At 39.1% G+C, this 72,089-nt stretch overlaps 2 protein-coding genes across 2 annotated transcripts; one reads left to right on the top strand and one right to left on the bottom strand.

Annotated features, from left to right (window-relative positions):
• Positions 1 to 44,141: 44,141 nt before the first annotated feature.
• PFDN4 (prefoldin subunit 4) lies at positions 44,142 to 46,801 on the bottom strand. The gene is made up of 4 exons (XM_054392009.1): positions 46,778 to 46,801; positions 45,771 to 45,878; positions 44,644 to 44,787; positions 44,142 to 44,352 (listed from the first exon to the last, which is right to left on the bottom strand). Exons 1-4 carry the CDS (start codon positions 46,799 to 46,801, stop codon positions 44,221 to 44,223), a joined length of 408 nt encoding a protein of 135 aa, XP_054247984.1. The 3' UTR covers positions 44,142 to 44,220.
• An 11,253-nt stretch (positions 46,802 to 58,054) lies between these two features.
• LOC128975237 (1,25-dihydroxyvitamin D(3) 24-hydroxylase, mitochondrial) lies at positions 58,055 to 65,174 on the top strand. The gene is made up of 11 exons (XM_054392047.1): positions 58,055 to 58,288; positions 58,386 to 58,576; positions 58,950 to 59,043; positions 59,754 to 59,850; positions 60,990 to 61,081; positions 61,849 to 61,960; positions 63,405 to 63,550; positions 63,879 to 64,045; positions 64,220 to 64,298; positions 64,758 to 64,952; positions 65,064 to 65,174. The coding sequence occupies exons 1-11, from the start codon at positions 58,055 to 58,057 to the stop codon at positions 65,172 to 65,174; spliced, it is 1,518 nt and encodes a 505-aa protein (XP_054248022.1).
• The last annotated feature ends 6,915 nt before the right edge of the window (positions 65,175 to 72,089 follow it).

Here is a 72,089-nt window from a genome sequence, read left to right as displayed (position 1 = left end):
CAAAGAAGGAGAATTTGTTACTCCTGTCATTATGTAGCCAGGTATAATTTTTCTCCTGAACTTGCATACTTGTTCTGTAGCAAGACAGAGGGCTGGAGCATGTCTCCTATGAAGACAGCTCAAGGAATTTTGACTGTTCAGCCTGGAGAGAAGAACAGTTTGGGGAGACCTTATAGCTACATTTCAATATCTAAAGGGAAGCTACAGGGAGGGCTGGGGAGAGGCTTTAGAAGGACTTGTTGCTAAAGAACTAGAGGCAATGGTTTGAAATAAAGCAGAGTAGATTTAGGTTAGACATAAGGAAGAAGCTCTTTACAATGGGAGTGGTAAAATATTGGATCATGTTGCCCAGCAATGTGATTGAGACCCTGTCTCTGGAGACATTCAAGATGAGACTCAATGTGGTCCTGGGCAGCCTGATCTAGTTGAAGGGGTCCCTGATCACTGCAGGGGGTTTGGGCACAATGATCTTTGAGGATCTTTTTCAGACCAATGCAATCCGTGAGTCTGTGAAATTTGGATTTACTTAAGAGCATTTAAACAGGGCTGCAGCACCAAATACAAATAAAAAGGCAAGAAACAGTACATCCAGAGATTAATCATCATAAAAATCCACAGAGCAAGAGGTTTTTTCATGGTATGTCTGCAGCAGAAAGGACACATGCCTGGGCTGATGGTGCATTAAGATAAAAAGCCCTAGGGAGGAAGAACTGCATTTCTCTTGTCAGAGTGACACATACTAAAAAATGCCAGGCTGAGCTGCCTGGTACCTGACCCAAAAACATTAACAGGTTATGTGAGCAAAATTTATCACAAGTAAATGGCAATATATTGCTCATTAAGGTGTATGAGATCTACAGCCTGGAAAACCTGCCCAGAAAAATACAATGCGAAACAAGAGCCAGGCAATTTAACTAGATCCCTGACCAACAGCAAAACTAGAACATCATACTCAAAGGTGAATGGCAGGATACTAGAACACAGAAAGTGTTTGGGACAGTAGGTCTATGGTTAGAAATGCTAGCATCTGTTAGTAGCAGATGGAATACTTGCAGATGTGATACAGAATCTGACCTGGGTTTAACAGGTTGCAGAGATTTGGTGACCACCAAAATCAAAAGAATAAGAAAAAAGACAGCAGCAGCAAAGCTAAGCTTCTGACATTCTTACCTATAAATTTTTGCTAGAAATATTTTAAACCTTGCACAAGGACTAGGTTTGGTTTTAAACACTTAGCCTTGCCTGAAGTCACACAGAAGTCTTCCCTTTATCTCACTGACCTTTGAAGTAGGTCAAGTAAAGGTGCTATGCATAATGTCCTCCTCCATTACACTATATTCATATGAAATGGTTATACTTCATAGAAACTGGAATTAAGAAAAAAAAATACATAAGCCTAACACATCCACCTCTCAAGCAAAAAGTTTTAATACTATTTCCTACACTATGTTCCAGCAGCTTCCCTATAGCAAGAAAATCCACTTAAGAGGAAACAGTTCATTTCGTTTTCTTTCATTACAGGGATTTCATTCAAGCAAACCCCATTTGTTCAGATAGCAGACATCCAAACTTAAGGGCATCCATTTGTCATCTCTTACTCAATGCCACATGGCTCGTATCATTAGCTGGGTAACGCTGGCTTTTTGTAACAGCCTTTCACTTTTGACACTGCTATAGATATATTTGAGTCATGATGCACTATTGCAAAGCAACCACTTATCAGAAAATTTGAATTAGGGCTGAGGAAAACCATGGACAGCTGTGCTATGCTTCTCCAAGTGCACTTAGAAGGACTTTCCTTAGAAGGAAAGAGAAGGCGTTTTCTGTATTTCTAGCCTAGCTGCTTTCACCTACAAATGTACCAGCTCAGACTCATATGATCATCAAAACTCCTCAGTAGGATCTCCTACATAAATGTGAGCAACACCTGACTCAAAAGGAAAGTAAACCAAAGGCAAAGAGGTTTGCCTAGATTTCTAAAACTATCAGATTATTGAATATTGGTATCCAAAACTTCCAAGTGAAGACATGAATACAAATGACAACTGAAACATTAATACAAATGTTTAATACATCTGTATAGACAAAACATGTTGGGTTTGTTGTGCATGTCATTATTGCATGTTGAAATGGTATTGCAATGTGTTTATTCAGACATGCCTTTGGGAGGACTGCACAGATTCATTGGTGAAGGCCAGCTGGCATATGAAGACTAAAAACACCCTTCAGAGTGTGAAGACTGCTTGCTGCCCTGCTGTATATTTGACTTCACATCTTTTAAAATGTAAATAAGAAACTTTCAAATATCTATAGCTAATGGAGTGTGTGGAAAAAAATATTTATTTTCACTGAGGGAAATGCACAAATGAGGAATACAGCAGCGAATGACATACACCAAGAAACAAGTAGCTTCATAGCCTAAGGCAGAGCTGTGGACTTCCAAGGCAGGAGCATGGAAAAGCCTGACCTGGCCATTTTTTTTCTAGAGGCACAAAGGCAGTGATCAAACAGCCAGTTTCACTGCAGTTGGACATCATACCTGCAGAATAATGCCTTAAAGAAACATCTAAGATATTCAAAGGGAGAACTTCCAAATCCTAATTCAAGTGATCTAATCTAATTTGAATTGCATTACTTTTCTGCCCTCACTGAATATTAATTGAGATTTTTGACAGATAGGTTTACTGTCAGTGAGATGAAAGATATGCCTGTCAGCTAATGTTTACAAGTCAGTCTTCAAGATGAAAGATAAAATTAAAACCATTACCATACCACCAGTTTCAAGACAAACTTAATATCATACCCGATACTTTGCAATTAAACTAAGTTAGAAGAAATTAAGCAAAGAATCCTTCAGCTTGGCTAGAGGAGTTTTTAAGCCTCAGCAATCACAGTTGCAATTGTCCAATCACAGTTACACCACAGATTTCAGGGGCATGGAGAGGGAAAGTGAGTTCACCAAAACATTTACATGTTGTAAGTTCACATGTTAAGAGCCAGTTTCTTACTCCAAATCTATTGGAATGTTCTGCTCAAATCAGTTAGAGATACAGCACAGTGTGACTTCATCTTCTGGATGTTATGGCTTGCTCTGTGTATGTGCTGCATTATGAATTGTCCTCTCTGCTCCTGTTGCCAAATTTTCACTCAGATGTATTTTGACAGAAATAGCCAATTTGATTGTCTCTTCTTAAAACGAGCCTCTGTTTCCCAGTGAAAGATGACAGCAATAGCAATCATAAGCAACCATGACATCCTTCAGCATCCTTACCCATTGCCACTTGGACATCCAGAGAAGTTTGAGAGGGAGCTACAGGGACAAACACAGATGGAGCCTGCACCCACTCCACCACTGAACAAGGAGGTTTCTCCTGATGTCTCTCACCAGATATCCCCCAGTGTCCAGCTAGCACCTTCTGCCCTCGTACTTGCGAGAGGACCTGGGTCATGGCCGTGGGATCTCAGCTCGTCTCAAGAGCAAGAAATGGTCTTGTAAGTTATTTTGAGAGGATGTGCCTGGGCCTAGTGACTAATTGAATGAGACAGGAGAAGCCTGAGGCACATTTCTGGGCCAATCTGAATTACTAAGACAAAAATAAAACAGGGTGATTTGCAATACTGATTTATCTTGCAAATAGTGCACATCAGTTTCAAACATTTCTCAGCCATGACTCACTTCATGGTGACAGGTAGAAAGGTCAATGTTTTCTTCTTCTTGAACAGAGTAATCTGGGGCTGCTAACAGAAAATCAGTTTTCCAGTTACTGACTTAGAAAATAATCAGTTTTATCCCATCTTTAGCTTGAAAAACCTGAGACTGTTGGGAATAACGAATTCAGTTTTCAAATGCTCTAGAGAAAATAACTATTTTATATCTATTTCAAAGCATCCAGAATTAAATGGAAAAGGCAGGCAGGTGGGGGGCATTGGGGACTAGCATCTGAGGCAAGTGAGAGTAGGAAAAGATATCTGGTGTAGAGTTTTAGCTTAGAAAAAGTATTTCCTATTTCATTATTGCTTGTAATTACAATCCAGTTCAACAAGCTCCAGTGACTTTTTCTCCCATCCAGTACAACCTTACTAATATTTTAATAGACTATGCTGCTGTATGTGTAAGTATATTCATGTTTTAATTGCTACAAGGCTTTTAAAACTAAAAGTAAGATAAAAATCCACCCTATAAGAATCAAGGTATTTAAAGTAAATGTTGCAGCACTGAATATTGATGGAAGAGAAACCCTTAAAAATTGTTTGGCTATAGGGGAGCAGAGAAGGAATAGTGACATCTGAGTTTCTTACACCATTCTTGTCAATTCTATGACAAAGCAAGGCAGGTATTCTGTAGTTTTCATGTAAAAAATCAATTTTATTTATAAGGGAAGGCAAATATTTAGCAAAGCTGCTTAGTACTGTCATTCAGATGTACTGGGTTTTATAGGATAGCAGGTTTAGCAGTGAATTTCAACTGGACTATTTTGTCACACCATGGTGACAGCAGTGGTGTGAATTGTGAAAGATAATCACAGATATATTGCACTAGGAAACCATTTCCCTTGAGAAAAGGTTGGGGACAGGGTTGGGGAAGAATATCACAAACACTTCTACTGCAATCTAAGGACATGTCAAGCACCTTGAAGTAGGAAACTTGAAAGTGAGTTAGCAAATGATCTTTTGGGGGATGTCCAGGCAGCTCTTGTCCTTTGGGAAAAAGGACCCACTTTGTTGGGTTCACAGTATAAGAGCTTATTCAGAGACAGATTGCAGTTTAAAAAGGATTAACTACCAGTACCCAAAATTATATTTCAGAGGAAAGAATTCAACGCAGAGATTTTTATGTATGTTTATGCCCGTTTTCCTGCCTGTTTCAGATATGAATCAAATACACACAGTAGCTAAATCCACACCTGTTCAAAATAATTATTTCACTTGTACCTTCTGTAGCATCTTGATTTATTCCACCAGAAAGTGTGAACTTCCCTCCCACTATCTGGTATGGAATATTATTTTCCTAGCATCTTACAGCCCGTTTGTATTTTATATGCAGTATTATAATCATACTCATGCTTTTTTCCTTCAACCTTTTTGAAAGCACTCTGAGTGGATTAGAATTCAGGAAACAGGACAGAGAATGTTGTGGGAATGTCATTAACTCCTGTTAATTTTGTTCTAAACTCATTGTTTAGAAATATTTCAGTTTAGAATTTTTTTAGGGGCAGAAAGGCAGAGGAAGGTAGAATCCAAGTTTCTTCTGCCTGCCAGTGCAAAGCCTGTCTCATGCATTTTCAGCAGCCAGCATAGGAATGAGTTCATTTTGAATTGAAATTAGCTTATTACAATTTATTTTATTACTGGCTTCTGACCAAGTGAGGAAATGCTTTCTAATATTCAGAACATGATGTACAATTTATTTCTTTACAAACAGTTCTAGAAAGATACTACAATCAGAGAATTATACTTTGGACTAGTAACAGACTTTTGCAAAAATACAGAATTAAACTCATGAATTGTGCCATCAGATTCATGTTCACCATGCTACCTATAAAATTTAGTAGTAATTAATACAGTAGTACTTTATAAACCTGTTTGTTCTCCTTTAGTTAAGCTGTGCTAGCCCTGTCATTAAAACAAAACAAAAACCAAAACAAAACATTTCAGAGCATTTAAAAGAACCCCAGCATAAAATTTTGCAATATCATCTAAATGAGCTTCTGACTAAAGAAATCAAAATCTGGGGGGGAAATCTCAATGATGGAATGGCAAGACCAACAATAAAACTGCTGGCCACAGGAGATTGCAAAGCCTCCCAGGAGATCACTAGTTTACCTTTTAATGATTTATGAGCTTTTCTCCACAGCCTTCATTGAATTCTGCTTTTCAAAAACATGCCAGAACAGCTGTTTGTGGATGTAACCAGGCTTTGCATGTGATAAATAATGAAAGAGTTGTTTAGATAGTACCGCACCCAAGTGGTTTCTTTGAACTAAAGCCGTTGCACAAAGGACAGAAGTTTTAACAGCTGTGGTTCACCTCTGGCTGGAGAGGACTGATGTAACAGTGAGCAGAAATGCAGTTTTCCCAAGTCTCAGTCTAACAGTCTTCAGAAGCCTGGCTTCCTTTGAACTATCACAAAAGCAGATGAAGAAACATACAACATGTGAATGCATAGTTTTGAGGAGGCTGAGCTGGCTTAGCTTCATATGAGTTTGTTATACCAAAGGACAACCATTTAACTGCATCACTTTTCCACAGAGTCCATAAGGTGACTGATATCCAGAGAATTTAACCCAAGGAAATTGGCTGAAGGTTTGGGGCACTGAGAAGCATCAGGATACGTTCTTCATGGCATCACTTCAACAAAACTAGTTCAGTGTGGCTTGGGATAGCACAAAAAATTGAACAGGAACAGGAGAGGTCCTTCAGTTGCTTGCACCAAGAAAAGGGAATGTGATCCAAGCAGATTTCCCCCAAACCTGACAAAATTAGGGATTAAATGCAACTGTGCAGCAGCCAACTGCCAAAGAAGGTGAAAGTTGCTGCTGTTCCCAGACTGAACATAGTGTGAAGAGTAGGAAGCCTGCTCAAGTCTAATTTATACTCTGCTGCTCAGTCTGAAAAAAAGCCTAATTTTTAAAAGAGATGGGGTTCACTTGATGCAAGGTCCTTCAGATGCAACTCTTGTCAATTCATGCTGTGACAGCTTTAGAACAACTAAGACTGTACATAATGTGGTGTTTTGTTCATTTTGGATAAGCTTACAAAAGGGAACTGTCTCATTGCTTAGGTTATTGGCAGCCCATAGGATGAAATGAACCTTCATTTTTTAATGAAGGAGCAATCCTGCCAAAAAAAGTAAACAGAGCACTGTAGAAATGGTTATTTCACAGGCTAGCTCTTCACTGATGTGAGAGTCAAATTTCTAAGAAACTTCACCATTTTCTTAAAACTGGAGAGGCAAATCTCATCATTAGCTAGGTGGCAAAAATTTAACAAGACTGTTTATTTCACACCTTCTGGCACTGCCTTTTCATTTCTTACTATTTTGTATTCAAATATATTACTTCTCTAGCTTTCTGCTCCAAAATAGAAAAAGGCTAAGAAATGTCCTACATTTCCCACGTGCATACCCCATCTCCCAAGAAGCCAAGACCTTAACTGGAGTTCTAGATGTGCTCAAACTGAAAATATCTTTCCATTTCTTCTACAGGTCCAGAAGTTCCCTGATGTTTTATAAACCCCAACAGGACTTATGCCAAAGATGGGACCCTCCAGAACCATTTTGTTGAATCCAAGTCAAAGTTAAAATAAATGCAAGAACTACTTATGGCTGGGTCATCATAGTGCTGAGGTAATGAGCTAACTTTTTTCAAGGGAAAACTAAAGAATATGTAATTAGCTAAAAACCAAATGATCATTGTATGGAATTATTTTAATGAAAGTCATCTGAAACATTCATTTCAGAAGCAAATAATCTACATTAAGCCATTAGCAAATGGCTAGAAGCACAATGGGACCTTGGGGGAAAAGCATATTATCTCAGTATCACATATCTTCATGCGAAAGATTCTTTGAAATCGTCAGAATTAAGGAAAATCTGTGAAAGACACAGCACTGTATACCTCCATTTTCCTAGTCAATCTTTGACAGAAAGGTCTTTTCTTTTTATATTTATTTCATAAGTATGGAACAGCAAATAGGAAAGCTCACATGCACGACGCACTTGAAAAGTGCACAAATTCTCCACTGCCCAAAGCAAAGGCAGACAAATTTTTGCCTTAATCTTCTGCAATGTAGCATTGCCTCATTTCCTTCCAACTCTAAATTATTAATTATATTCCTCATTGACATTCAAGGTTTCTAAAAAAGAAGGTCAGTATGTAGCCTATATCATGATACAGATGTGATTCAAGTGCCTTATCACATTCAATGCAGAAAAATGGTATGAGTCTCTCCCCTGATATCGAGAATTTTAAAACCAATCCAAACACATTTTCTCACTGAAATGAGGCACCATCTTTTTCCCTGGTCTGCTGTTTTCCAGTCCAAATGAGGGCTGTGTACATCAGGAGTGAGGAGAAGAATTTGATAAGCTGATGATGAATGACCAAGCTTCTACCGACTTTATAAGGGATATTACCTTGTGCTATATTGCAGACAGGTTTGATTATTGTCAGAAACTGGACCATGGCAAAATTCACAACACTTGACAAAATAATTCTGTTTCTTCTGTATCTTTGATTCATATCTTCCAGCTTCTCTGAAGAAATACACTTTTCCCCTTAGCCTTTGCAGAGCTGTGATTTCTTAAGACTGATCAATGTATGACAGGATCCACATACTATTTCTGGGGCTCAGACAGCATGGCCTTCTAAAATTAAAAACTTACTTCTTTCATCCAAATATCCCAAACAGCTATAGAGAGCCTGAAAGCAGAATTTAGCTGACAATGTACCTGCATGAAGCAAAGATGTGGAGACTAGGGCATTTTTTTACCAGTAACAGCTTGACTTTCAATCTCAGCTGTGTTTACCACTATGGCAGAAAATATTCTTTGACTTGTAAGCTGATCAAATTTGACCTAGAAGTTACAGAGAAATTAATGTAGCATTCTGTTAATCCAATCCTTTTTTTCCTAACCATACAGCATTTTATAAACAGCCTAACACACATAGCAATTTGATGAAGTAGGAACGGATTAATAAAATATTACAGCTTTCATTTACTCCATGCTAAATCTAGATAAATGCTGTTCACTAGGATATATTAACCCTTAAGTTAGCTGTGACTGACTGGCAGATGATGCCCTTTGCATCCCCTTTGATGATAGGGTCAATGTATTTCACTCTGCCTTTTCAAGTACTGGTATTAAAGGCCATACTGAATTCCAGTGACAAAAATCAATAGGATTTCTGGGATGGCAAATTATTGTTTTAGACTAACAGTCCAACTTAGGCTAGATATTGCATCTTTTCACAGCAATTCCATGGGCCACCTTTAGATGATCGCTCTGGATAATTCTCATACATCGTTCTAGGACTTTGCCCAAGCCACTGCTGAAGCACCACAAAGTAATGAATTCTCTAAAAGAATTCACAACTGTTATATTTAGGCTGAGATAAGCCTGAATCTGTCCAATTAGGCACTGAGAAACCTCCTTTACCCATCAGGGTTTTCCAGCAGTGGTCATATGCAGCAACAGGCAAGCATGTCTCCTGCACTGTACGCTCCTGTAACGTATCTGGGTGAAAAATGATCTCAGGAAGCTGGAGTGCACCAGCCATTATTTACTGGCATCCTAGTCATTATTTACCATGAGCATCACTACCTGCTCCTTGGAAACATATTTATAATTCTGCTCACTTTCACACTGTGACACCAAATGATGTATATTCAAACTGATACCATTAATATGCAGAGATATGGAAAAGAATTTGCAAAACAAATACCAAAGAGAAGAGCTTCTAAAATAGGCCAAGACATTCTGCAGTGACATTCAAGAGGAAAAAAACCTGTGCTTCACTGGAATTATAATTAAACACTCTCTAAATAATAGTAGTAATAATAATAATAATAAATCACATTCTAAGTTAAAGGAAAATAAACACAAAAAGCCAACAGCTTGCATAGGAATACTAAAAGAATCTGTGACTGTTTTTTTTAATGTTTTGAAGGCAAACTGTTCATTTTTTCACAGTTAAGTCATTTTGAAATATTAACTATTACTACACCTGTTGATAAAATTAGCCATACATTCCATGGAGTACTGTATATTTTGACATCTATTTTTGTCCCATATCAGAACAAAGTGACCATTTGGATGCTCTTCACAGCCTAAAAATTTCCATATAATTTCATGTAGGGAATGTTAAAAAAAATTAAAGGTCAAAGTTAATGATCATATGTCTTATTCCATATGCAATGATTAATATTAGTTATTTAATATTATTATTTAAAATCTGAAACGAAACAAAGAAGGAACTAAAGGCTAACAGAACAAAATAAGAAAGCCAAAAATGGTGTGTTTTCACAAATTCCTAGCAAAAACATTGCCAAAATTGGCAGATCCAATGAACTATTTCATTTCTGACCCCATTAGTTTTCTCTCAGAAATTTTATGATGGAAAAAACCCCAGAGATTCAGTTATGGTTTGTGTTTTGCTCAGTCCATGGGATAAAACCCCACTGATCTATTTGTCAATGAGGTAGGAGGCCAAAATATTTGGATGAGAGAAAATGCCATGGAGTGAGCAGATGAGTTGACATTTGAGAACCCAACACGTGACCACCTTCCATCTGAGTAGTCCATACCCTTATGCAAACCACTTCACGTATATTTGCATGATGGAGAATGAAGGTCAAAGACAGACAAGCTACATAAGGGGGTAAGTGCACACAGAACCCAGTTGTGTGTGTGAAATTGCCAAAACTGGGGGAAAACAGAACCATGCTCATGACAACAGAAAGAAAATGAGTCAGAGAAAGGATGAATACGTGCAGTTTTACCCAGCAGGAACCTTCCTCCTAATGAAGCCTGTCTGTGCAATTTCACACAGAACTCACTCTAAACTGAACTTCTCACCACTGGTAGGTTAGTGAAAATTACTGCCAGGTCCCTGTTCTTTTGCCTTGTGGCAATTAGGCTTACTCAATTTAAAGACCATTTTTCTTTCTAGTTCTCAGGAAGAAGGGAAAGAAATGCTGCCAGCCTATTCACAGAGCTTCAAAACTGCATTTGAGAATAGTGAAGCAGAGAAAGTCTCAATTTAATCTACTGCAACGCTCATTTCAAACCAATCTTCCCCTTTCCAATTTCCTTCTCCTTTTATAACAGGTGCCCAACTATGAAAGCCCTAAATTGAGAATAATGAATCAAACAACCTTTGTTGAGTAATTCAGCTGAAATCTTCACTCACCACTGCTCCCCGTGATGTTATTAAAACTTGGGTGTGTCACTGCCCTACTCCATAAGTAATGAGTTTGTCATCCAAGTGGGCAGGATACAAAGAGATGCAATTAACAGCATTGGGGAAATCAGGCCATCACTGACATTTCCTTTGAAAGAGTTTGTCTCTTGGCAGAACTACTGACAGCCAAATAATCCCAATTTCATTATTTTCTTAAATATCCTTAAGCACAAAAAATAATCCAGGGGAACTGCTAAAATACCATTTGAGTAAATTGCTGGATGCAGTTAAAATATAGGTTGGTGTTTATGCTTAATGGACATTACAAAAGTCTCATTTTCAGGCTTGTTTATTATCAAGGGATGCAGTTATACATGTTCCACTGGGAAAGATGTTATTTATGTTAAACTAAAGGGCTTTTCCTGGTAGAGTGTTATTAAACTGAAGAAAGGCAACCAGAAAAGAGAACTAAAGTCTTCACTATTATGTTCTTATGCCCTATTTGTTTTAAAAAGGTGGCTAATACAATTCACAAACTGAATGATCACAGACCACTAGAAACAATATTTGAAGTGTAAATAGTTTAGATCTCACTTCAGGAAAGTACAAAAATCACATTTGAAGTCCGTTGAGGCAATGGTTCAACAAGTAGGGATTTCTCCCGAGTAATGACTTTTTATTGAATAGAGTGATATGAAGGAACCCATTTTCTCACTTCCTATGTATTTCTCTACATCAGCAAAATAAAAAGAAAGTCAAAAAGAACTCAGTCATGCTTCTGAATATTCAAGCGTCCAACCAGATGCAAACAGGAATGAACTGCAAGTCCAAGTGGCCATGTAACAGTCTGAGAACACTGGAGTAACAGTAATGATGAGACATGATTTCAATTTATTTATTTTTGAAGTCTATTTCCAAATACTTATGCAAATTAACTTTGGGGTTATTTTTTTTTCTTTTAGACCATCATCAGGTTACCTGCACAATGAATTACATTAAACTTGTGAGATAGTCATAGTATTTAAGTCATGTCCTCTTCTAACCCTGGAGAAACCTCAATGGCCTTTCAGAGCAACAAAATCCAGGCTGTGCTATTCATTACTTTGAGTGGATTATCATTGCTGCCAAAGACTCACAAGTAAGCTAGTCTGCTTTGTTCCTGAGACAGAAAATGTTAATTGTTTCTGCTTAGGCAAAAATTTAATGGATGCATCCATTTCCCTACCCATCCATTATTTGATTAATAAGGGGATGAAGGCCAGGTGTCCTGTGTTAGTAAGTTGTTTAACAACTGATTATTAAATGCACAAGTCTATAGCCATGGGGACTAGAACCAACAGACTGCATGCCATTACTTGTGAAAAGCCTGGAACTACAGACCACTACTATGGTGTAACTACACAGCTGTTATGCTTTGATTGAAACACCATTAGTGCTGCAGAAAGGTTGTTTACAGTTTAAGCTTTGCTCTATTTCATTATAAATAGTACCATTTACAATTGATACATTGATTTTTGCTGATACACAAATATACAGTCCTTAGTTATGATCCATGGGAAACACATTTACTAAGGACATTGTTGCCAGGACGCCAGAATGAAGAAGAGGATAAGAAAACTTGGGCCATTCTAATAGACACCAGCAATACCCTCCTCGTCAGCCATCAAATCACAAGGGATAGGACATGAAGCAGAAAGCAGTGTAGTTCTCAGCTTTGCTGCTGTCAAGAGTAGCATTCAAAAGTCTTTGCTACCTGCTGTGAGGATTTGTGCACAAAGGGAAAACAGCTGTCAGTATTGAGACGTGGTGACACAGGAACATAACAGAATACAGCTATGGGATTTTTATATGAACTGACTATGATTCATGATGTAGATCAGGGTGAACAACATCAAATGACTGGTTTTTGAAGTTTACCTGAAAGACTATGAGTACAGCTTCCTTAAATGACCGTCTTGCTTTACTCTGTACAACCTACTCTTAGAAGGCTGACACTTCTTGCATCACATAGTTAAGGCCCCAACTTTGGTTTTAAGTCATGATTAATTCATTACTACTCTTAGTACTGCATACACTGTGCACCCACCTCACTGGCCTTTCTGCTTGGATCCGTGAGTCTTCAGATTGTATTATCCAAAGGAATTTATAGGTCTTTTACCACGGTTGTGTTGGGCTGCTGCAGCTTTCCAGGGAGTTGTACAGAAGTTTCAAGGCAGAATCACTGCAGTTTGCTGAAAGGAGAACCTGTTATGGGAGTTCATCCCTCGCATGCACATGTTGATTACACCCTGCCTGCTCTTCACTGGATCTATCACCAAGAAAAATGAGACCTAGGGTTCCAGTCAGACTTGGTCAATAGTCAAAGCAACACTTTGACCTCCAGGACAAGTATGTCAAGAGAGGAACTACTGCTTCTAATAACTTAGGCTTCAAAACAAGACAGTTCTAATCCTGGGTGGCTTAATATTCAATGATAAGTTGTTCAAGACACAGCAGACATTTCAAGAATCAACAAAAGGCCATTCTCAGGGTGTGGTTCCACATTTTTGCCAAAGTAATATTAAATGGAAACCTGACTGGAGACAGTTGTACATACCATTCCCCAAATACCTGAATAACAGGAAATGAGAACAGATAAAGTGGTCATCCAGATCACATCAAATATGCACTATCCAAGCATCCAAAAGGAACATAAAGGAGAAACCTGCAAGTGAAAGAAGGGAAAAATACTGAGCAATCTTCTACAATCATGTAAAAAACCCAAATACCCACAAACAAAGGCACATTCATGTCTCCTGCACAATGGTGCAACAGCCATTCTTATATCCTATGCCCTCACCATAAATTGCACACAATCATAAGCATTGTGTGAGTTTCCTGGGGAGTATTCAGTCAACAAAACTCATGAACAGATGCAGGTGGAATTCACTGCAGGATGTTTTTATTTGCCTAACCAAAAGGAAATAAGAATCTGTTTATAAATTCCTAAACTGTATCCCTACTAGCAGCTAAGCCTTGGATTCTGTGTCATCAGAGCATACCAGGTTTGTAGGGTTTTTTGAGAAGAATTAGAACAAATGAAGTTGGATTCACCAATTCAAGGTTTCAAATGAAAGAGAACTTCAATGAAGTTCTCAAGATTCAGCTCCAGTACTATTTCATTATGCCCTGTATCTCCTAGACTGCTTAAGAAGGTTCCACCTAAGAGGATGGTCAGAACAAATACTGCAACTGAAGTTGCAAGTGAATCACTTCAGTGCTAAAGTAAATACCTGTAAGACCTGATTGGTAATTGACTGATTAAAACGTTACCATTTTCCAAAGCCAGATACAATTTAAATGGTTATTTAATGCATTTTCTAAGCCTCAAGGTTTTGTTGCAAAATCAAGTTCCCAAGCATCTCAACTGAGTATTTTCATTGCTTCCTTAGATTTGTTTTGAAGAAGTGATCATTCTACAAACTTCATTATATTATATTACTTGAGGCTGTAAGCACTCCAGACTGAAGAATCTGAAAGAAAAATCTCTTACTTGACTTTGAAATGCCTGCATACCTTTAAACCCTGCTGAATATTGAAGTAGATAACAGTTATTTCAGTCCCCACCTCTGATTTGCCTTCTATTTATTAGCATCTGGTTCAGAGAATTAAACCATCTGCTCTTTGAAAAATGAGTATTGCTGAAAATAAATAGTTTAGCCTTGGCAGTAAATTAATCCAGACTGCAACTTGTCTTACCATTGCTGCTTCTACTAATAAGATTACAGCTAGAATATTACATCTGCCAAGAGCCTTCATAATTGCTTTTAAGTGAGGTATAGCTCAGATCAAAATTGTTAACTAGTTGAGTAATCTCTGTGCTTAGTTTTTCAAATGTTTGGAAGAGACATTTCCTTGTAGCACAAGCTGAGTAAAGAAATAAACATAGATGTTCATTAGTTTAACATTATTTGAAGACAAATACTAATGTCACAGATGACAAACAACTGCCTTTGTTTTCTGCTTGCAGTTTATGGAAACAAAATTCTGCAATTTAGAGAATGCAAGTTCTGAAGTTTCTACTTGGCTGTGCAAACCAAGCCATGGAAAGAACAAACATCTGACTTCACTGGGCATGGAATAAACCCCTGCAAACATATGATAAATAGCTTTTACTGGAAATTTGGATATAATCTGTTGTTGACTTAATTGTTGGTATTTCCAGTTAATAGCCTTGCCACATGACAGAAGGCAGTTCAGTTCACTGTGCTCCATTCACACTTGAAGGGAGTCACTTCCCATTAGCCCTAGATCTGGAAAAAAAGGGAATGATTCTGCTTTTGAAATCGGATTTACAGAGAAGTCTGGTTAGTAATACTGCTATGACACTTAGTTCAAAATGCAGCTTATCACAGAACCTGCAGGTGTTTGTACACATAATACCATGAGCAGATCTTACTCTCCTATGTTCTAGCCTCTCAAACTTCTGTTTATGGTACCACTGGATGCCTACCGTGGGGTTTGACCTGCTAAGTAAACAGAACCACTGAATACTTTGTATTGTAACATTGCTGCTGTTCTTACTCTCCACTGGCAAAACCTTTTAAGGCTATCAAAAGGCATTAGGAATGCAATAATCATCACAAATTCCTTCTGAGGTAAAATCGCTGGTGAGGTACAAGGCTAGGATTTTCAGATGTGGCTGCCTGGTGTTATCTTCTTAAATGTCTCAGGATGTAATGAAGATGTCAGTGGGATCTTCATCACTTCTGAAAAATTAGGCCAATTATTTCCATGCCAGCTCACTGCACAGCTTCAGAAATCTGCCCTGGAAAATGTCAGCCCAATACTGGTCTCTGAGTCAGTGATAAACAAGTTTAAAAGCCTGGGAGCAGCACAGACATTTCAAGGGACTGCAGACAGGAGCAGAGACACTTTCCTCATGTCCTGCGAGGTGATAAAGCATCATTCTCTCTTGCTTTTCAAAACACAAGCTCGCCACTTTTGCCTCAAACCTAAAAATCCCATTTTCCTGCCTCTTCCTGCAGTGCCAAAAAGCTTCTCACAGAATCATGAAACGGTTCTCGTGTCATTAACCTCTTTCTTACACAAAAGCCTGCACAACAGAAGCCTTTTCTTCAGGGTATTTTCACAATATGGCACATCTCAGGCATAAAGGCTAGAGCTCAGTTGTACCACTGCCAGTTCTGATGAACTCTCAACAAGTAAAACTGCAATGGCAGCGTCATATTGCCTCTATACACTAAGCATAGCACGTTTTGGAAGCTATAGCATTATACAGTGTATAAAATATTTTTTTTTCTGCTATGCTTCCTGTCCCCAAGGAGTAAAAGTTTTGGGGCAAAACAGCAGAGGATAGGAGCAAGTATTTCATGCAGTGGTCACCTTTTTGGCTCAGGAGAAGAATAAATAGACTACATCTCTTTCAGGCAGTGAAGAAAGATGAATTACTTAAAAATAAGGCAAAGTGAAAATCAATTTGCTGAATTAAAAATATGTTAATATTTTAATTGACATATGGCACGTCAGCAGGAGTAAAATGAAATAATCTATCTTTCTGAGCACATGATCATTTGTGTTGCTAGAAAACTGTTCCTGGTTTTTTAATTGTATCCTTCTCTATATATGGAATATGTCACCTCTCTAATGATATGACTATATATAACTACACCAGAGAGAATGGAATTTATATTCATGAGATACAGATGGCTTCATAATTCACAAGCAATGGAGGCCTGAGTGAGTAATTAGGCCTCTCCTATGGAGCACAAAGCCATTCCAAGTCTCAGTAGAGTTAGTAAATAACTTACCTAAAGAAACATAGCTCCTCTGACTGCCTCTGCTTCGACCTGTTCTGTGACATTGGGCACCTCCCTTCCTCTCTTTTTCCAATCTCTTTATTGCACCTATTTGGACTGTTAGATTTTGGGTTAAGGGAGAACCGTCTCCAGGTTTAGCAGTGATTAAATCTTTATCCTCTATAAAGAGTATGATTTCCCCCAGCTGTGACTGGGGGAAATCCAAAAAGGCAGTTCATTTTCATGAAAAAAATTAAGATACCATCTAATTTTTCCTTTTTAAATTACTGAAATTTAAGCTTTCCATTCCTGAGTCCCCATTGTGCAGAAGAAAAGTAATCTGAGATTTAAACCCTTGAAATGACAGAAGAGCAAAACCTCCTCAATTAAGCAAAAACTATACTATACTAAGAAGGTTTGGGGTTTTTTTCAATTTTTATTTCACTTCTTAAAAATAATTTTTAAATTATTACTTTATTTTCCCCTTTCAGAGCAAACTAGCTGTCCACACTACAAACTCCCCTCCATCTCCTAAAGAAAACACCATACCTTCATCTCACCACAATTTATAGGAACAAAAATTGGGGTGGGGTGATATATAAGCTTAGCAGGAATCACCTCACTTGGGTAACAAGTTTGGTCCTTGAATATATTACCCTCAGCTCTGCAAATATCTAAAGACATTCAATTTTCTCATTTAAAGTTTTTCCAAAATATGTGCTTTTTATATATTATATGAATTAGGTTTAATCACATAATTTATTTTTTAAGTCTATTAATGAACACTGAAAAAAAAAACCACTGAATAAAAAACTTGCCTTCTATTAGTCTTTCATAAAGGGCATATGAAGCCTGCTAAGCTTCCAAAAAACAAATCAAAAAGAGTAGCAACAGTGTTCCAGTAAGTATTATTCTTGATAGTCATTCATGGTGTCTAGGGAATCACAATAAAGATCTCAATAAAGGTTATTGCTACTACAGGTTGTGGTTGAAAAGTCGTCTTGGGCAGAACAGACTATGGAATAGAGAGGAAAGAATCTAGCTCAGGGATCTGTTTTCCTCATGTGCTCTACTCTGGATTATAGAAAACTATACATCTGTGGATGCAGCTGCATCTCTTTAAAATTCAGACAGTAAATAGGCTCTCTCATCTTGAAACAGAAAAGTGGGAATCAGTGTATCTAAAGAGAATATACTTCAACTTGCTTGCTTTTAAACCAGCTTTTTCATTCTCTCTTTCATAGAGGGTTATGTTTTTCAGTCAGGATCAACTTGTGCCTGTTTCTCTTCTCTTTGGCTTGCAGAACCTGGACTGTACAAGTCCACAAGATACAGCCTACAAATGCAACATCACCTGCATCTTATGTTTGATACACACTAAACTAACCTCAATTCATCTGAAGAATCAGTTTTCAGTGCTTCAAATTAGAGTCATTTTCTCAAAGTTAGATGTAATTTGGAGTCAGTCACTATCTCTTTATCTTTCAGGTTATGACCAGGAGAATTTTACCAAGTTCTGATTTTGAAATACTTCACGTAAGTTGCATGTATGGTCTCCAACACTCAGCACAGTGGCAATCCAAACAGGCACTAGTTTCAAGTTAAAGTAAACAAGGGGGAAAGATTGTTGAGAGGAAGATCACATTTGTGTGGACATACCTCAGATGATAAAACAAGAAGCAGTTACAGTAAGAATAATTCAGAAGTAGCTAATTTAAACAATACTGTCTGGAGCATCATTTCCTGTTCAGAGCCATGGAGAACGAGCAAGACCTTAGGAAAATTTAATGGTCATTCTAATTTAATCTATTCTCCCAACTCTACAAATTATGGCTTCTACTAATCAGGCAACCATTTAAGGAATGCAAATTAATTCTTATTTATTTTTAGCTTGAAGATAATTTACTTAATGAAAAGACTAGACCTGCAATCACTCAGCAGTTAGCTGAGTTATCAGAAACTTTCTTTCTCACTAACAGGAAGATGATGCACAACTGACTTACTCTGCATAGAGTGGCCATTCATTCAGTTGCTGGTGTGATACATGTTTCTTTCCAATTTTATTACAATAAAGGGTGTTGGCTGCTGCTTGGGTTACTGTCACAATTTCTGCCAGTCAGTTCAGTCCCTCATATTTGTTTCAGATAACCAGCAGGGCTGTGAAGGTGGAAGATCAGTTACAGGACCTGGTTCCTGTAACTGAAAATTTCTGCATGGATGATTTTGAAATTGTGCATGGATGATTTTGAAATTGTGCATGGATGATTTTATAATGTCCTATTGCCCTTTACAGAAAGAGACCTAAGATGATTAATCCTTAGGAATGTGATTGATACCATTTGATTTTAGTGTATCTGCAGCACATATTTAAAAATTAGCTATAGCCGTGCCTGCAAATACTTCACCTTGTAGCTCTATTAGAAGCAAACAGGGTTTGTGTATGTGAGCTGTCAGCTTATATGGTCTGTGCATTCACTCAAATGCTATTTGCATGCAAGTGCAATTACACATATAAAGTGCAGAGAAAAAAGGATCAAACAGGTTTGAAAACTCTCAAAAAAAAAAAATGTCACGCAGTGTATTTTACAGATTTACAGATTTACAAATTCACAGATTGCTTTGCATTGGAAGGTACCCTCAAAGGTCATCTTGTCCAAGCCCCCTTCAGTGAGCAGGGACACCTCCAAGTAGATCAGACTGCCCATGGCCACATTGGGTCTTTTAAACTAGTCTCTTCAGAACAGCTAAAAAAATCTCCTCAAATCTATTACACTTGCCAAGCTTCCTCTCCAGAATTATCCAGTGGAGGGAATATGGTCTATTGGGTTACATGTGATTTGGGGGGCTGTAACATTTGAGCTTTTCTCCATTGTCTGGAATAACCCTGAGTAAAGTAAATGAACCTCTTTTGTTCTTTGTCTGTATAAAAAAGATCAAATAAATAAACCAGAAAAGTAATTTCTCCCCTCAGCTGATCACACAAATAATTGTGGAATGCTTGAAGTGTTTTGAGATCCTTGTATGAAAGAATAAGGATGAAGTAGTCCTAATAGTGCTAATGTAATTAGACTCCAATAGTGCTAGCTGAGTGCAGCCAGGGCTGAGTCATAACACTTACTACATATAGAGTGTTTTCTTGAATAAAAACATTAATCTACAAAACAGTCCTGCATTCTGGATCACAGGTTCCCCTTGGACACCCTTTATTTATTTTTCCCTAAATGGACGTTTGACATGGGAACTATAAAACCCCAAGGATGCAGCTGAAGCTGTTAATATCATAATTTACCTCTTTAGGGCTGAGAAGTAAACAGATGTTCTTCCTGTCGCTAGGGACATTTAAAAATCCCATCATAATTTTTTGAAGCAGTCAATTTCATCCCTGGTGTCCTTACCAAAGTCCTGTCATGCTGTTGTTCCCAGCCCCTATTAGGTCTATTTAATATACTACCAGATTAAGGTGAACATGTCTAATATCTTACCTAAGGCTGCTCATACTTACTATTTATATTTAGCATTTATCTATTGCTTTGCCCCTTTCAAATCATTTATCATAACTCATACCAGTGAACTTTTACCAAATCTGTTGAGACTGAAGTTGCAATGAAAGAAAACCTGAGGGAATACTACTGTGCCTGCAGATCAGCCACATATGAGAGTATTTGTACTTGCACATAGAAAAACTGCAGACTAAAAATGATCCAAACAGTGGAACTACATTCAGATTCAAGTTATTACAGAACAAATGCAAATCATTGCAGGCCTCTGAAAAAGGAAATTATGTTGTAAGAGTGTAGGGAAACAAAAGAAGGAAAGCACAAGAAAAGATGCTTTTCAGATCAAGGATCAAACTAATTTCAGCAGTGCTGTCTCTTGATAAAAGCACTTTTTCAGCCCAAACAAAGGAACTCTGATTCTTCTCTGCCTGGAAGATTTTTTTCTTTGCCCAGAAGTAAAAAGATTTTGTAGTAGCTCTGAGTACACTGTGTTCCATTCCTCTTAGTAGTGGACAGGAGCTTTATCACTATGAAATCGGATGTGAATGGATCTGATACCAGGCTGGCATCTGCTGGGTAAGTCAGTGGTGTAAAACATTGTGCTACCTTGGGCACAAAGGCATTAAAAATATACAGACTTAAACTGTAAAATCTCACAGTTACTACGGATCAAAAAATGAATATTTAATTTTTTAGTAGAGATTTTAAAGCAATACTGATCATCTCTATTAAATAATGCAACTGAATCTATTGGAGATTTACTGAGTGGATTCATTCCAGATCACCAATTTGGATAACTTATATGCTTTGGGGTTTTTTTTTCTGGTTTTCTTTTTTAAATGGACCAAGATAATCATCCTAAAGTGCATTTAAGTGTGACCATATTTGTGGACACAACATCACATTTCTGGTTACATAACCCATTTTTCTCCTGGCTCATACTTTTTCCAAATAATGTTGCCATTCATGTTTCTTATCACTGAACCAGGAATGTATGTTACAGATGCTGAAATGGCTGCTTGTCCATATATATTTTATGCTTGCTTCTTGATAAATCTAATTATTGCTTTTTGATCGTAAAAAAATTAAATCAGCTTACACAAACCAATGATCCACAGTCCAATTTTTTACTTTAATTTTATGTCCCCTCAAGGCTGTTTTATTATACAATGAACCCTTTAGAATTTTTTATGCTTCATGTTCTGAATCACTGAACCCAGACCTTGTGATAAATTACTGTTCTATGACACTTTGACATCAATTTTTTGTAAGTAAACTCTTCTGATTTGTTTAATATAACTAATACATTATACAGATCTTGGTGTACTAAAAAGCTTAAGTTATTCAAGCCTTGGCTGCTTCAGACAAAAATGAGGTATTGTGATGGAAAACAAAACCACACAGCTTTAGGGTAGGTAGGGTGCACGCAGGGGCAGTGGCATTGTTACTTTGGGAGAGTTTGTACTTGGTTTCTATGGACAGTCATTGCCAGGAGGGTGGGTGACTTTCAATCTGTGTTTGTGACTCTGGCCCAGCCTGGTCCATTGATCTGGCAGGTGGGAAGTGGAAGAAACATTTCGTTCTCCCATAGTGGCAGGGCTCCACTCTGCACTAGGAAAGTGTCTTGTACAGTCACTCAATACATACATAATTTGGCTGGGCAAAAGGTCCTATATTCGGACTGCTCTTTGAAATCCTGAGTGCCACGTTCCCTGAATGATGCTTTTTCACAATTTTTATCTCCATTTACAATGCAGTAATGTTCTTTAACATTAATGAAAATCATTTATTTGGGCATCATTAGCATTTCAAAATGCCCTCAAACGATTACTAGTCTATTGGTCTGCATAAATGGCTCTGAAAATTGAACCCATGAACATTACTTAGAATACTCTGAGTCACATCATAATGTTTCTTTGCGTGAACCTGGTCATTAGTATTTTAGGTGCATAACAAGGTGAGAAATAGCTTGACTTAAAAAATCTATCACTTTAACTCCCAGATGAATTACTTGCCTGTTGCAGCCCATTAAAACAAATTATTGGAACCATATTAAGGATACAAAAGAGACCTAGCTATGGTATATGTTTAGTGAAAAATCACAAAGAATAAGACAAAAATGCAACTTAATTTTTTCACTCATAGGCTTTTACTGCTCAAGTAATAATCTTATCTGAGCAGATCTACTTCAAGTGAATCTACTTCATGGGCATATCTCATTTCTTTTTCATTAAAACAAATGTCTCCAAGTTATCCTAAATAGGCAGAATGGGGAAAACCAGGTTTTGAAGACCATCAGTCCAGAACAAAGGGTATGAGAGGGATACAAAGGCCAAGAGGACAAACTTTTCTATTTAGCTGTCATTTGAAGAGTCTGGAAATAGCTGTGCTAGTCTGTATGTTTTCCGACTGAGATTTAGGAAGTCCCCCTCATAGTAAGACATGGAAAACAACAGACTGGGGAGTCCTAGAATCAACTACTCTTTAACTAAACCCCTAATCCTAACCTCTTATCCCTAACCCTCACTAACCCTAATCCCTAATCCTAACCTGTTGAATTATTAACCTGCTTCTCTGTAGTCATAGAATCATAGAATCATAGAATCAAGAAGAGACCTCAAAGATCATCGAGTCCAACCTGTCACCCTAAACCTCGCATTACATGCTACTAAAGCAAAAGGATATGAGTCATGTCCTTTTTATAGGGAGAACTATTTAAACAAGTGTCTCTAAAGTCAAGAATACAGTAACCAGCTTTGGTACCTATAAATTCTGTCAGAATAGTTTGCAACTCTTTTAATGAAAAATGAAATGCTTGCTGCTTGTCTTTATGTGAGGCACTGCAAAGATCTGCCATCCAAATTGCAACAAAGTTAATGAGAAGTCATTTGGAAAAGTTTTAATTAAAACCAATAAGCAGTGGGATGAGGAGTAAAGGAAGACAGGCAGAATATGGTCAGGTATGTTGACCGGTTTGTTACACCCCTCACACCAGTGAGTTTAATTGTTTATAGAAAGGATATTAACATTTTTACCAATCCAAACAAAAAGCAAATTCATTAGTGTCATGAGAGAATAATTATCAGATCGTCCACAGGTAGTTATGCAGCTAATGACCTGAAGAGGGGAGTGTAATTAGAACCTTTGCTCACTGGCTTCACTCACTCTAATATCTTTTCCTGTCACTTCATTTATGTTCTATTCATTAAAACTGTACAGATCGTTAACTCATTAATAACTGCAGAATGCAAATGCAGTGAAGTAGAGTGAATTTAATGTCTCCTTGGCTGTGAAGTATGTTCCAATGGCGGAGTGATAATTTTTTACAACTGCTCTAAGAGTGGCTCTGTCAATGAAAGAAGCTCCTCAAAATAAAAAATTATTAAAGCTAACAGGAATTAATATTTCAACGTTAAACAGCAAACTCAGCCAGCAGACAAGTAGGGAATGAACTGCTCTTCTACAAGAGACACTTCAGAATGTTATTCTTGCTGTTTCTAAAGGCGATCTTGTCCCTTTTTTACCTATTGCAATATAGGAAAAAAACTACGCGTGTCTTTTCACCAAGATTATCCTGTTCACAGAACTCTGACAAAGATGGACAGAGGTCAGGCAGAAAACTTGTGAGAAAAATGGAATGATTTATACATAACAATTAGTTGCATAATAAAATGTGTGTCAGAAAGTTTCTGAGGAACTGGCTTGGGCCAGCTGAGGAATCTCTTAAAGACAAGCATCTTGCCACCTGATTCTGCAAACCCTGCATTCACTCAGTTGCCACTTAACTCACTGAAAACCTTTTCATTCAAGTACTAATAGTAAAAGATCTCATAGAGAAAACACTATTTCAGAGCTATTTGATTTGTCTATTTATATTAAAAGTCCCTCAGAGACAGACTCAGGATAACTTGTAGTGAGAGTAAGGCTTTACAGACTGTGTTCAAGAGGCTTGGGGTCAATCCTGAACTATGCCATGCTCCTTCTGACCATCCTTGCCTAAGTTCTTGAGGCAAGAGCATTTCAAAACAACTCCACTCCCACTATCCTGACTTTAGGAAAAACATCACTGCTTAGTGAGAGAGCTTTGTATATTATTTTTTCCACCTTTAATTTTAGTATGCCTCAAATTCCATCCTTTAAAAGGAAAATACATTTTTTCTCTGTCACTAATGCAACGAAGTTCTGCTCAGTGGCAGAAAAACAGTATGAGGATGAGTGCTTATGGAGGTACTGCTGTAGCAATAAAATACTAACATCAGCGTTTTGTTTTATATAGTCTGACATATCTAGGGTGCCCTGTATGTTGCTGTTATCTATAATTAAGTCATTGATTAGACAGCAATTCCCCCAGATCAGACTACCAGCCTTTTTCTAGGCTGTTCAGATGGCTTTAAAAAAATGACCATACTTTTACAAGTACCGTAGCAAAAAAAAAAAGTTAATTAACAGAGCAATTAGTCACATAGTGGGGCACCGATACATCAGGTATAGATGTCGTTTTCATTAATATCCTCCAATATTTATATTTCTGAAGACTTTGTAAAAGTACTGTTAATGGACATGAGAAGAAGAGATAATTTTCTTGCTGAACTGAGTCTGTGTGATTAAGTGCTCAGCCTCTGGTAACAAATGAATGCAACAACCTTTAAATCCTTTCCATACAGACAAATTAATGTATTTCTCATAATAATATTGCTGGAAATCTAGACAGGCCAGTGCATCTTTGTGACATTCTCTGCATGAGTCACATTTACAGTGCTGCACTGAGAAGAAAAGAAAGGGCTATGATGACAAGTTGATAAACAAGTTAAAATAATATAATTTGCACTGTGTCATTTGTATGCTGTCAGTGTAAATATAATTCCAAAAATTACCGTGAGTAAATCCATTCTATGTCTGCTAAGCATTGCTGCTGGGTACATTGAGTCCTGATGCTTCATCATGCTTTATACCCGTTAGCAATTTGCATGGCAGAGCTACACAGCTCTTCACTGAAAGATGAAAGTCACACTTCCATTTCCAGGAGTGCTGACATTTAAATTTGATGTCAGTGTTGCACTCACATCCCAATTTCAAAATCTCTTGTGTTAATAGTGCTTAAGCCTTAATTGCACATTTAATTGTAAGAATTCCAGAATCAATATGGTAAGTTAGACAGAAAAAAAAATGCAATAGACATTGATACCAAAACAAATCAAATCAGAAAGGAAAAAAGAAGTAATTTTCCATTTTACAGGAAATGTTACACGTGTTTTTCAACCAATCAGCACAAATGGTGAAATACGTGATTCCTGTAAATGTCACCTTCCTGCAGCTAAATGTTGTCTAGCATTTGTCTGTTTAACTCCAGTTCTAAAGTGATGAAGACACTTACTGCCATCACCTAGACTCAAATAAGGGACATGTGGGTTTGTGTAGCTGGTTGGTTTTTTTAAAGCTCTGCACATGAAAAAGAAAGAAAGAGAAGAGAGAAGAGAAGAGAAGAGAAGAGAAGAGAAGAGAAGAGAAGAGAAGAGAAGAGAAGAGAAGAGAAGAGAAGAGAAGAGAAGAGAAGAAGAGAAGAGAAGAGAAGAGAAGAGAAGAGAGAGAAGAGAGAGAAGAGAAGAGAAGAGAAGAGAGAGAAGAGAAGAGAAGAGAAGAGAAGAAAGAGAAGAGAAGAGAAGAGAAGAGAAGAGAAGAGAAAAAAAGAAGAGAAGAGAAGAGAAGAGAAAAAAAGAAGAGAAGAGAAGAGAAGAGAAAAAAAGAAGAGAAGAGAAGAGAAGAGAAAAAAAGAAGAGAAGAGAAGAGAAGAGAAGAGAAGAAGAGAAGAGAAGAGAGAAAGAAGAGAAGAGAAGAGAAGAGAAGAGAAGAGAAGAGAGAGAAAGAAGAGAAGAGAAGAGAAGAGAAGAGAAGAGAAGAGAAGAGAAGAGAAGAGAAGAGAAGAAGAGAAGAGAAGAGAAGAGAAGAGAAGAGAAGAGAAGAGAAGAGAAGAGAAGAGAAGAGAAGAGAAGAGAAGAGAGAGAAGAGAGAAGAGAGAAGAGAGAAGAGAGAAGAGAGAAGAGAGAAGAGAAGAGAAGAGAAGAGAAGAGAAGAGAAGAGAAGAGAAGAGAAGAGAAGAGAAGAGAAGAGAAGAGAAGAGAAGAGAAGAGAAGAGAAGAGAAGAGAAGAGAAGAGGATTCCAAACCAACCAAACCAATCAATGAACCAACCAAGAACCCTCCACATGAAAAGCATTCTCGATTCGGGAGAGGCATATTTTTAAGATGGTAATTAAAACACTTGGCCTCAAATAGAAAATCAATCCTATCTACAGGCTCTCTGAACTTAACACTTCAAAACTATCAATAAACTTTCTAAATCACTACAGTCACCAAGGAAATAAATGTTACAAAGTCTGTGAAATGATTAACTTAAAGGGGAAGCTGAGATAGTCAAGGATGTTCGATACAAATGCTGAAATGTCAGCACTGCAATTTATGTGTCACTGCGTGGATCTCACGCAGCACAGCTGTTCTGAGAACAGTTGAAATAAGATGTTGAGCCAAAGTCCACAGACATTAAAGTCTTACTTCATTAAGAGTGTTTTTTATTCACGAACTGGAAGCAGTAACTAGCAGTCTTTTGATACTCTATCTGATGATTACAGTTGTTGCTATTTGCATCCAGGATAGCAGCACAAAAACAAAGAGAAGCTCAAAGTGCAGAGCAATGCCTGGCTAGAGTAAGGCTAAAAATTTCTAAGTCCCTAAGATGCAAGTTTTCTTGCAGGCTTCAGAAGTACATGGTGACATCTGAAGGGACATCTCTTCTCTGATAAACATCATATTGTATTTTGCTGCATCTTGAGATATTGCAGTAATCAATGGCATTACAGTGCTAAGCACTTTTGAATCACAGGCAATATATTGTATTGCATCTTGAGTCATCAAATCCTGAAAAGTCCACTGTGATTCATTCCTTTTCACGATCAGGTGTAAGTCAGAAAACACTTAAACCTCTGTCTTGTAAGCCTTTTGGTTTTCAGGGCCATTTGCTTTGATACCATTCCCAATAGCATGCCAGTTGCTTCGTTGCTGGCCAGACCAAACCATCCCAAGCAAACTGCCAATACCAGCAGGCTCTCTTTGCTGTCAATAATTTCCAGCTGTGCTGATATCAATGCCATGTGACTTTAGGTCAAGGTGCTTCAGCATTTATTTGAAGATTATCATCTGACTGCCCTGCCGACATACTCCCTCTTTCAGTTCGCCAAATAACATCTGACTTGGAAATATTCTAAAGCTGTTGTCTTCCATTCCAGAGGCAAAACCAGCTCAGTGAAGTGTGATGTAATGATCATGATTTCAGCTCCCTGGAAGACTGATGTGCTCTAAAGGATGCAAAAGAAAACTTCTTCCTACTTTGAATGCACAGTGTGGTAAGCAGATGAAAAAGCTCCTGAGCTGTTTGCATTATCAGTAGCAAAACTGTGCTGCCATGTATAGAAAATTAGACAAAAGTATCCACTTTGCAGACCTTTAATTTAATCTACAGGCTGATACTGTATTGCTTCCAGGAGTTTTTTCTTTTAAAAAATAGCAACACAAAAGATGGACAGGCTGTGCTAATGATATTTGACAGTTCTTTGTCCAGGAGAACACCCTCCAATAATGCATTTCTTTAAACAGTAAAAATTTTCATGGCTAACATACGCTGTGAATTAAAATGACTAATGACAGACTGTGATATAATAATGTCCCTTCCCCCCAAGTTTATTAGGAGTCCATACCTCTCAAATCAAGCTCATAATCAGCTTCATGACTTTTTGTGTACGTGCTTGATTTCATGGGACAGTTATCAGCAAATCAATGTGAGTCAGTGCTTCATAGCCTGTTTAACTGTGTGCACAAAACAGTGCTGGCCTGTCAATGATACAAAGATCATCTGCCAGGCTTTCTGCTAGAGAAAAATCTCTCCATACTGTCACAGCCACTCATCTTAAGTTGCTGCAGACGCTTTCCTGGCTTGCATCTGATTCTGTCTCTGCTTGCATTTCTGAGAAACAATCCTCTCCCTCTTGGGGCATGCCAAAACCCCTAGGCTCCTAGAGGAATTTTACAAGCATTTTTGTTTGTTTTATTTTTTTCTTGGCATTTTGGGCTTTTTTTTTTCTTTTGGAGAACTTAAGTAGCAGGCCATTGTGAAAGTGTCAAATGCTTTGGACAAACTCACACAAAACAGTTATCCTGTTGTGTGTTTTCCTGATACATACCTCTCTGGCTACACATCCTCTGCATTTTAAGCTAAATCATGAGACAAACAGCATGTACTGGACTATATTATTCTCAGGAAAGTGTTCTGGTGGTGTGCAATCCAAGACAAGATAATTTTTGATGGTTTTCTTTTTTGTTGTTGTTGTTTTAAATTGTCAATGGCATTGAAAATGGCACTTCTGAAATCCTGCCTCTCCTATGTTTTCCAGTTTAAGGGGACAAAGCAAGCCCTGAGAGACCATTTTAAGGGAGTTAAGAGATACATACAACTAATAGTGATTGCTGACAGCACGTGCCTTAAGCAAGTCACTACTATGCTGCATCTCCTAAGAGATTTGTATATCTAGTCATCAGTTCATCCACTTGATTCTTTCTTAGTATTTGTTAAGGTTTTTACTGTCTCTCTTTACTAGGTCTTCTACTCCCTCTGATAGCCCAGTAGAACCTCAAAATGAAATGCTTTTGTATTACTTGCAGAACTTATGCATAGATCCTCACAAGGGTACCTGCAGCTTCACAAAGCCTGAAGTGGGTTTTCTTCATTTATAACTATTCTGTAACTCTGTAACTGTTTGCTTGGCTTAGGTTTTATTTGGGTACCGGTCTAGACCAGGGCTGCACACAGAGGTCTGATTCTAGATTAGTTCCTGTTCTTTTCTTCCATTTGTTATTGATGACCACTCATAAATCAATCTGGGCTCAATTTTGCTCTGGCAGTCATCAGCTATGAAGTCATCAGGAGCTTGCAGACATAAATCAGGTAGCCAGGGCTCATTGTGCATTCACTGTTCATGCAATGGTTTGAGATAGAAACCCAGATAAAAGACAATACAAGCTCTACAAGCAGTAGGACACCCTTGGCAACAAAACACCTTGTATATCATCTTTGTTATTTTTAAAGGTCAGTGAGTGGCATCACACACAATATTCAGAGGTATTTTTGTGCCTAACAGTTGCTCACAATTTTAGCCCCTATCTGGCTGTAAATATAAAACAAAATATTTACAGTAAACAGACACTATTTGCCTGATCTGTTCCCTGATGCTGCTTAACACTTGCAACTCTCACCAATTTCTGGCAGCTGAAGATGTTCAGCATTTGTAAATACCAAACAACTCTCTCTGTTTATACAGAACTGGAGCAGTTCCTTAGCACCACTCCTTGTACTTTAGCCACAAGCTCTTTTGTAAAGCTCTCACACAATCTATGTATCACAAATTCAACAGCCTATGGTACTTCTCCCACATAGGAAAAAGTCTAAAATTGGACTAGCTTCATTCAGCTTTTATCTCCTGCTAAGAGCAGTTAGGCCAAAACGCAGGATGTTACAGCCCCAGCACATAATATTTCTGTCCAGGGTTTTGAAAAACATTGGACTTACTGCATATATGCCATGCAATTACTTTTTTTTTTTTTTTTCATCTATGCACAATGTGTCTGACCCAGCCAAGGCATGCAGGACTTCCCACTTATTATGAAGATCTTCAGCACAAATACCTCTAAGCAACAATGAGCATATCCTCTTACACCAGAAAATGCTTGAGATTTTTGAACATATGGCAGCCCAGTGAGAGCTCCTAGCCACACAGAGCACTGTCTCACATTTCCATCTGCTAATTCTATCAGGTCAAACAGAGATTATTCAAAAAATTACTTTCCAGCAGATAGAGGATGCATCCAAACCCATAAGGCATACAACTTGGATTTTATAGATAACGCCTAATCTTGACACAGTTTCTTAAGATAAAGGCAAAAGTTCTGTACTGCTCTCCTGGTGTAGTCTTGCAAAAAATGGGGAAAAACTGCATCCTCAATTCTGAAATCAAAAGCTGACTGGAGAATGGACTGGTCCAGCACTGTTATGATCCAACTAATTATTTAATCACTGCAAGAATTTTAATGAATGCTATAAGGAAAAAACAAAACAAAACCTTGAACATAAATGTTTTATTTGAATTATGCAGTACAAGCAAATAGAATTGCATCCTTGTTTTCAGAAATAACTCTGAACTCTGAAAACACCTTTCTGCTTTGTACCTGCCATTCTATGTATCAAACAATCAAATAACTCTTAAATCTCATCAAATGAACTTCCAAAGTCATTGAAGAGATAATAAACTAGGTTACAACACTCGTCTGGTATACAGTTAAATGTCTTTCATATATCTTTAAGTGGTTATTAATCTCTGAATTAGTTTAGAATACATTAACCTTCAAGGTAAATTAGATCAATCAAGAAAATGACTCACAAGACTAGGTCTGTCTTTTTTGCTCAAATTCAGAGTGTGTGCCAAGAATACAACAGCAGTGGGGAGGAAGGATTCAAATTCAGCTTTTCCCTGGAAGTATTACATTTATCATGCACAGGGGCTGGACATTCATGTTCTTCTTGATGCTTACAGATAAAGTTGTTCCTTAGGATAACAGGAATCAATGACCAGATGAGAACAAAATGTTTGCAGTTGTGCTAAAAGGGAATTATGCTGTGAATGCAGAATGACATGAAGCCCATGAAAATTAGGTGTAATCATATCCTCAGCTCAATTTATTTGCCACTCTAGGTTTATTTTAGCCTTGTTTAGTTTAATTATAGAAGTGGCTGAAAAGCTTATTCTACTTCATTCTGCATATGGCACACAGTCCAGACATTTGTCACATTCTGCTTCACAATTACCTCAGTCTTCAACATTCTGACTTCAGATCTCACAGAAAAGAGGTACTTAAGTACTCATGTGGGAATGGATCACCATTACAGTTACTATACATAATGTCATGCTGTGCATTGTTCTAAGAACCTATTTTCTACAGGCACATGAGAATATTGAGACTGAGTAGCAAGAAGACAAAACTGAAGCATTTTTTAGTGTGAGTGACTGATGGTGAAAGCTTTGTGGTGGTTTAAGCTAAGTATTTATTTTACTGTTGTAAAATGCCACACATTAGTTATCCTGGCTTAGGTCACAAGTGATAAGTCACTAAGACAAACTCAGGCTCCTATATTTGCAAGAAGATAGGTAACTATTTTTTACAGGATACTTCAGATCACGCCAGTGATCAGTGTCAATATTTATGATGCTATATTCCCTATCTAGACTTAAAATCCTTAGCTAGGAGAAGTGTCACAAGAGGTGCGCTTCCTCAAACTGCAGTTAGTGAAGCACAGCTTTTCTGTGCAGTCATAACACACTGAGAAACTGAAGGAAATTGATATCTTGAAAACATTTCCTTTGGCTGGTAAGGAGGTTATTCTATTAAAACTTCAAAGACAGCATTTTGCCTTGATATCAGAATATCTAGAAGCATGAGACTTAGTGCTGATAGATGACATATTAAGACTTGATGCACCACTTTACAAATGGACAAAACCATCTAAAACATAAATCACATCATCTTTTAATACCAGTAAAAAGAAAATACAAATAGAACTTGCAAAGTGAGATTTGAAAACATGATGGAAAGGAAGTAACAGTGCATATGGGCTCTGCTTTAGAGGTACTGCATATTAAACGTGTCTTTTGCTTATTAAACAGGCATTTTGCTGCTAACCAGCTTCTGAAGCATTTGCCTAATCCTGTTGTTTTCAGTGAGACTGCTTTCAGGCTGGGATTACATGCCTTTGTTGGAATGGAATCTAAGGGCTGGTACCTCCCCTTCTTGCCTCTGGGGCACAATATGGTATAACCCAAGCAGTCTCATTGAATCAGAGAATGGAAAGGTAGCTGCAGAGATAATTGAGACCAACCCCCCTGCAAAGCAGGACGCCTTAGGGCAGCCACACAGGAACATGTCCAGGTGGGTTTTGAAGATCTTTACAGCCTCTCTGGGCAGCCTATTCCAGTGCTCCAGAACCCTCACAGTTTTAAAAAAAAAAAAAAACCAAAAAACCCACGTTGAGATGGAATTTCCTCTGATTTTACATCCAAGGATGTAAACTCCCTGTCACTGGGTATCCTCATGGCAGGTACCCTTCAGATGCTTGCAGACATTGATAAGGTCCCCTCTCAGCCTTTTCTTCTCCAGACTAAGCTCCCCCAGGTCCCTCAGTCTTCCCTCAAAAGAGAGATGCTCCAGTCCCTTCATTATCTTTGTAGCTCTCTGTTGAACTCTCTTTGTTAGCTCCCTGTCCCTCTTGAATTGGGGAGCCCAGAACCATACATAATATTCCAGATGGAACCATTAAACCATTCCTCCAGTCTACCATTATTTTCAAGAGGGCCAAGATGATCTTGTAGCCTCTGCTGAACAAGATGAGTATTTCTCTTAGAGCATCAAGTCCTTACAGTCCCACAGAAGTCACACTAAGACTGAAGGGGAGCTAAGGATCTGTGCTGTGGCTGTCTGCACAGTGCCACTTTCTTAAGGCCTTAGACATAGTGCTTGTGAAGAATTTCAACACGGGATATTGAACTCCAAAGCAGAAAAGGGATCTCTAGCTACCGTAACCAATTCAAGCTTCTCTTGAGCCTGTGTTGGCTGATTTCAGCTCAAAAAATGCAGGCAATCAGAGCGTTTTGGGGAATATCTCTAAAATACCACAGCCATTTGGCCAGCAGGGCCGCAAAAATCTGCCCTTCAGCTCCTCCCTTCTGCACTTGATGAGATAATGTTCCTACTCCATCTTAATGGCAGAGAATTGAGTAAAAGCTTTGTCCTTGTTCATCTAGGAATAGACAGCACTTCAACAATCTTGTTGCAATGAAATACAAGCCTGAATGTGCATGCTGTAATTAAATATAGGTCTGTTTCTTTAAAACAAATCAGCTTTAATTGGCATTCTAATTGAAAGTCTATTAAACACAGTGATAAATGTGATGTGAGAGATTATTTAAAATCTTGACACCTACATGATGCTTTCCAAAGCTCTGAAAGCACTGACTAATTCACCCCTGCAATAGCTGAGAAGTAAACACATCTAGCTACTCTAAGGAGGTGAAAAAGAACTGAACAGAAACTTTATTTTAGAAAGTTACATTTATTTTTTTAATTTTAAGATCATATCAATATTGGTTAAATATAAAAAAAAAAAACAAGCACTTTTTTTTTTTTATATTCTCACAGCACTCAATCAAAATGAGCAGTTACTGCTGTAGTGAGTGGGAGTGCTGTCCTGAAATGCTCTGTGCTCCTGATCACATTAGAAAGGCCATACCAGCTTATTTCAGAAGTACTTCTAGCCCCATTACGGTCAAAACAAAGGTGATTATGAGAACAAAACTAACCTATGACAGCATTTTCTTTGTAGAGCCCCTCAACCTGCAGAACTGTCACCTAGACTTGAAGGAGCTCAAGGTCTCAGTTGTGTTTCAAGTCTTGGTTTCATTGCATTGCTAGTGGAGGAATTATTAATCCTTCTGTGGCAATTTTCATTTCCGTAATTCTGTACAAAGGTGAATTTTCAGCCCCACGCTTACACAATCTTCAAGCAGACTGAATTTAATAACAGAAAGCAAGTCCCTCCAATAAGATTTATACCTTCCACTTCAAATCACAGATTTCAATTCTAATTTACTAGATTAAATTACAGTAAATCAGACACCTCCAATGGATTTCAATTCTTTTTTCTTAGCTGCAATTCTGGCCTAAAAATGACCTTATCTCAACTAATTCTTGCTTGGATAATATTAGTATGTAGCTTCACAAAATACTTAGACAGCTGGGACACATAGTATAAAAACTTTGGTTTAGAGAAGCTTCTAGCACTGATTGGATCTTTATGCAAAAGACAGACTTTTTATGATTATCTGGAGCAATGGACGCAACCTCTAAAAGGCACGCAGAAGAATTATGGAGCTTAAGTTTCTCTCATCTTAAAAATCACACTATGCTCAAAAGGATATACTCTGCATGCCTGATTGCTTGTCTGTCTTCAACTTTCATGAACTAGTTCAGATACAATATCACTACTTTGAACCTCCTCTGAAATTAGTGTAGAAATGTCAGCATATCTTTACCTTGCTCCCTCTTTTAATGACTGTGCTATCTAGCAAGCTCTGGCTCAAAAACAAGCATTCAAATCTCCATCTTTCACACTCAAACCCCAGCTTTTCTTGATCCAAATGGCTAGTTGAAACCTGGACAACTACGTGCACTTTACGACTTTAGCTGCAATAAATTGGACATCACAGCTGTCTGGCTCTGTTCCACCCATACTGTTCCAACAGTTTAAAGAATTTTCCTCTCCTTAGGGACCAAGAAACAATCATGTTTTTTACCATTTTGCCAGCACTAGGGATAGGTGTGTTTTCAGCTACACACTTCTTTGGAAAGCTGAGATAAGCATTCCAAATACCTGCTTCACAGAGAATGGAGATGAAATAAGATTAGCTTTTTTTAAAAAAGCAGGATAAAAGCAGGTGGGGAAGAATAAAGAAATCAATTCCAAAGAGCTACTAAAAAGTCACTTCTTCACCTGCATAATTACTTGTGATACTCTCTGAAATACCAGTGTCACTCTGAAGGGTTTATCACTTGAAGTGGCATTTTGGTGGCAGCCAGTAGCATGGCTATAATCCCTTCCAAGCTTTTAAACGCTCTACTAAAGCTCAATATCAGTAATGAAGGACGGAACAGTTGTAGGCTTTACTGTATTTTTCATCTCATTATTCTTTATAAAATGGCTATGTCCTTTCTTCTCACACTAATGCTGTCTTTGCCTACAGATTGTAGCCCTTTTTTAGCCACAGGGAAAAAAGAAAATATGAGCAATGACATGTACTTTCTCAAGATTTTCCATTTGTGAAAAATAATAATAAAACCTTGAAAATTACATTGCAGAAATATTAAAATATACACATATGCTGGCCACTATTTTATTTTTTAATTCCTGCTTTTGCCTGTTCTTTTAAGACCAATTACTGCTTTTTGCTCTGTATCACTATTTCTTACCAGATTTGGAATTACTTTTGAGTCAATTTTAATACAATGTCTAGGAGAAAGTTAAACTATTTGTTTAATGCAAATCACATTCAACTTTTGCAGACTTCGAGCTGAGGACATTCAGAAATCTTTGCATGTGTGGTCTTACATTCACCCCATTACAGACAGCAATGAAGTTTATGTTTAATTCCCTTCCTTCCTCTACCTTAATGTGTCTGGGGACTCAGTAATGGTTTAGTAGACAAGAGTCAACCCTAATTCATCAACAAAACTGAAATGCTATACATGGGGAAAAGTGGGCAGACTGCTGAGGATTTTCCTGCTCTGTACTGCTGGTTCTGTAATGGCTCAGGTCAGCTGTTTCAGGCATGCAGAAGGCCTGGATGTCTGAAGATACCATCTCTTTTCCTTCTCCAACTACAGGCAAAAGAATCCCTGTAACATCTGTAAAAGTCACACAACTATGTAAAAAAAATGAATTTAGAGGGCATGCCACATCTTCTGTAGGATAAAGTCTCTATGCTGTGAAATTCAATGAGTTTTGATGAAGGTACTAACAGCAATAAAATAATCCCAATAGACATCACAGGTAACAAAAATGAAGCTTAATTCCACACCCAGTGATCTTGTACAAATGTGACAGGTCTGAATTCAGGAAATCTGCACAAGTACACACAGAAATGAAGCTTAGGTGTTTTTCCAAAGCACCATTCGGTTTTCCATGCATGCTCAGAACTCCTTTAGAACAACAAGCTATTATAGAGCTCATTAATGCCCTGTGACCAGAAACCCCTACTGCACTTCTGCCCGTAAAATACAGCACAGACCATCCAGACATCGCTGGTGGCACCTTTGTGCAGCAAGTTATTAAATTGGTTCTTAGATCCTCCTTATTCTGTTGCTTCAACATTAACTGTTACATCTGTGAAATAGAAATCATTCCATTTTTCTTTGGAGTTGTTGCAAATTTCCAGGTTTGCTTTGTGCCTTAAAGATTTGTTTCTGTATAATTATACAGACTGCTATAGCTCATTAATTCAGTTCTAATTCATAACCAAGACAGAGACAGTAACACTTTCAAAGCTGAACTAGAACTTTCCTTTCATTATGATGATTAAGAGAATAGAATGTGACAATTTGGTTCATATAATCCAGTTAAGTATATGTGGTGCATTAATCCATAACAACCAACCTTGTGGTTTATTTGAAAAACAGAAGAAACTTGCACATTAGTAAGAAGCTAGTCACTGAAAATAAGATTTTTCAGGAAAGTTCCATGTATAGAGAATCTCCCTTATTAACTTCTTTCAGAATTTCAGAATTTATTATGGATAAGGGGAACTAATTTATTTTGGCTCTGAGTTAATCACTTTCACTTTACATTATTTTAATTGCATGATTAATTTGTTTTGCCAATTTGTGAATGGTGTTCATGATCCTGGCATCTATATACCTTCATTTAATTAAATAAACATTTTAGCATGAAACTACAGATCACCATATAAGCAGAGAAAAGAGCAAGCCTAAATGCTTATTTTTTAGCAGGCTAGGAAGTGTTGAACTATAGCCAAGCCTGATCCAGAGCTCATTATCAATGCATTAAAGCTACTGTGGAATAAAAAACAAACTTTGTATTCTCCATTGCAGTACAAAGGACAAATGAAAATAGCAAGTTAGACAAATGACTATGAAAAATTTCCTAACTTTTGTATCACCTTTGACATCAAGAACTTCACCTTTGAAAAAGATCACAGGCTCTTTCCCTCTGCTCCTTAATAGGTAGTTTCAATTACTTCTTTATCCCACATATCCTTAGTATAAGGAAAGCTTTGCAAGCTATTCACATTTGACATGAAACTCAAAAAATTCTTGAGCTAATTCCTATGCTAACCACACAGTTACTGGATGTTGTCATAGTAACTGGCATCAGTTGAAACTTCATGATATTAAATAAATCTTTGCTTTGATGTGAAATGAAATGCAATTTCATTTTATTAAATGTTTGTCATATCAAATATAATGGCAATAAAATTGTGTCAAAAAGTTCTAGCTAGTGACAAAAAATAAAAGTTAACCTGATATGCATTTTTTATGCTATTGTCACCTAACAGCATTATGAACACACACAGCTACTTAGCAGTCTGTTTGGACAAGAGACCAAGCTAGACAGAAAAAAGGCAAAACACCAGCTAAGCAGCATGCATAGCACACATGGCTGAAGTGAAAAATGCTGGTTGGTGAGCATTACTGGTATGAAAGTTCCATGCTCATTGAGTAAGGGTGGCTACCACATTAGAAAGTAGAAATATATTGTAGGTGAAAGTGGTTTGAACTTTGTTAAAGTCAAACAGCTACTGTATTCAACACAAAGTTAACTATGAACTTGTACTTCCTGCCCTCCAGTTACTTTAAAAACCTAAAAGACAAAAAGAAAACAAGAACCCCACAACCAACCAACCCACACTTGTCTATAGAGTATCAGGTATTCAGTTCTTCACCCCATGGTACTCTGTACTTGCAGTAAGGTGCCAGAGAGGTGACTGTACAGGTCAGAGTGAGTGCTATAATGCCCAATTTGGTTGTTCATAAACATCACTATCTCTTCGATGGCTACAGCACACAGCAAAGAACTGTGAGAAGGATAACTTAGGAGAGAAAAACTGCAGAACTTCCACAACAGTTACCTCACAGTAGTATCCACAAACTACTCCATATCATAACATCCAAAGCTGGAAGGTGAAGAGTACAGAAAGAAAAACATCCTCAACTGTAGCTCCATCAAATGTTGTAGGACAAATTAACTACAGTAATTCTACAGTAGACTTTGCCACCATTTAAGGAAAACAAAGCTCATGACCATAATAAAACGTGCAATCATGAGTAAAATTTTTCCTTGTTTTGCTGCTTCAAAAAAAAGAAGTATTTTTGTCTGCATATGTGCTATAGCAGCATTTTCTGCAAAGTGGGTAGTCTAGCAATGTACCAACATAGTCCCATCTGCTTAGGCAGTCTACATGGATTTGTGTACTCCTACCTTGCTTCTATGGCAGTGAGCAAAGTAGCTGGGGAAGGGAGAAAGAGGTAGAAGAAATGCTGTGGTCTGAAGAGACCTGTCCTCATGAAGGATCTTGACCACTAATATGAAGTTAGCAGTTTCCTAATATTTTTGTCTATCTGTAGAATAATTACAGATATAGCAAGGACTAAGCATAACTACAACTACTGACCTGAAGGGAGATGTTTCTATTAATCTACTTAACCATCTACTGGTTTCCACTTCTTACCTCCTAATTGCTGTTTCTTTCATGTAAGAAACTGTATGAGCCATGGAGGGGGAAAACGTACTGTCATACTTAGTATGATTTTGACTTCGCAACTCAAAAGAAAGAAATTAAATGTAAAATGGTTGGGGCATGTTTTTACAGGAGGTTTAACATAGCTCTCTACAAAAGCATCACTGGAGTTGCCAAGATTTCCATCTGTGGTTGATACAATCCTTGCACCCCTCATCAAAAGCCAACCACTATAACCACTAACCTGAATATCTCAAATGTCAACTGCCATTTAAGTGCATAAATTATGATAATGTATTTGTCTTAGGTAGCATGAATAAATTGTCATAACATGTTTGTCCTGGGCAACATGAACACTTCTCTAACCCCCTACAAAGGGGAGACAAACCTTGTTTAAACCCTTCCCCAGAGGCTCTTTGAGAGTAGAGACATTTAACACTGATGCTGGGAGACATTTTCAAAAACAAACAGAAGCTTTTCATAGCAAACACCATTAAAAGAAAGGCCTTTCACAAGAGAAATTAAAAGGAAAGTGTTGTTATTTTTCATCAGACTGTCAATAAAAACGTCTCACCAATCCTCAGCCATGTGTTGAGATTCCTCATTTTTTATCTGAGTTGATTTACTGCTACTGTGTACCCAAAGGCAGTCAGGTTTTATATTTGTGTGATACAGCTTCTTGTTGTTCAGGGACTAGCCCTTGCCAGTAAGTCTGATTTAATTCACACTTCTTTCAGATACCCAACAGGAGAAATTTCAACTGTAAATAGAATTTTTTTTAAAGTTGTAACTTTACCAGAACACTAGAACTGTGGTATGCACAATCCTAATAGCTACAGTTAGCAAGGTGAGAACACCACCCAAATGTCAACGACTTTGTCCTGGTTCAAGGCCAGACAGATCCTCTCTCGCCCCGAGAGGCACGAAAGAATGACACCCACACAAATGGATTGGAGAGTGATGGAAAGTATAAATGGAAAAGCAATTGATGAAACTACCAAAAAAACTACAAGCATAGTGACAAGAATAACCCAAAGTGTACAGAGTCCCTTACACAACACCGAAAGGCTTCCCAATTCTTCCCTTCTCCCAACCTGAGGGTCTACCCAAACCCCCAGGGCTCTTTCTTCCCCACCCCAATGCTAGGCTAGTCTCAGGCTGGCCAAGTCTGAGACTGCCCCCCTCCCCCCCTTTCTCCTCCTGGCATTAGGCCTAGACAGGCCTAAGAGGCCTTGAGATACTCCCCCACCGTTATTGGACAAGAGAGCATCTCCCACGGGAGCAGAGAGGGAAGAAAGAGGCAGAGAATGACTTTGCAGATGGATTTATAGGGCGCAGGTTTTATGGGTAGAAATACACTGTTTCCTGTGTCCACCTTATTGGGTGGACACTCGGAACACCAGAGGTGTAGTTTATGTGGCAGTAACAGGAGGCACCCAGCCTAAACTGCCACAGACTTCTGTACTGCATGTTTGAAAGGGTAAAACTCAACAGAATCTAAAAATCTACCAAACAATGTTTTTCCTGGGCTATGCTGAGAAAGCAAACAGAAAATGTTGCCAACATCTTAAGGAAATCAGGCCAAGCCTGATTTCATCAAGTCTATGTTGTCTCTCCTCGCCCCTGTACAAGCAGTAACTATGCTAGACCAGATCAGTGGTTATCCCGAAGCAATCCTTTGATGAATTTACATTACAACCCTGAATCCCACTACCCACTTTCCCCAAGAGCAGGGCTTGCTGGCAGGAGTATAGAGAGCACCTAATGACACCTGCAGTTTATAAACTGAGACCAGTCACATGGTACTAACCAGCACTGCAGAGCAACTGCAAAGAAAGATTTTTATAAGTCTGCAGTAAATGGCTCATGTTGTACTCAGGTTTCTAATTGTTTTACTGCTTCTCTAACAGCTGGATGCACTCCCTGTTTCACCTCTTGCTGAGGGAAATCCTCCACAGCCGTTAATGCCTGTGTTCACTGCACTGCGTTCTGTGCCATCTGATCAGCAGCTAATGTTTAATTACAAAATAATTTGTTTTTCTGTATGACTCATACAATCAAAGGACAAACTTGGCTGTAAATAATTTCTGTCAGGCCTTATCATGCCTAAGTACATCCACAGATTTTTTTTTTCCTGTTTCATCAGACTATTAGAATAACATTAGATAAATTAGCTGAACCACTGAGTCATGCAAACCAAACTATTTAATTCTGTTCCTTCTACAGAAAATATGGTTTTAGTATTCTGCATTCAATCTCTTTTAGCTCTTTGAAGTGATAGTTAATACCACAAAATTATCTGTACTTCAGCTACACACCACTTCCTGTAATTATTGAATAATTATCAACCACATTTACATTATGGAGTGTAATGGTATCTGAGGAACTTCCATACTAAAGCAATGAGCAATTATCAGGGTTCCATTGGAGAAGGTTACACCGAAGATCATCATGTGGAAAACATTTTTCTACCATCTGACAAGATACAGAATCATTAACATCCCTGAAACTATAGTAAGTTTAATAACTCTGTCCTGCTACGTCTTCCAGAGTTTTTACCAGGCTACTTTGAAAGACTGGTGGGTTCAGTCTCCTTGACACCCTTCACTGCAATAAGCTCTATCTGATCAACTGCACTTTTGCTGGTTTTCCTGTTTCAATTACTGCGACCAAGTGGAAAGCCAGCCACTGCTGGCCCTATGGCTTGCACAACAAAAGCAGCATGGACACTGTATTGGAATACAAAAGCAGTCACTGAGATGATCTGCTCAGTGTATCTACAGTGCATTTCATCTCTCAAGTGCTTCATGGACATGCAGCTTTTACCAATGATTAAGCAAACAGGAAAGCCATTGGATACTCAAATGCCTGAACTCTAGTAGTGCAGAAAAGCCTACTGAGATGGCCTAAAATATACCAACACTGTATTATAGCCAGGAAAAAAGAAAATAAGGAGATGGGGTCACAAAACAAAACTCAAATGAATGTTTGGCATCTGCAAAAGCAGTCTTCTTTTCCCCAAGTACCAGGGCTTAATGGACAATCCTTATGGACAATCCTACTTCCAGGTTAAGGAAAGCAGCAGGGATAATGCAAGCTCTCCACACAATTCTGGTTTTGGGTCCTTTACTGGACTAAGGTCCTCATTGGCATTATAGCTGCCACTGGAATCATAGTTAAACCTTACTGCCTGCCATGTTTTAACTAATGAAGCCATATCCACACTGTGGCCTATCTGGAAATCACAATTCTTTTCAATACCTGCAGTCTGCACAGCTGTGAGTATGCTCAGAACAGCAAAACTGGCACAGCAGTCACTTAGGAGTGAAGTTTAAAGTGTTACCAAGCAATTAATGAGAGCACTGCAGCCAAAGTTTCACTGCTTGGGCTTACTGTAAAATAGCTTTACAAGTTCTTTGATGCCATCTGCTGGATGCTTCTAATTATGGGTAAAACTCATCACTAGCTCAGTTTTTACCTGGAAAATGAAGCCTTTTACATTTTCTTTGGCTTATGGTTATTAAGGTAAGTGCGTTGGATGGTGTACTTTAACCTACCAAAAGAATAGCTTGGCTACTTAGAAAAAACTCTCAAGATGCCAGCACCTCTTAGGATTGCAGTCTTGTTCAGACAGTTTTGGACTAAGAGTCGTATCTAATAAAGCAAGACAAGGCAGAGCTGAGACAGCCAAGTCCACAAAAATCATATCAACTGCTATCAAGTAACTGCCCACCTTCTTCTCCCTTTAGTGCCTAAAACATCAACTTTGGGTCAACACAGAACTGCTCTGTTTGGTGCCAAACGCCTGCCTAGCACAGAAAATTGTTACGGAGGACTCAGAAATCATGTAAAGGAACAGCTACATCCTCCTTGAAGGCCCAACACACTTGATTTGCTACAAGCACTGTCTGACAGATAGAAAAGCAGAGTTGCCATGGCTACCAGATCCACATTTTACCTAAGAGTAGCTGAAGTATTCACTCAGGAAGCGAGGAAAAACTTGGAACCCTTTCCTGAGGCATAAGCTTGAATTAAAACCACAAGCAGTCAGAAAAACAAGGTTAAAAAAATTGTACAACTTAAAGCCACAGTATTTGTACATGTGTCCAGCAGCAGAAACATAAAAAACAACTGGAACTCCATTTAAAAAAAGAAACTTAGGAAACGGTAGAGCTAAACAGAACATTAGCTGAGCTTTTGAGACTCAGAACTATCAGGTGATACACTGTGTATGTCATACAAGTGCTCATGTTGAGGTGTTACATCCTCCCTGTTGAAGACAGTCTTTTCTTATAGCTATGCTAAACCTTACATACAATACCAATAAGCTTACATAAACAACTGTGTAAATTACAATGTTGTAATTGTAATAATAACAATAATAAATAAACAATAAACAATGCACCGAGATCCCGCTCAGGTGGAATGAAGACCAAGTTCCAAATCACAACCTTGTTAAAACTACTTCAAGAATAGAGAAACTAAGTGTTTTTTTTTTTTTTTACCCCTTAACACTCACCCTGTTTGCAAAAGAGATGCTACACAACTGAGACATGATAGGTAGGTATTTATCACTTTATAAATAATTAGTATATTTTTATATTAAGAATAATTACTGTAGAATATTTGGCCAACAGAATTCTCTGTCCACATTAGTTTGGGTAACAGCTTAAAAAGATGACTTAAGTTTTTTAAAAATTAGATCTTGGCAAAGTCATAATGAGCAAGTATTTCTGTGGAACTATACATTAGTCAAAACAGGAAAGAAGTCCAAAATGAGAATTATAGTGAGGCAGTATAGCGTTTTCTTTAAGGATGTAAGGAGTCATCTATTTAAGTATTACATTCTACTCCACATAATGACAGAAGCATAGCTTCAGGGATTGATGTTGACATAGCAAGATCATCCAAGAACAATTCTGACATCAGTTTGAAGTATAAATGTGGATTTAGAAAAGGATTATTCAGGAAAATTTGAAGAAATTAAGACTCACCATTCTGATTTACAGCATCTTTTGTGATTCCAAACACAAAGCAGTAAATGACTGAATACAACTGAGACACCAAAAGGTTTTCTTCACTACCAATGCAAGCTTTCAAGAGCTCTCCTTTCTCCTCTGCCAACTTGTTGCCAGGCTGTGCACTGAGCTAACAGCATTTATACTATCTGAGCTAAGACTGAAAGACAAAAGGAGAGATTTAATATTTCCAGGATGCCTGTTGTCAGCAACCCTACAATGGAAGCATACTCTATATACCACAGAGGAACTCCTATCAAACAGCCATTACAGTGCAAATCAAAACCTCCCCATTTCTATTGGTTTTATACTTAAGTATTTTCATGAGCGGAAAACAAGACCAAGGAAACTACAATATGTGCTTGATTTTATTACTTTAATAAACAATGCAAATATTCCAATCTTGATGCTTTACCAACACTACAAAGCCAATGCTTTCCTAAACAAATAAATAATTGCAATAACCAAAATAAGAAAGCTTTTATCAAATAGCTGGAACCCAAGACAGGAAAGGAAAAAAATGTGGTGATTTTTTTTAATGTAATTGGAACAATGTTATCAAAATATTTAATTAAAGAGAAGTTGTATGGTATATTCATAACACCTTTAACTGTCCTCAGCCTCGAGATTTATATTATTTCCAAATTTTGCATAGAGCTGAACTTTCAGGTCAGACAACACTCTCTGAATTGATTCCACTCGAGATTCTAAAGCTTCAATTTCTTCTTGTAAACTTTTCTGAAAAAGGAATAAGATAAAAATCAACACTATGTAAAACAAGAAAACCCATGTTTGATAGCAACACAAATAATAAAGAGGTACCCCTTTTGGCCATAATGCTTATTATGGGGCCAAAGTCATCCCATTATGACTAACCATGCATGCACCCCTCTCCCTTCTTCAAATCATAAATCAAACATGACCTTCAGAAAGTAAAACATTCAAAGGACGAACAGATCATCCCATTCCAATCCTCATCATACTACAGCAGCCAATGCAGTGAAGGAGCTCCCTTTTGCCCAGACAAACCTTTGCCTCCTCCAGCATCTCCTGAGTCTCTTCTTGGGAATGACTAATGAAGACATCTCCAATTTGGTAGGGTATTAGAAGTGAATCACTATCATCCAGCATCATGATGTCATCACAAGCATCTTCCAAATTCTGAAGCTGTTTCTATTTATCAAGATAAGAAAGGCGCTAGGTAATGTAAATCATTTCAATAGTTAGATATGTTGCTATGCTATCATATAAGTAATGAGCTTTATCAGACCACATTTTGGCCAAAGATCCTACCCACCAGAATGACATCAACACATTTAACAGTTCCAGAGCTGTAATTTAGCATAAATACTAAATGCAGCAGAGCTGTACCAGTCGAATTTTCTAGTCAATTTTCTACTATCTGTCAATAATAGGACAATTAACTGTCTAGACAAAGGAAATACAGTAGATTTAAATTTGAGTAATATCTGATATGTTCTTACAGAGGAAGCTTTTTATTTAGCTAGAGAACAGAAAAAAATATACACGATGGGAAACACTTATTTCAAAAATAGAATTTCTTAGACTCTCAGCACCTTAAGCCACTAGTGAACATCAATATAAGAAGGCAACATTTTTACAATAGACATATCGGGCAAAGTAATTACAGAAAACATTTTGTGACAGTACTAGCATTTTTTTAAAATCTTGATAAAGCTTCTTGGAAATGCCACAACTGACGCTGAAAGAAAGTGAATTAATACTAAAAAGGAAAATTAAAATAATCTATCCTCTTCAGTCTAGCAAAAGAAAATCTCTGCACTCATTATGACAAGAAGAATGTAAAACTACCTTACTGGCTCAAGAAAAAGATAACCTGTCCTGCCTGAAATGGTTCTTATTTAAGAACACTATGAACAGCCATTATATATAAATAATACTTCATATATGACCACTAAAGAATTCCAAGAATTACACGCAGAAATATACTGGTAGCTTTTATTTCTTGTGACTTCTTTTTCCACTTTAATGCTCTCTGTCTATTTTCAAAGTATCAGAAATTCCATATTAAAACCAAAGCATTGCTTCCAGTAATTCACAGCTGCTATTTTCTGTTACAGCTGAAAATTAATTCAGGGCAATGAAAAATTGAGTGGTATTTGAACCAAATATACCTTTTTTACTTCTATTTCTTCCTTTAGCTCTGTGATCCTGCTAGTATTTCTTGCAAACTTATTAATTTTCTGTTGATCTTCAAAAGTTACATTGACATCTTCTGCAGCCTGCAAAAAGAGATCAAAACGAAGACTTTCTTACATTAACCTGAATCTCACGATAAAATTATCCCCACAAAGCTGAAAAGTAAGTCTTACAGCAATCACATTCTGCTTATACCCAATTCCTTAGATTGCCTACTTAAGGCCTTCAGCAATACCCACATTTAGCTTGGCAGAGAGTTTAGCAATACCCAGTTAAAACACCAGCTACCCACAGCATCCTTATGCCAAAGGCTTTTTCCTTGACAGTTGAATCCGATATCTCTGCTCCGACATGATTTTATGCCAATTGCTTAGCCGAGATGTTAAGACCATTGGGCCGTGCCTCACGCAGGCTCTGACTGACCGGCAGAGGTGGCGGGAAGTGCTGCGGCGGGTGACCCGCTGCTGGACACGGATTTAGTGTCCCCCACTTACAGGCAATTTGTGCAGCCAGAAAGATTTATATCGGCACCAGCACACTCCGGAGCCAATTCCGCACTTGCACATCTGATGGCACAATAAAGCCAAGATAATGCCAGGACCATAATCCACCGACAAGTGACTGGGGTATTTTCAGCAGGGTCTAATCCAGGGCTGGCCTCATCCGGCAGCAGCCTACGGAAAAGAAAACCCCTCCGGCCCCGCACAGTGCTGCCGGCCGCGGGGTTACGTGTGCGGGAAGCGCTCAGGAATGCACCTCTGGAGTGCAGGAGCGAGGAGAGGGAAGCGACAGGAGACGGCGCCGATGCGACATAGCCTCGCCGCCCCAGCACTGAGAGACGACAGCCCTCGACGATCGGAGAGCCCGGCTAGTCTGCCCTGGGAGACATCTGAGGAGCTGTGCCCTCCTCGGCGCCAGCCCACAGAGAAACGAGAGTCCGAGAAGAGGCAAAATCGCCACTATGCCCGCCTGCTACACTCACCGCTTTCTTCATGGTGGCGGCCATGTTGGCAGGATGGAACTATTCACCCTCCCCACAGAGGGGTAGCTGGGGACATGGAATTATGAAGCAATGCAAGAGAAAGCATCCAACGGCATGGCTCTGTGCGGTTTAGGAACTTCTCACCGTCCGCAGTCCGGCGGGCTCCCTGGAACAGCCAAAATACCCAGCAAACCTCAACCCCCACCTTGCAGCACTTGGTACGTCCCGCTTAAAGGGGAAGTGCCCCCGGCTCCGCCCCTCCGCCTAGCGCTAGGTGGCGCTATGGGATGGAGCCGGTGGTTTGGCCTCCAGGTGCTGCTGCTCCACGAGCAGGGAGTGCGGGTGGGCCCGGCTGGGAGCAGCTGGGGAAAGAATCCTGAGGGGGCGTGGCCCCCGAGAGGGGAGCAGGCGGGCAGTCGGGCCATTCCCACGCTGAGGCCCGGGCCGGGGACGCCTCTGAACTGTCCCCGGCACCTGACAGCCAAACGAGCTGCCTTTCTGGGAACGGAGGTGGAAAAGGCCTTCAAGTTCATGTTGCAGAGGGACTTTTTAAGCAAAAATAAATATTTTTCTGCAAAGGGCAGTTGACAGCTTCTAAACAGCAACAGGGACAGCTGGCATTTCTTTAGTGTAATTGCCTCCACATGCTTATTTAGCTTCTCACAACTACAAACCAAAACGAACCCAAACCAGGTCATCACAACATTTCACAACCGCCGGGGAGAGGCCTGGCTTTGTGCATTCTGATGCTCAGGTGCAGTGGGTACAAGGTCTGTGATCCAAAAGCCTGGGGCCTTGTGGGTGTGCACATGTGGATGTTAAGCGACATGAGCACTTGGAACTGGCAGGGTTTCTGAAGGCAATCTGCACTGGCAGATGCTGCCAACAGTGGCTGAGACTCCTTGAGACTCTCTGATCGGTTCCTGCCTGAGTCTGCCAAGCATCTTCAGCACCCATGAACTTTCAAAAATGTAAATACCTCTCAACTATGAACATTTCTGAGTGATACACTCTTGTGGCACTGTCAGGTGGGGATGGCAACAAGCCTGCAGTGTTAAGGCTCAGCAAGGTGTTTACCAATATCTTCAGGTGATTTGTTGTGATTCATTTTTCTGCTATGCCCTCCTGTGGAGTTGAAAGTCCTTAAAGTTAGTCCCAAAGTACCTGGGTATGGAGACTTCAGGGCATGGGATGGTGTGCTTTTAAAGTGTCTAGCCTTGGAAAGGAATATGGAAAGCTGAGTTAGAGCCTGCAGCTCATTGAGCAGTGTCTGGGGAGGGTTTAGAGAGTTTAGATCCCCACAAAGAAAACCAGGCAGCACTATGACCAAGAAGCTGTCTAGGGTCAGCACATTCAGTCACAGGCAGACAAAACTGCTGAACCATTTCTCAGAGCTTCTGAGAGTTTCTTCCACCAGTTTGGAGTCCAAAGATCAAACCCATTTCCTGAAGGCAAAATTTATAGCCTTTCACAAGCTATGTTCTTGGACACAACGGCCTTGTCCTTCATACACTTATTCATGCTACGCAAGGCTGATGTTCACTTCTGTATACTTCTGGGCTGTCTGATAGCATCCAAGTATCCTCCTCCCATCCCTCATCTCAGCACCTGAATCATAAATAACTCTGTGTGCTATCCAATTATTGTTTTAATGAGAAATATAAGAACAACCAGTGGAACAGAGTGCTAGTGTTTGCTTTTACTAGAAAACCTTGCTGAGACAGAATCCGGTCATGCAGCTGCAGGAGAATCCTTGCTCCATGATCACTCATAAAAGTCCATTCCAAGCGGATCTGTGGAGAACAATAAAAGATAACACCCAACAGAAGAATGGGTGTATATTTTAAAAGTTTCCTATTAATTTTCTGCAATTAGGCCTTATTAGGAAGACTGAAATATGGCATGCTCCATTCAAGTCCCAGCACATATACTAATACCATTCCTTCTCAGCCTGGATTTTGTCTATCACAGATAGAAAGAGTGTAGCAGCCCTACTGCCTCAGGGAATGAAAAGTCTGAGTTGCCGGTTTATTATAGAGATGGAGCTTACACCAACTCTGTGCAGCTTCATTTCATAGCCAGGCTGGTTTGGGAGCTCTTTTTTCATTAACTGCATTTTGCTGAAATAAATGTAGGCAAGTCACAACTACTTGTGGGAATGACTGCAGTAGGTTTCTAGTCAAAGAGAAAAAAGTAAGAACAATCAGAATACTCTACAATGGATATTTACTGACTGAAAAAAATCTGTTGGTTTTTTTTTTTTTCCAGTTCAGAATGACAGCTCATTTCAGAACTCCTGTTACAAGCAGAAAGAAAAAAAAATGAATGGAAAAGAAAATATTTGGGTCCTCAGGTCAGGTGCATAATTTTGACTTGTTTCCCTCTGAAGGAAAAAGAAATCTAATCACAAAACTTCTCCCTGGAGAACTATGTTGTTATTAACTTATATAAAAACACAATCCTGAAGATTCTCTTTTTCCCTGAAAAAAAATCTTCATCTCTTTGGTCATTCTCCTGCTCTTCCCTAAATCAGCTATCTTCTTTCTTCTGAAAGATCCTATGAAGAAAGGATATAGTCTAAACCATGGTTATTTCCATGGTTGGTTTAACTGAATAATGCATGTTAGTTCCAAGCCAATATAATTTCCTTCAAGAGAAAAGGAGTGAATTTCATAAGAATTTGATGACTTCAAGGCTTTGAAAATAAATCTTTTTTCTCATACATGCTCAGGCAAGATTTATGGTGCAAGCATGTTGCCAAGAGTAACTTACTGTAGACTTTTGTTATGTAAATAAAAGTGAAAACAGTGCATGAATGTAAACATCTAGTGGTGGAGTAAGATAAACTCATTGAACCCAGTGACCTCATTTCTCTTTCAGTTGCATAAAAGGACTTGCTCTTTCTTGTACTGGTCTGTTGTTTTTGCAAGCGTGGTTAACTTCACCTTGCACTTCAGTGAGATCTCTTCCTTGACGTGTATAACCCTCATGCCCTTCATCTTACATCTCCTTTGTGGTTCTTTTTCACATTTTCATTTTGTATTACTTGCTCTAGCCTTTTGCAATACAGCTCAGTGGGAAAGAGTCTCCCCATGCTCTTTGCTGCTTGAGTTGTTTTGAAATAGTAAACTCTTTACCCTTTTCCCTGAAGTTACACAGAGCTCTTTCTCAGCCTTTGAGCATCTTGAAACACCCACACATCAACATTTGTTAATACAAGATGCATTCGAAATGGAGAAAAGTTAGTGAAGATAAAGTGATTGATTTATTTAGATTTAGCCTTTCTGACATGGATTGCTATTAGCAAAAGCCACACAAAGTTGTACTATTTTCATTGTGCCAGTACCCTAGGGGGGTACAGCTCCCATATCATGTAGGTGCAGAGCTAGCAGTAGCATGGCATTTCCAATATTAGACAACGTGACTTATTGTGCTCTAAAGATCCTTACAAAGCCTGTGTCTACCCTTCTTGTACCAGCATTGTAGGGGGAATGGAGTTTGAGGAAAAAAAAAAACTTTTAAGTATGTTCTTCTTTTCCAAAAAGACATGCCAGCTCTTAATGATACAAGTCTTAAATATTTATAGGACAAGTCCCCCTTAGTTTTTCAGTCTTTTGTGGTCTGAGGAAAGGAAGTCAGAATTTCTCAGATTTCTCTCAAAGAAAGAAAATTCCTCCTGTTACTCAAAAGCAGTATCACCATTTCACCATTCAAGCTGTCTTCTATGTGCATATGTACTCAGCATTAGTTATTAGATTCCATTAGTTATTAGATTCCATTAGTTCCTTTCTGCAAGACATCTCAATTAACTTTACCCTCTGTAAAGGAAACCTCTTTTCTCTTGCTGTAGTGTTTTGCAGATAGTTCTGCAGTGTCAGCTGGACCCCTGAAGCCAAATGGAGTTTCTGCTGGCTATTTGTGCCTGAGATGGAAGCTGGAAATTCACTTTGGCTGAAAAATTGCTTTATAGTTAAGCAGAGTAAAAGGTCTTTTTTCACCTTTCTTTACAAAATATTCTGTAAATGTAACGTTTTACAATCCTAACATTTTGGCCCAGCAGAACAGTGATGGTTTTATTTAAAATAAAAGGTAAGAGCCACCTCTGCAACTCTGCAACCCTTCCCTCACCACTACTTGGTATCTCAATATCAACAAGAAATATATCAGAGTACAAAATATTAGCCATATGTTTCTGTTATTCCACAATCCATCCAGTTCCAGAAATGTTTCTGGTGGTGGAATATCTCTCAGTTTATGGGGAACATTTTGTGGTCCCTGCTGGGAATCTTTCTACAGGGCCTACAACAGCAGCATCAGTCTTGCTCTTTGTTAAATTTTGTGGTTCATCTTCGGTAAGAACTGCTCACACACTACCTGAAATTAGGTCTTTAGTTAGATCTGTACATGTAGAAATCATTTCCTTTCTAAGAGCAGCACTGTCAGTGCCAGTGTCATAAGTCAGTATGTACTTCTTGGATAAATCAGATAAGGAGGAGTAGAGTCCTATTCCCCCCTTAACCATCACCCTGCTGCATTCTTTCATCTTAAATTACTACATATTTATTTGTCACTGAACCTGTAGGCTGATGGTAAACTCACAACTGGTCTCTAAATAACATACCCTGTCTGTAGTGCTACTCAGCATTTTGTAATCTGCAAAAGTTTGGGTTTTTTTTTTGTTTTGGTTGGTTTTTGGGAGGGAGGGTGTTTTTTGTTTGGTTGGGTTGGGTTTTTTTTCTGGTGGGGAACGTTGGCAGAATCACAGTGGAGTTTGGGAGAAGAGTTTTGCTCAGGGAGGTATCAGATGTACTCATTTGATACTTTACCAAACAGAGTAATAAATACATTAAATGTTTTCCCAGGGGCAGGAGTTGCATTCAGTAGTTATACATCCGAGGAAACTAAACTCTTCCCTAGAGGTCTGTGGCCAGGCATTTTAACTGAAATAAACAGCAGGATTTCAGGCAAAGGCTTTATCTGATGCATGACTGCAGTCTGCTCTAATCCCTCCAAAAGCAATGAACAGAACTAAGCAGGACATGGCCCAGAGGGTACTGAGTTCAGTGAAGCATAACCCAAATGCCTTTTGGCTGACTGATGGCAAGAGAGACCAAGTTTTCATATTTTCTTAGGGTTCTAATGAAGGCAATAGAAGCAAAATGTTCACAACAATTCACTAGTTAATTTTCAAACTCATCTCTTTGTGGTTTTACAGAAGTACTGCTGGATTAATAGTATCTTTTACATATCTATTAGACCTTTCATCAGGAAATACTCCAAAGGCCATTCACAAAGATTCTTTCACACCCCCTCCCTGGATGAAACAGCAGTGCTCTATAACAGTAAAAAAACCAAAAAAATTAAAAACTCCTATTTATTTGCCATTTCTGGAAAATTTTAGAAACTAATATCATTACCAGGCTGAAATCATGGGCAAGATGATGATAGTACTAATAACTACACATAGTCATAGCCTTGGTGTTGCATGTCCTTCAAGAGGCAACAGCTGCAAACAGTGTAGAAACTACTAACAGCTGTCTAGAACTCTGAGTTCTGTGCTGGTTCAGGGGGAAGATACCATTCACTTAGTCACTAACTTAACCTCCTAAACCACCTTTCTCATATATTGGTAAGTTAGATGCTAACCTCATGAGAGCTTCACCTGTTATTGTGGTGTTTTAGGGGAATTTAGAAGCCAGGTATTAATAGTTGTCAGGAAATATAATACAGTCTAATGAAAAAAATAACATGAAATATGATATTCACACAATTATGCTTCATGAGATTTTATAACAACATGTCAGTGCAGGAAGAAGAGAAATATTTATTATTATAAGGTGAATGTAAGCAAAATGTGCAAGAACAATATTGCTATATCTTTTCTGTGACAAGCTGGCCAGTAGTGCCTCATAGAAATAGAAGCCTTCAGAACATTAGCAAGTAACAAACATCTGCTTGCTTTCAAAAGAATTGGTGTGAGGTGAGTTGTACCACCGCAGAAACACATCCATCAGACCAAAAGTAATCTGTGCAAATGTTACAGGCTTAATCAACAAATCCAGTAAACTGCATGGGTTTAAGTGTGATTCAAGTGTTTGTATAACCAGCATTAGCAAGTTCTCTCAAGAAGTCATAGAACAGTGATTTTTCTAGGCAGTTAAGGCAGACAACAACTAAAATCTTCAAATTCATAAACATAGATCTTTATTTTAAATTTCAAGTATTGTTTAAATTAAAGAGATACTCAAAACTTCCTCCTCCTGAAAGCTTGCCTTGCTTTTGGCACAGTTTTTGGTCACTTACTGATGTTGTAGATTTATTAATCTACAATTAACCACTAAAACTGAAAACATTTTCATAATTTTTCAGCACCATAACACAAGTGCTACTTTGCATGTTAAGTGCATGTAAACAAGGCAACTGCAAATATAAAAGGTGGAATTGCACATAAAAATTACTATACACAATTGCATTTAAGTACACTACTTCTGTGAGCAGAGCTAAAATCAAGATGAATTTCCCAGTGGGGAAAAATGACCAAGACTTACTGCCTCAGGTCACAGGTAGCTGCATCCATCATTTTGGCAGAGATGCAAGGTTGTGAGGGGTGTTTACAGCTGGAAACATAAACACCTACAGAATTTAGGTGCCTTTTGGATTTGAGATGCTTGGAGATGTACATTTTGAACTGTGGGGAGATCTAACACTGCTTGTGTTATGGCAAATTTTAACTAGCTCCTGAATCTTGGGCAGAACTCAACCACTCAAATGCTTCTTTAGACTTTAGGTGAAATCTTTCACAGTCTCTCCTAAAATTTCCTAGGACCTTGGAGGATCAGTTAATAAAGACAGATACCTATAGGTATTGCATATTTACACTGGAATGTCTGCATCTGGAGGTCTAACCTGAACTGGATGCCAGCCGGCATCATGATTCCAGTAGGTACTTCTGAGCCATCCTGAGGGATTCAGCTCACCCTAAATTCCTTCTATTTGTTCCTGGAAGTGTTGAAGACTAGTAAAGAGAAACCAGGCCTTCCAGTATCACCTCCCATGGCACAATGCCCACTAGTGTAATTCCTACCTGCTGAATGTCAACCATTTGCTTTGAAAAATAGTGTTGTTACAGATTCCTAAATGCTTCTGCTTTTTAAACTAAATGTGCCTTCCACAGTGCTTGCTAGAAGGTGAAGAAAGCTTCTGGACTTTTGTTGGTTCTGTCCAAAGAGAAAAATTCAGCCTGGGATGGTCATCCATTCTTACAGCATCCTAATGCACAAATCCTTTGCTACAACAACTCCATTCCCTGCTCAAGGAGGACTAGAGTGCTAAAAGAGAGAAGAAACTAAAAAACCCCAGAGTGTGGTTCTAGATAGAAGAAGAAAAGAGAAGGACCAGTCTAACCTTTCATATTTCCAAGCTGATTGTCAGAACATCTTGTCAGGGATCTCACTTTCTTGATCTGTGTCTACCACTTTCCTCTGACTTATCCCCTAGTTAGCTTAACCTCTCTAAAGAATGAAGCATGCATGGAACATTGGGTCTTTCATGTAAAGATAACTAATATTTATTCACACATACACAAAAATTAATGTGAATATTAACTATGCTTAATTTAAGTAAAAAATCTCTTCATTTTCGTGAACCTTATGCTTCCTTAATTAGAGACTCCTTCAATGGTTGAATGTCGCAACATTTATTGCAGAGGTAGATATCTCAAGCAGGTCATGGCCATCTGGAAGATTCCTTGGCTGGTGGAGTTTGAGCTGTTCATCACGTTTCTATTTTTCTGGATCCTTTTCTAAGGATTACCTTGTTCTCAGTTTTCTCAGCAGACTAGTATGCAGAGAGAGCAGAAGAGTTTAATCTTAAAAAACAGTGTTTGAGCAAAAACTGTAATGAAGATTTCTCTTGCTTTTGTTTTATGTTGTCTGTATAACAACTTTGAGATCTCAATTTTCAAAGGCATTTCAGTTTTTCTTCTGTAGAATGGTAATCACTGTACTTTCCCAGTTCCTAAGATGAGGCTTAATTCATCAACATTTACAAAATCTTAAAATCCTCAGCTGGAAAGAGACATAGAATTAAATAAACAAACATAAGCAAAAAATTGGATATTACATTGTGTTTTGACACTAGAGTTTACAAGATGCATTCAGCTTGTCTTCCCCCAGCACTGTGAAGTACCTTCCTGTGACAAAGATGCTCCCTGTGTGGTCTACCCATTCTCCTGTAGCACTTTTACATTGTAGCATTTTAGAACACACCTGAGACTTCAAAGCATTTTTAGAGCCAAAATAGCAAAAAAGCTTTATACACAAGGAGGAAGAGTAGAGGTCAGGAGACAGAAGTTGTGTAATGTGTCACAAAACAAATCCCCAGGAATTGTAGGTATTGAGGAAAATCCATGACCAATCTAAAGCTCCTTCCCACAGAGGTGTTTTTTTGGCAATATTTTGTGTATTTGAAATGCACTATAGGGAAGCAGTCAGTTCACTTTGCATGAGCTCAGAGTGTTGGGTATTCTTGACAATGTGTTGGAAGTTCAGGTGCTGAGTTTCAATGAGATTTCTAAGCACACCTCATTCTCTTATACCTTGGTGAGGAGTTCTCAGCCTGATGGGATTCCGAAGCTTTATTTAAAGAATATATTACTATTGTTTCCCAACAGGTAGGACTAGTAATTACTTCTGCTTAAAATGCAGCTCTAAAACTTAGACTTCAGGTACTGAGTAAATATTTTGGTGATGAAAAAGATATGGTGTGAAACAGCCTTTCTCTGTACCTCTACAGCAGTTCCTATCAGGTCTTCTACAGAAGCATCACACTGGCAGATCATTTTTCAAGGGACATTCTCTTCTGACACCTGACACTGCAGAAATCAAAACAGGTTTTTTTCTGCAGCAAAAGAGAAGCAGCATAGAAAAATATGTCTCACAGGCTATTTAGTTTTGCTCTTCAGATATTTCCTGGTCTTTGGCCTGAAAATACTCCTCACCATAGTGTAGATGGGAAAAGGGCTTTTCATTTCCATTTGTCTTTAGCTGTTAACAGTTATTAAAAATACTGAGAAGTCTTGTGGGTAGACATCTGTGGGACAAAGGTGACATCTTCACTGGCACAGCTGCCTCAATGGGATGGTTGACACTCCTGTGAGGATATGCCCCCAAAATTCCATTCACCCTGTAACTAGTGTTGTTTTAATCTTAAAATAACCCTTGATATGCTCTAAAGGTCACAAAAGGTCTTGCTGAAAATTAAAGGCTTATTTTGTAAGATCTCTTAAAAGGGAGGGGAGGAAGACGTGAAGGCTGAAAATGCCCTTAGAACTGCATTTTACCAGAAGTTGAGGCAATCATTAGCTCTTGCAGCTCCAGGCCTAGCTGGGCTATGAATGTACTAGCTTCTCTGCCAGAGTGTTACATCACAGCCACAAGAGTTAAATAAAACCTTTTCCATTCTGTAATTTTAAAAGCAGCTTAATAGAGAAGATTTCGTATTAACAGGGAGGTTTCTTCCCCATAGCAGCAAAGAACATGGAAAAATTGACCTGTGCCCAGTTTAGTCTTGACTTGCCTATTCCAGACTCTTCTAAAAAGACTGTTTCACAGGCACTAAGCTGTGACCCTTCAAATGAGTTCATTTTGATTCCTTAAATAGACAGGCAGGTGTCCACAGTGCACACAAGTTGTCTCTTCTTGTTTGGTTTCTCAGAACTTATCACTGAACAAAGCCAGAACTGCACTGAGTCTACAAGGGCAGCAAGATGTGTTTTCAGTACAACTGGTTCAAAGAAAATAATTATAAGAATATCAGCTTCTGGTGGTGTTTCAAAAAAAAAAAAATTGCAAACTTTTGAACAAGCTTTAGTTTTAAAGCCCACTTAGACAGTGCTCTGGTCTTGTGGCCCACACAGTATGATCCAACATAAGAAGGTCACTGAAACAGAGAAGCAAAATTGAGAGGCATACGAAAAGAAAAAAAATAAAAGAAAAAGGACAAAAAAAAAAAAAAAAGAAAAAACCCAAACACATAAAAAGTCTGCAGTGAGTTGTCAGGCTTTTGTACATTTTTCTCTGTATTGATCACTATCTTAGTCTTTTTATTGTTATTAATTTGACTTTGAGACGTGTCTTTATGGGTCTCAGGGTTTCATGTCAAACTCATCTCCTTATTCCTCTGCTTGTCCCTTTTTTCTAACACACCCTTCTATCTGCACACCCTGCATCATACTGTCAGTGACTTAAATGAAGGGGATTAAGAGCTGAGTCACAAAATACAGCTTGGGAAAGATGAATAAAAGTGGTGTAAGGTGGGAGAAAATCAAGTCCTCGTTGTAGCATACTTGTCTTTCCTGGAAATCCTCTGGTTTACAGGTAGATTTTTGTCTTTCAGCAAGATCCATAGTATCTCTAACTTTTCTTGTGAGGAGGGGACAGAGACCTAAGTACCCTGCTGACCTGAGCTGCTTTATCTGTGCTAGCACTTTTCCTGCCTTCACTTAGCATGAAAAGCTTTGTCTCTCTCTCTGAGGGATACTGTGCAATTTCTGGTTAAAAGACTCATGGTAACAACTGCCTTTTTTTTTTCCTTTTTTTTTTTTAATCACAATTTCATGGCTGCCAACACTAATAGTAAAGGGAATTTTGCCTTTGCAGGTGATGCACTCAACATGCTCTTTTCATAAATAGGTGGTTAGTCAGCCAGATAGGGTAAGGGCAGTCCATCCACCAACACTTGCTATTCCTCAGTTCCCTGCATTTGGGATTTCATCATTTCAAAGTGCAAATGCAAGGAAGACTGAAGCGTCCAGTCACCTGTGCGTTGCAGTGTGACCACCACAGTACCCACCACACTTTGTGCAGAAGCACCCCGACCGCCTCGTCCTCCTGAAAAGACGGATTTATACAAACAAAAAGAGAGAAATAGCTTCATGAGACCGTTCACAAGAACGCGGGGCAGCTTTGACAGGTAGCGGTGCCCCTACCTGCCGCGCTGGCCGCCGTCTGCCGGGGTCCGAAGCCACTGCAGTCCCCGGAAAGCTCGGTGGGCGGAGGCGCGGCTGGTGTTGGCGCTGTGCCCTCCTGCCTCGCCTGATCCCTTTCATGAACCGCTTGCCCCGCAGCCTCTCCGTGCCGGGCTGGGCAGAGACGGGCCGGGCTAGGCGGCCCCACCTCACCCCACCCAGGGCTCCCATTGGCCCCCGATGAAAGTCCAGCGGGCCTCCCTGCTGCTATATATGCAGATATATGCGGGTGAGTGTCTGTCAGCACAACCATGGGAGGCTGCAGCATCCTTCTGCGGCATCCCGCCCTCACCTGCGGCCGGGCAGCCCCCGCGCAGCGGTTTCTCGCCTCCTCTCTCAGCGCCGCGCGGCCGGCGGAGACCCCAGCTCCTAGGGGCCAGGGGCACCCCCTTGCCGCCCTGCCAGGGCCCCCCAGCTGGCCACTGATGGGCAGCCTGCCCGACGTCCTCTGGAAGGGGGGTCTAAAGAGGCAGCATGAGACGCTGGTGAGGCGGGCAGAGGGATGGGGATGATGCGGCGCGCAAAGGCGGGAGAGCGCCTCGCACTCACCAGGGCACCGGGGGTTCTGTTCTGTGTCCCCAGGCTGAGTACCACAGGAGGTTTGGCAAGATCTTCCGCATGAAGCTTGGGGCTTTCGACTCGGTGCATATCGCAGCCCCCTGCCTTCTGGAGTCCCTGTACCGCCGGGAGAGCTCCTGCCCCCAGCGCCTGGAGATCAAGCCCTGGAAAGCCTATCGGGACTATCGCGACGAGGGCTACGGGTTGCTGATCCTGTAAGTGCCACCCGCAGCACGGGGCGGCCCTGGGGAGGTGCGGAGAGGGAAGGTTGCGACCCGAGGTGCGTGCGATGTCGACTTCCGAGGTGCCTGGGAGATGCTGCGGCCAGGCGGTCGCCACTCGTCAACCTCGGTCCTCGGCGAGGACCGGGCTGCTTTCCCCGGGCTTCGCTCCCGGAGCTGTCGTCCGGAGTAGGTTCCATTCCCTGTACCCCCGAGAAGTCGTTGTGGCGTCAAGTTTGCGCCCGTCGGTGGGATGAAGGTGCTGCCGGAGATGCTTGTTGCACATACTGCGGGTTTGGGGTTTTAATTCTTTGTCGCTTCTTTATGCCTTTCTCTTTTCAACCTCGCTGTTTCTAATTCAATCTAGGGAAGGAAAGGACTGGCAGAGGGTAAGGAGTGCCTTTCAAAAGAAATTAATGAAGCCCAGGGAAGTTGCAAAACTGGATACCACACTCAACGAGGTACTGTGTCTTGAAAAATCCTTCTTTATTCCCACTCCCTTGGAAGCCTGGAAAATAAAGGCAAATGAAATGATCCGGTTTACCTAGATAGTTGTTGACTTGCTTTACACCGGTTAAACCATAAGTTCATACTCTGAAATCATTCAGGGGGTAGTAAGTGCAAACTGATGATGAAGGGTCTGACCATGCAGAAAGCTGTAGCTGGGACTGGCTCCACAGAACAATGAGGTTATGCCACGATGATATGGGCTCCTGAAAAAAAAGAGGTTTTGCTTACTAGTTTTGCATTCAGTGGTGTTTTTTTTTGCCTTTACCTCTTCATTCTTGTGTTCCTCCCATCAGAGAACACCTCCCTCTTTAACCTCTGTGCTCTTCACTGAGTTTGAGGAGCACCTGTGATAAACTCTTAATCCTCTTTATTGTGAAACTCCCGTAATATCCCGGCATGAGACTGAAGCATTTCATCCCTCTGGAGGAAGCTCAGTCTATCAAAGTACAAGCAATAATAGCATGAGAGTCATGTAAAATCCAAATGTACATTGACAGAGGGGGAAATTAGAACCTGTTCAAAGAACAGGAAACAGAGATATTCCTCTCTTATGCAAGATTGTTACCTATCTAAAAGACAGTTGAAATGCTAAATTACATGTGACTTTTATTACTTGATGTAATTTTATTCCCTCCTTGTCTTTCTTCTCTCTAATACTTAGGTCCTGGAGGATTTCACGTACAGAATAGATGATGTTTGTAACTACAATGGACAAATGGAAGATGTCTACTCAGAATTCAACAAATGGTCATTTGAAAGTAAGTTGTTTTTCTGCCTGAGAATGGTATGAATTATGTACCTGCCATCAGTGATGAAAGGGTAAGATGGTTATTTCCAAGCTGTCAGCCACGATATCATGGAAACTGGGTTGCAGAAAAGCCAGGGGGCTACCAGTCTGGTTATCTATATGGCTTGTAAAAAAAAAAAAATTCAAACATGATAGTGACTTATAAATATAAAACTTGGAGAGATCACAGTGCATTTATCTAGAGTGGGACTGGATGATAATGGATGACCATTTTTGTCCACCTGATATTTGTTAATTATCAGCAGCACAAGATCAAAGAAATGATGCAGTAACAAAGTATTCATTGTAGACAAGGGTTGGAAAATCCCCTTTAAAATGTTTACATTGGGGTTAAGGAGCACAGGAATAAGTTACCAAGATAGGAGCTTCCATCTCTAGAAACCTTTTAGCATACACTGAGGAACCATCTGTCAGGAATAACTTGGGGCAGAAGAAACTGCATCAGTGATTTCCAAAAGGAGGGAGGGTCGGGTGTAGTGCATAACTGAATGAGCTCTGCCAGGCCTGTCTGCTCCTGGCTGGCTCATTTCAGCAACCTGTGTATTGAGTTCATGAAAGTGGGCTTTTTCCCACTGTCAGTCCTGGTGGCTGCTTTTGGGAAGGGATAAATAAGAAGAGACAGCTTTAAAAATAAATAGAAAAAAAAAAAAAGCAAGTGGAAAGAGGTGGAAACTGGTGGAGTGTGGGATGCTGCCAGTGTTTACAAGAGGTTTCTGGCTATGGAAAGGGCTAGGAGACACTGGAGTAGATGACCTCTTCAGGCCCAGTTTTCCTGCAACTCAGTTCTCTTCAGTAACATTGCTTAATAGCTTATTTGCCAAATATGCCATTCTGTTTAGCACAGTGAACTGCTGCTGGTGAGGGGATCAGTGGCAATACTTATTTGTAAAGAAAATGCTGCTGTAATCTAGATATACTTACTGCTTGGGTCTGAGGCAAACGTGCAGAAGGTGTTTTGAAGGACTGTTCTCACAGATATGTATCATAGGATATTTTTCAGAAAGATAACCCAAGCCATTCCTTGACAACAAATGGACACTGCACACCCTTTTGTTTATATAATTTAATGGTAATATTACTTAATAACAGGTATCTGTCTTGTGCTATATGGAAAGAGGTTTGGTCTCCTACAGCAGGATGTAGAAGAAGAAAGTCTGAACTTCATCAAGGCTGTAAGAACGGTATGGAAGAGTCTTTTCTGGGCTGTAGTGATTTTCTACACCTACTACTAACAAGAGGATACCAGTTTAAATGGGTGACCTGAAAAAAAGAGACTCAGGTTTCTGTGATAAATGTGTACTGGCAGCTTTGCACACCCAAGGTGATGCTTACATGTCCAGTGCTAGTACTGAACGTTTTACTCTCCTTTATGAGATGCCTAAATCTGTAGGGGTTAATGCAGTATGGACAGGAGGGTACCAACTCTTCTCTCCTTCTTAGACACCTGTTCTGTAACACTGCCATTTGTTGGATGGGACTCTTGGAGCTGTGTGGGATTATGCAAATAATCTGGATTTGGAAATTAGTCATTCCTGCAGGCACATCCACTGTGCATTTGCTGCAAATTGGGCTCTGATGATACACATCTGCCTAATTTTAGCCATCTAAAAGACAGATATCTAGCCTAGCCTAATATTTTACCTCCATTTATTGTTAATGGAGAGAGGGGCACTGCCAAAGGGTGGCTTGTTCCCTTCTAAAACGTGTGCCTAAAATAGATAGGATGAGTCACCCACTGGAGAAGCCTCCTATCCTCCACTGGCTGTCCCTAATGTTTAGCTGGATATGATCTAAGCAAGTTGAGACCCCATCCTTTCTGTCCAGGATGGAAAATCTGCCAGAATCTCGACTTCCTGAAAAGTGCCCCCTACTTTAGAGTCTATTTTTGTTCAGAGATTGCATATAGTTAGATTTAAAAAAAAAAATAAAAACTCTTTCTCTGCTACAGATGATGGCTACTTTTGGAATGATGATGGTGACCCCTGTGGAACTTCACAAGGGTCTGAACACAAAAGTCTGGCAAGCTCATACTAAAGCATGGGATGATATATTTAAAACAGGTTATTGTTTTAACACAATTTCTCTCATTTTCATTTGCCTTTGTTTCCTCCTTGGTGGAATTAACTTTCTTCACACTTGCTACTGTCCTATGCTGCTGTTAATGGCTTCCTTCAGCGCAGATTGAGACACCTTTGCTGCAGCTCGCCACAAACCTATTCCAAGCACTGTTTCATTATGACTAACATTTAGGACCAGTTGTGGAGCAATATCCAATCTCCAGGGAAGCCCCAAAAATTTGGAAAGCCCCAAAAATCTGGAAAGCAGCAGCACAACAAGGCCACTTTAATCTGTCATAAAGGCAAAAAACCAACCAGAAAGTGGTATGATCTCTTTAAAGGTGAGGTATACAAGTGAGAAAAGGGACCTCCCTCAAAGGGACCCCAAAGGGAGCTGTTTTCTTGAGAAACAGGAATTTTACATGCAACAAAAGCCTATTTAATCTAAAAGGAAAACCCTGAAATTATGGATTATCTGGACAACCTGGAATATAGTCATAAATCTCCAAACCAGAAATGATTTAAATCATAATGTAGTTTGGCTTTTTGACAACATTTCTGTCCATTTAAGATTAATTGGTCTTCAAGGTAACAAAAACTACTGTAACTCCAAATATGAAGTTTATATTTTTCAGTGTTTTGCTGGGCAGTGACAGTTTTAGCTGAAGATTAAGAAAAGGTTTTGGCACTTGAATGATTAATTGTAATGCTGGGTGATATATTTGTCTTAGGTATTTGAGTGCTTGATACTTCAGGACTTTTGGTCATGGCCAGACGTGTACTTATTTTATTGCTTCTTAGTTTATGGAAAAGGTTAGGAGAGACACTTTAAAACAGATCTTTTCAGAAAAAACAGTTTGACACTTTCACTTTACATGGGTAGCTCTTTACTAGGAACTGGCCTTAACAACTAGAATATCCTTAAGAAAGAGTGGGCAAAATCTAGTACTTTATATTAAAAAAAAAAAAAAGGCATGCACAAATTTGGCATCTGTTTTTCCCTTCTCCTTGTGAATCAAAAGCTTACATTTCCCCTCAGGGAGTCTGGGTGCTAAGTCTCTTTGATTTTTTTAACACCTTGATCCCCTTTGAAAATCTAAGCTAATAAATTTTTACACACTTGTGTTTCTGTTTGCTAAACATTTCACTAAACAGATCACTGATTTCCCTTCCTAATTTAAGAAATCAGAATCTCTAATAGTTTGCAGGAGCTCCTGTTCAGACCTGAATTTTGTGACTTTTTTGTCTAAAAAGTGAAAATGCCATTATTTATTCAGTGTAAATCTCATTTTTTTGGAAAAAAACAAAACAAAACAAAACAAAACAACAAACCCAGCACAGCTTTGTGTCTTCTTTCAAAATCCTGCATGTGGGATGTATTTTTGCTTTCATTTTTATAGCATTTTTAGTGATTTTGCATAATTAGCTCCTACTCCTCCCTCCTCAGCCAAGCATTCTATTGACTGTCGACTGGAAAAACACTCTGGAAACCCTCAGGAGGATTTCCTCTGTGACATCTACTCTGGGGGACAACTTTCCAAGAAGGAGCTGTACGCTGCCATTGCAGAGCTCCAGATAGCTGGAGTTGAAACGGTAAATCTGACTTTCCAAGACCTTGTTGAAATGGTCAGCCTGCCAGTCTCTGCTTTCTTCCATAACCTGACCACTGCAACATCTCAGAGTGAGCCAATCCTGTAGTTGCTTCATTGGCCTAAAAGCAAGTGAATTTTTACCTGAAATCCCTAGAATCTTTCTTCTGTTTGTTATTCCTAGAGGGCAACTGGGATGGTTCATTAATCCCTTAGGCCGTACAGTACCATAAAGCAGTGACCAGCCATAAATGTTGCTTTGAAATTTTGGTAACTTCTTGTTTCTGTCACCACAAATGGAGGTCTTAACATTTCTTTCTGGTTTCTTTCAGACAGCCAATAGTTTATTGTGGGCCTTATATAACCTTTCACGCAACCCACATGTTCAGCAGAAGCTTTTCCAGGAAATAAAGACTGTTTTGGCTACTACTGAGAGTCCAAGTGCTGAGAACTTGAAGAATATGCCTTACCTAAAAGCATGTCTGAAAGAATCCATGAGGTAAAATTCACAAATAATTTGCAAAAAGCAAAATCCCTACAAAGTTTTCTACCAGCCAGTGTGTACGATATTTTTGTTAGCATATATAATTTTGTTCGCTTTGTTGTTTAACTATGATAGATACAGAAGTTAAAAATGCTGGAAATTTAACCCATTTTGTTTCTTTCACTGTAGATTGACACCGTCAGTGCCATTTACCACTCGCACCATCGACACAGAAATGGTTCTGGGAGATTATGTGCTACCCAAAGGGGTAAGATAACTAATTTACCAGAATATTTTGTCACAAATCAGTGTCTTGTAAACCACTTGTCTTGTCTTACAGTGTCTTGTAAACCACTGAAGATGATCATATTTCAGTCTCAAAATTACTTTGCCAAAGGATGAGTTCTAGGATAAGGAATAAAGAATTCATACCAAAAAGTCCCATAAACTGAAAATCATACACTCTGGCACTGCTGTTGGATTTGGACAAATATATTTTGGCATGCTATTTCAACAAATTTGTTTTTTTTTTCCAAATTTTCCCATGGTTTTCTGAGGAAACTATGATCCTTTTCTGTGTTCGAATTAATTTTTAGAGAATTAGATGACATCTGCTGAGGAACCAGCCTCATCCTTATTTCTGCAGCATTTTTTTCCATTAGCAAGCTGATTCACTTGATTGCTCTAAGGCAGCTTGTAATGAGACTCTCTATTGCTTTCTTCATAGACTGTATTAGTGATAAATAGCCATGCCCTGGGTTGCAATGAAGAGTACTTCAGTGGCTGGACTCAGTTTAAACCGGAGCGCTGGTTTCAGAAGAACGTCATCAATCCCTTTTCTCATGTTCCATTTGGCATTGGCAAGAGGATGTGCATCGGGCGCCGCATAGCCGAGCTACAGCTTCACTTGGCCCTTTGCTGGGTAAATACCTTAAGAAAATGGCATTCTGTACACAGTGCTGTTTGTTCAGCACTGAACCCAGTCAGAAGATCTCGAGGCCGAGGCATGCTAACCAAAATGTTTGTGTTTCAGCTCATTCGCAAATACCGAATCATAGCAACTGACAGCAAACCAGTAGGAACGCTCCATTCAGGAACCCTGATTCCCAGCCGGGAGCTTCCCATTGCCTTTCACAGACGATAAGGTATGTGCATAGGGGTCTCCTGAGCATGTCAGGCTTCCCTTTGGACCTCAGTTAGGATTTTCATAAGACTGTGAGTGTAAGAGAACAGATTTTTTTTTTTTAAGCTTTATTCTTACAATAAGAGAGATAATACAATAAGAGATGTATTAAAAGCATTTCGTTACTTCTAACAGAAAATACCCTTAGAAGACAAATTTTGTATGACTTGTGGCTCTGAAATTAGCTGTCTAGTTTTAAACTAACTTAGGCAAAGAGCATGACTTCTCTGGGTGATTCAGATCAGAAATGAGGAAATCAAAATGTATATACTGTTGGAGAAGATAATAGCTATTATTTCGTTACAATATTCATGGATTCATAGAATGGTTTGAGTTGGAAAGGATCTTAAAGATCATCTAGTTCCAATCCCCCTGCCATAGACAGGGACACATCCCACTAGACCAGCTTGCTCAAGGCCTCTTCCAACCTGGTCTTGAACATTCCATGGAGCAAGCATCCACAACCTCCCTGGACAACCTGTTCCAGTGCCTTGCTACCCTTACTATGATGATTTTTTTTCCTAATATCCAATTTAAATTTGCCCTCCTCAAGCTTCAATCCATTCCCTCTCATCCTATCACTACAAGCCTTTGTAAAAAGTCTCTTCCCAGCTCTCTTGTAGGCCCCTTTCAGATACTTGAAGGCTGCTATAAGGTGTCCACTGCATTTCTAAAAAATACTTCCTGATAAATAGCACTTGGTTTTGAGCATCAGTGTGCAGTTTAAAAAGAAAATGTCTTAGTGAAGGAACAGTACACCAGTGCACTAAAGAGTTTAGATAAAAGATCGATTTTAGTCAGAAAGACAAAGAAAAGAAATACCTGTTTGTAAATAGTCATGTGGTGTTGCAACTCATTATACATTTTTGGTTTAAAAAAATTGAATGGAAGACTTTCCCTGCTTAGGAATTTATACAAAGAAGTTAACAAAAAGGCTGATTTGTATACAGATCTAAACTGGAAATCTAGGTCTTTGATCTAGAAGCTCTCAAATTAGAAATGGAGTTATATTTAAATACTGTGGGTGGTACTTTTAAACTGGCCAACACCACAGGAGGAAAATCACTCAGTATAGTCTGAGCAAAAGTATTGATTCTTTTAACTGAAATTTGTTCAGTGCTATTTTATTTTAAATAATTGATCACTTTTTTCCTTTTTCTCTTTAATACAGCTTGCAAAAGAAAAAAAAAGACAGCCCTGCTGCTGTCCCCTCTGAAAAAATATACATCAGCTGAGAAAGTCAAAGCCTATGGTAACTGGTGGAGAAACTGCAACACTTTGAACAATTGCTGAGTCAGAAGCAGTAACAAGAAAAGCTCAATACTGTTTTATTGGGAAAATGTGGTTTAGCTGTTCTCAGCAGTGTTAAAAGGAAAGAAAAATACCATGCACATCCCTATACCTATGTAAATCTACTGATTTAGTGCAGCTGAGGGACTGACTGTACAGGATAGAACTTGATAATGAGCCATGGAGTGTTACTTCTTGGTGCATAGTGAGATTATTATAGCCTCAAGCTGTTCAACAGGCTATCTTGCCAGGCTTGTTTCCAGTGTGGGTATCATACAGGACACCTGCAGAGCTGCAGTCACCACTGAACTGGCCCTGTTATCTCAGAGCTGAATAGCTTGGAGAAGTCAGCTAAAGGGGAAGGAAATTCACTTAGTCCTTATCAAATTATCAATGTCATGAATTAAATTGACATATAAGATGGCAGTCTCTAATTAGGCTAACTCCAGGACTTAATAGTTAGGGTAATTAAACAAGTATGCTTTCCCTAATGTTAAGGAAAATTAAAGGACAAAGGTAGATAATAGGATTTATTCCTCATGCCTGCACAGGACTTTGATTTGAACAGCTGCAATACTGTTCTTGCCACATACTCTGTTCATTCCCATGGAGTTTCATGGCTCCAGCTCCCACATAAGCCATTTTATCACTTTTATTGTAAAAACTCAGTGGTCTTTTATTACATGAAAGGCCTCATCTGTAAATGGAATCACTGGAATCCTATGGGTTCTGTCTCTATTAAATGATGATTATCCTAACAGGATAGATACTTTGTCAGATGAGTAATATAAAATGGATGTTTCAAAGAACCACAGGAAATAAGGTTCCTAAGCATTTTGGGGAGGTCTACTTCTTGTGGAGATTTCAAGGCCTGTATCCAAAGGTTAAAGTTGTCACTGCCCCCTACGCAATTCTCCGTTAGCTCTTATGGTCATTGATGTATTTTCCCCATGGCACAGTTTCAAGTACAGGTTTTTATAGATAACCAAGAATGGTTATGTTTATTTTGTTGCATTTTGAAATTCTTAGCATTTATTGGTCAGTCTCCTACAGGGTTTGTTGTTGTTGTGGTGGGTTGGTTGTTTGCTTTTTTCTGCTGTTATATTCAGACATGTAAATGTAGCCATATTATAATGTGTAAAGCAATTTATGCATTATCTGAATATTTCTAGTTATTTGATAATAGTCAATTTTGTAATAAAATGAAGTTTGCTTTTTGTGGATATTTGTTTGTTTGCCTTCTTTTTTTCTTTTTTTTTGTGAACAGTATTCCACAGATTGTGATAAAGTCTTCATAACATTACAAAAATCTTGTCTTTAATGGTAACTTCTTGGAAAAAACGTATTCTGGTACTTTCATCCCCCTGCTTAATAAACTCAGTGGGGTTGAACTTCTACAAAATCAAGTTAATGTTAATTCATCAGTGAAAAAATTCTGCTTTATGATACATCCCTAAGTTGCTTGATTGTGTGGTATAATAATGCCCTGTATGGGAAACTGTTTGCAGTGCTCAGCTGCACGAGAGGCTTTCAGAGAACTCAAAAGAGACCAAACGGAAAAATAAATTTAGTGCTACGACGTTCCCTTCATGTGATAGGCCCCAATGATTTTCTTTGTCTCTGTGCGGCTTGTAAAGCAACTTTTTTCCACATGATTCGACATGGCTGTAACTGGTGACAGGAAAGAGCTAGCCCAGAATTGAAAGCTCCATTTAGTCTCTCTCCTCAAAAGAGACCAAATAGAAAAAGAAATTTTGTGCTAGGAGGTTCCCTTCATGTGATAGCCCCCAATGCTTTTGTTTGTCTCTGTGCAGCTTGTTCAGAATGTGTTAAATCCATACCAACAGCCCCCTTCCTTCTGTATGATTCTGTCAGACCTCAGTGAGTGCTCATGTTAGGAGGCTTTCTGCATCCATAGTAAAGTCTGAACATGTTTCTCCCCAGCATGCACCATACTGACATCTCCAGGGATGGTATTTTTACATTTCTCTGCCTTTATGACATGATAAAATCAATATAAAGTTTTGAGGAAAGATGGAAATAATTTGAACCGTTGCAGAATCAGAAGAAATGATTTCTATAAGAAAAAAAGCCATCCACCCAGCACTGTGACTGACAGCCTGATGGCTATGCAGACAGGAAATCTGACAGCTATCAAAACCATGCTGCCTTTGCCAAGCGAAGGCTGCCTCGGGCTGAGTGAACGATGGTGTAAGAGAAATCATGCAGCACTCTGTGAGAATGTCAGTCTTCTGAAACCCATATTGCAATGTGTGCTTCAGAGTGACTGTGGTTCCTGCTGCTGAAACTAAAGCTGACAGCTCAGGGCACTGGGTTCCAGAGCTTGGGGAGGGCTGAGAGACCACAAGTGCTCACTGAATTTCTGGGGAGATTTGGCAGCTCATGCTAAGGTGCAAGACTGTGTGGGGAGATCTACCCAGGATGCTACAACAATAACATACACTGAGCCTCTTCTTACAGGATTATAAACTGATATTAGTCTATTAGAGCCAATGGAGTTATGCCAAAGTAAAAACAGTGTTAACAGCAAGTCAGGACCATTGTCCAATTCCAGGCATAGCACATTTCTCACAAACATTCTGATGATTTAACTTTTAAAGAGAAGAGGGCTTATCTAGTTGAACTGACCTTGACAGCCAAGTTATCAGCCATTTCAAAATCTTTTATTGCTTCTGTGTAGTAAATCACAGGCTCATTCTTACCAGGCTGCTTATTATTTTTGCTACTTAAATTTAGCGGACTCAAAGATTTATACCAGTGCTGCTCTGAGTAAAGTTTTGACCAAGTCCATATATGCTGAGGTACAAATGTTTGCTATCTTCCAGACAGTACAATAACCACCGACCTGGAAAATTTTGTTCCGGAAGCTTTGTGGATTTTCAAGTTCCTGAAGTTTTCAAAGAACTTCATTAACCTGCTACCTCAAAGTGAATGTCCAAAGCAATTTACCAAGGAAATAGGTAATTATCAAACTGCACAGATAATGAATGACCAAGGCAGACATTCATACTAAGAATCCCATATAGCTTTCTTTTGTAGTATGTCAGAAGTATGAAAACCAGCATGATGCTTCTGAGAAGCTTTCACCTGTGGTCAGCTGGATAAATTCAGTTCAGTTCTTTGCTTCTTTGAAATGATTTACTCATTAGAAACACAATGACAGCACTACTTCCCTGTTACTGTTTTCTACAGCCACTCCTCAGAGGACAACAGCTGGATCACAAAGTGAATGGAATTAGTTGGCTCCACATTAACTTTCTCAACAAAGAAATGAACAAGGTTCACCTATCCAAAAGGAAGTTCATTCTGTTCAGGCTTTAGGCATGTTAGTGGGAATGAGACAGACAAAGTCGGAGCCAACTAATCTGTGCTTTTTTTTGTCTATGAAGAATGCCAGTTTTCAGGACTGACAATCTGGCATTTTTCACAGGTGTTCTGATCATTATAAGCAGGCTGTTACAGAGCATGCTCTGAGTCATACACCTTCCAGTGCTGTGATCAGATGACAGATTATGTGTTCCAGTTTGTCTTCCTCCACACTGGGAAGGATCTTTGTTCTCAACAGCTAGAGAGAGAATTTCTGTGTCAATGCTGGCTTTAACTGATGGTGCAGAATAAACCAAGCTCTTAAAAATTAATTCTGCACAATGGGCATAGATAAAGTTCATTTCAGAATAAGTTTTAGGAGAAGAACTTGACCTGTGCTTAATTTTAAATATGTGAAACATCATAGTGACCCCAGAGCGCTGCATGTGCATGTGTGGGGTTTGTAATGCAGTGTCAATTGTTATGAAAGGACAAAGTTCAACATGCATGTCATTTGTGGCACACATATTCCAAATTGATGTAAGGGTTGTAGCTTTAGAAGAAAAAAATGCCTTTATACTTCAGATAATCAGAACAAAGGACCTATTGAGATTTGAAGTACAAGCAGTCTCATTAGTCTCTCTCCCTGGATGTGTGTGTTGTTCTGATGACTTGTGGATTGATGTGCTCTAGTGTGGGTGGCTGCACTCATTTTTTTGATCTGTCTTTCCAGGCACATCTTGGGAAAAGGTAAGAATATCATATTATAAAACTGAGCATTATGCTTTTTCATTTATTCTTGGATATTTCTGAGTGTCAGCTTTCAAAAGAGAAAAAAAGAGAGATGTTTTGTCACAAAATCAGCACATGTCCCAATCTCTCTGCCCATACTGCTGACTCTCCACTCTCTAGTACTGTAGCTCAGGGCTGTGATTTCACTGCCTTAAAACCCTTTTGTGCACCAAAGTGCAAAGCAGGAATACGTTTGTTGACACTGAGAGCTGTAAATTAGCATGAAAGTGAGATCAGCCAGTATAGAAGATTCTTTGAGCAGGGAAGTGTAACCGGTGTGGAGGGACAGCACTTGGGAGTACAGAATCACAGAATGTTAAGGGTTGGAAGGGACCTCTAGAGATCAACAAGTCCAACCTCCCCCTGCCAAAGCAGGATCACCTAGGGCAGGCCACACAGGAACACATAGAGGTGAGTGTTGAAAGGCTCTGAAGGAGACTCCGTGGCCTTTCTGGACAGCTTGCTCCAGTACTCTGTCATGCTCACCTTGAAGAAGTTTCTCCTCAAGTTGAGGTGGAACCTTCTGTGTTCCAGGTTGTACCCACTGTTCCTTGTCCTATCACCAGGCACCACCAAGGAGATTGGCACCTTTATCTTGACACCCGCCCCTCAGATATTTATAGACATTAGTAAGATCCCCTCTCAGCCTTCTCAAGACTCAACAGCCCCAGTTCTCTCAGTCTGGTTCAACATCACAGTGTACTTAAATCTAAACCAGCACAACTCTCCCTGTGAACATCACTGTTCACTTCTTTCTTGTCCATTTATCCAGAACTGCATTAAGACCTCATGCAATACTATTCTGGACCTTATCTCCCATATTCCTATATTCTTTGCTAGCAGAGGAAGGACGACATTGACTTTCAACACTTGTCTGTAGATTTTTTTTCTCAGCTGTGTGATCAGTAGCCTGTGTCTTTGGAACACCATAAAAAGTTAAATTCAAGCTATTGTTATTTGAATCCAGAAGGAGTCTGAACAGAGATAAACAATCATGGAGCAATCCTCCTCCTGACAGGGAAAGCAACGAGACCTCTTCATGAGACAAAATATTTTTCTCTGAGGCACAATGTCAAAACAAGTGTGGAATGGAATGCATTTTATAATCAGGGTAAATTATACTTTGCTTTCTTGGGCATGTTCCTCCTGACAAGTTGGAACTTTTTGCCTCTAATTGTTATGCATGTTAAATGAACTCCAGGCACCACATGGCAGATGAGAAGGGAAGGCAGTGGAGGTAGTGCTGGCAGGGAGCACAACAGGGAGCTAAAGGGAAGCTGAGTAGGAGAGTTACCACTTGGTCTTCCCAAATTGGTATGTACATTTACGGTACTTTACCCTCCACTACCAGATTAGGTTCCCAGAATCTTGATAGTAAATCCACATAGAAATGGGAGACAGAAGAGAAGCAGGGAAATGGTGCATGTCTTGCTTAACTTGAATTAAAGGGTATCCTCACTGTCAGAT

Source organism: Indicator indicator, chromosome 24 (genome assembly GCF_027791375.1).
Source record: "Indicator indicator isolate 239-I01 chromosome 24, UM_Iind_1.1, whole genome shotgun sequence".
Lineage (NCBI taxonomy): Eukaryota > Metazoa > Chordata > Aves > Piciformes > Indicatoridae > Indicator > Indicator indicator.
The sequence above is the reverse complement of the archived record's forward strand: the minus strand, read 5'-3'. Positions and strand labels throughout refer to the sequence as shown.

Coding starts and splice junctions, on each gene's coding strand:
- PFDN4 (XM_054392009.1), bottom strand. CDS start 46,801: ATGGCCGCCACCATGAAGAAAGCG. Junction 44,788..45,770: donor AAGAAATAGAAGTAAAAAAG/GTATATTTGGTT, acceptor CTTGATAAATAG/AAACAGCTTCAGAATTTGGA. Junction 44,353..44,643: donor AGATGCTGGAGGAGGCAAAG/GTTTGTCTGGGC, acceptor TTCCTTTTTCAG/AAAAGTTTACAAGAAGAAAT.
- LOC128975237 (XM_054392047.1), top strand. CDS start 58,055: ATGGGAGGCTGCAGCATCCTTCTGCGGCATCCCGCCCTCACCTGCGGC. Junction 61,961..63,404: donor GGATGATATATTTAAAACAG/GTTATTGTTTTA, acceptor CTCCCTCCTCAG/CCAAGCATTCTATTGACTGT. Junction 64,299..64,757: donor ATTATGTGCTACCCAAAGGG/GTAAGATAACTA, acceptor CTTTCTTCATAG/ACTGTATTAGTGATAAATAG.